The 72,089-nt window shown below is 32.9% G+C and overlaps 2 protein-coding genes and 1 pseudogene across 4 annotated transcripts; 1 reads left to right on the top strand and 2 right to left on the bottom strand.

Annotated features, from left to right (window-relative positions):
* Positions 1-9,140: 9,140 nt before the first annotated feature.
* LOC107417268 (glutamine synthetase nodule isozyme) lies at positions 9,141-13,032 on the top strand. Its single transcript, XM_048472728.2, has 12 exons — positions 9,141-9,313; positions 10,269-10,308; positions 10,435-10,538; positions 10,660-10,708; positions 10,830-10,936; positions 11,057-11,144; positions 11,345-11,473; positions 11,586-11,660; positions 11,746-11,799; positions 11,979-12,016; positions 12,170-12,329; positions 12,581-13,032. The coding sequence occupies exons 1-12, from the start codon at positions 9,240-9,242 to the stop codon at positions 12,731-12,733; spliced, it is 1,071 nt and encodes a 356-aa protein (XP_048328685.1). The 5' UTR covers positions 9,141-9,239; the 3' UTR covers positions 12,734-13,032.
* A 27,045-nt stretch (positions 13,033-40,077) lies between these two features.
* On the bottom strand, positions 40,078-41,382 carry LOC107417310 (uncharacterized). Of its 3 annotated transcripts, none has more exons than XR_003055571.3 (3): positions 40,630-41,382; positions 40,315-40,381; positions 40,078-40,235 (listed from the first exon to the last, which is right to left on the bottom strand). XR_003055571.3 is itself a non-coding variant. In XM_025072530.3 (2 exons), coding segments are annotated over exons 1-2 (627 nt in total). In that variant the 5' UTR covers positions 41,256-41,382; the 3' UTR covers positions 40,078-40,380. The 3 variants fall into 3 exon arrangements, 1 of the variants encoding a protein (XP_024928298.2); XR_003055572.3 differs by having other exon boundaries at positions 40,078-40,229; XM_025072530.3 differs by having other exon boundaries at positions 40,078-40,381.
* Positions 41,383-47,381: 5,999 nt separating this feature from the next.
* LOC132803562 (uncharacterized) lies at positions 47,382-50,321 on the bottom strand (annotated as a pseudogene).
* Between the last annotated feature and the right edge of the window lie 21,768 nt (positions 50,322-72,089).

Genomic DNA, 72,089 nt, shown 5'->3' with positions numbered 1-72,089 from the left:
ATTTATATTTTATAAATTAGGGAAGGAAAAAAAAATTATAAAAGAAAATAGTAATTATTCATTTTTAAATATTTAATTTAAAGTGAGAAAAAAAAAAAAAAAAGAGCAAGAAAAAGTATTTTCTTATTATTAAAATCATAAGACCTCCGAGTACGGCGCCAGATATCCCACGCAACCTCGAAACAAATGGAAAAGTAAAATACATCAACATCAGACGGCTAAGATTCAGTCTTGTTAGATCTTTCAAAGACGTAACAAGTGGGACAGATATTACACGGGCTAGATTGTGCCACGTATACAGTTGAGTGTATACTCATACACAGCAATGTCCACTATTTGTACTCTCATTCTAAGCTCGTTGCTTAAAACCATCGGTAGGTGGGAATTTTTTTCAGAAGTAGTTCGAGACTTACTAGCACACGCACCAATTAAGCGCGTGAATTGACGATCAGGTGGATTAAAAAAATCCGAAAAAAATTACAAAGCACAAAAGATCTGACGTTTTGATTGGGAGTTTCAAGGAAGAGAGGGACCCACTGATAAAACGACGACACGTGTCGGTGAAACCAATGCCTTCTCGTCCTTCGCCGTACAATCACGTGCATTGCAGTTCCTCAATGTTTCTCTTACCTTTGGGTACCGGCTAAAACGGTATTTAATTCTTTTTTTTTTTTTTTCAATAACTTTATGACTTGGACTTATCAGTTAAAAAAGTTCCATCTTTCTTTGTTTCACTATTTTTAGTGGGTAGAGATAATCCTAGTGGCCACAATTTTTTGTTTTTGTGAATCTAATAATTGTCCACCTCAAACTTAGAAAATATACTTCTTTTTTTCATTTGATAACAAAAACTTAGAAAATATACTTAGAACCAAAGATATATATACTTAGAATAGTTTTAGAATAAATTATTAACATAAAATAAAGTATATGTTTGATTATTGACAGCTTATTCAATAGAAAAGTTGCAACAAATTTACTCTTATTTGTCTTCTTTATAAATTGGGGAAAAAGGATTTCATTACCATACGGTTATTTTATTTTATTTTAATTTAATTTTTAAAAATATTTTAATTATGCTAAAATAATTTTACAATTGGCAACATATATCACCAACAATGATATAGCAATAAAATATTTCAAATTCATGAAAAAGGTAGTTTAGCTTTTAGATAAGGTAGTTATTTATTTATTTATTATTTAGATATCAATTATTTTGTAGTTTTCATAAAAATTTGTGTCCATAGCAATTTGTCGGTTATATAATTTTTGTATTAAACATGGCGAGGAACTGTAATGGTCAATGTGACACTATTGGATTTATTTGAAACAAAAATAAATTATTGAATAATTAGTTTAGCCTTCACGCTTAATTTGGTATTATATTATAAAAAAAAATTCAGCTTTAGGTATATTGTACCCAAAAAAAAAAAAAAAATTCAAGAATCATGATTAGCTGCACTGAATAAAAAATAAGTTGAGTGCTAGATAACTTAAGTTAATAAAAGGATTATAAAGAATAAGAGCTACAAAATAAGTGTTTACTAATTAATTCGAAATTGGTGTAAATTTTATAATTATTAAAATGGAAATGATGTATATAAGCTATTTCTTTAAAATAATAATAATTTATATGTAATTATGTTATGATATTTTTATACTAAAATTGAATTCAACAATATTATTAAGAATATAAAATAAACGATTAAAAATATTTTTTATGTTACATTTATTTGTATATTGAAATAATTGATTTATATTAGAGTTTTTATTTAAGTTTATATTTACAAGATAATTTTAATTTAAGTATGATTATTTGATAGAATAAAGTTAAATATAAAATGGTATAATATTGATTAATTAACAAAAATGTTATTTGTTATCATTGTAACTTATCATCAATAAGATTCATATGCCACTTTATCAAGATCCATTCAAGATCCTTCATTAATAAAACTTTGATCCTAGGGAAATCCCACCAGATCTTTTAATAGAAAATTTGGCAGCATCTCCCTTAAGGGTTGGATTTACTATAAAATTTCCTACATAGAAAATACACTTATAATAATATCTCTTTATTCCTCTCACTTTACTACAATTTATTTCCACAAGTTCACAGCACTTCAAAATAATAAACAAGGAATCCGTACAATATTAATTAAATACATCAAATATAGTATACAAAGCATTTTAAAGTTATAACTAAGTATAGAATTTAATACAACAAAAGATAAAAAGAAAAATTAAAAGATTGGATGGAAAAGAAAGAAGGAACTCCTTGGACGACGACAACGAATTAAGAAGTCAAGCTCATCCTGGATGGTCAACGTCTACCAAACCTAAATCTAAGTGAACGGATTTGAAAACTTAAGATGCTAATCATCCCAGTGAATGACACAGTCTACAATACAATAATAGTAATAATAATTATAATAGTATAATACACTTGATTAATTAATAATAAATAAATAATAACTAGTTGAAAAATAATATTTCCCTCAACTAAGTAGAATAAATCAGTTATATACTAAAACGAAACATTTAAATCAATTTAAAACATCAATTTGAAATAAATGGTAAAAATATAATAGAATTTATTTTAAAACACCAATCAATTTAAATAGTAAAATCATGGTAAAATATATTTTTAAAACATCAATTGAAATAAATAATAAAAGCACCATTAAATATATTTTAATTTTAAATACTATTTTAAAACAACATTTTAATATTAGATACTCTTTTAAATATTGATATTTTGGAAATCGTATTGAGAAAACCATTTGATGCACCAAACTATCTACTAGTGGTGTCCAACGATACTCAGTGTCTCAAGCATTGCCAAACGAGGAGGTTAAAGAGAGAAACCGGCATATAGTCGCTTTGGCATCCCAACAGCACTGCTGTTATCAACAATCGTCTTGGCCATGGAGGGGCCGGTTGATGCTCACTGTGCATTATACCCTGCCAGGCTTTAGGTTCATAGCATCTCACAAGACGATCCTATAAACCTGCGCGCTAATCATATCCATATATACAGTATAGAACACCAGTACTACATGGTGTCGAAATCCCATGAATACCATTAGATCAATTATCTCTTTTCAAATCCATAAATCCATATTTCTTTTAGACTATTATCATAATTCCATCACTTAAAATCCATCAATGTAAATCCATGAATTTCAAATCCATCAATTTAAATCCATTAGTATAAAGAGACCAAATTTCCAATGGTATAAAACCAAATCCTTAATATTTAAATGCATAAATATATTTTTGAAACATAATAATTTAAAACAATATTTTTCTCTAATCCTCAAAATCAATTTAAATCAAACATATCATTAAAACCACGAAAAATTCATACATGATTAAATTCCACAATTCATCAATACCATAAAAAAAAAATCCCAAAATTATTTTAATGCATAATAAAATTAAATAAATATTTTTCTTCAAATCCGTAAAACCAATCCATACCAGAAATAATATTAAAACCACATGAAATTCATATATTCTTAAAATCATGTAAAAACATTTATTACGCATCATTAATTCAACATTAACTTAACAACAATTTATTAAAAAGCTTTAAACCATAATTTCTTAAAATCAAGATATGATTTTTAGGCAACATATATTTCTATTTCATCCTAAATTGGCATCATAAATTCAATAGAAGTTTTTATCGAAAGTCTAACATGTAAAACATATTTTTCCAAATAATCAATTAACAGAAAATATATATAATTTAACATCCCAAAATAATTTTGAAGGTGGATCACTCACTTCAAGCATGCGTATCAATCAAGATCCTCAGGGATCGGTCCCATGACTTACACTACTCTTAAAATATCAATGCCACACAAAACCGATTAAATTAGTATTTTAATCGATAAATTATAGATGGTTATCCGAGGAAGCTAACACAAATGGTTACAAATTGAGTTTTACCTTCCGAAGATCAAACCTGTGGTGATCAAAATCTTGCTGGAAAGGTTTCAGACTTAATGTTCCCAAATCTCACGATTCATCAAGAATTGAGGGAAAAGGACTTCGGATATGGACTTAAGGAGTTTAAATTAATAGAAAAGGGTAAGTGAGATAACTCAGAACTCTCCGAAACAAGATTTCACGGCAAGCCATAGTGTCCATCAAGAAAGATCACCGCTAGTAGAGCGTTTGGTGGCCAAGGGTCGTGATTTTTGGTGGGGAGGTAGATCGAGAGACGGGTAACTCAACAGGACTAGTGGTGTCAAAAATGGGTGGTTGCGTTGGGAGAAATCGACTAGAAAAGTAATTGACACCTTCAAAGGAAAAATGGTCAATCTAGGAGCATGGGTGGACGGTTGGCCATGAAATTTGGGTGGCTAGCTGAAAATGAAAGAGTAGTGGTGGTGGTCAAGTGCGTGTAGCAAGGGGGTGGCTAGAAAATGAGTAACGGATGGTATCCGATTTCTCACTCGCTCACCTCTTTCTCTCTCCTCTCTCTCTCCTACCTTCTCTTCCACCTTCATTTTCAACCAATTAAAACAACACCTGTGGGTGCCATTATGCACTCATTGGTTGGCCAAATTTTTGACATGTGGCACAGTATCATTGGACACCGTGCACACACACATAGAGATCGATGCGCTGTAACATTGTATTGGAAAAATTTTGCAAATCCATAACTTTCTAATTAAATGTTCAAATTAAACGTGCTACTAGTCTATGAACTCATCTTGACGATTTCCAAATTAAGTGTGCTACTAGTTTATGAACTCATCTCGACGAGTACTTTACAACCATATATGAGTCAAAACAAAATTTCATAAAAATAAAAAGCCAAACTTGGCACCTTCAGAGAGTGCAGACCGCATCTTATTTCGCTCATAACTTTCAAACTGTAGCTTCATTTTTGATGTGTTATTAGTCTACGAATTCGGATTGATACGTAGTTTGTAATGGTGCCTCAGTCAATGTGAAATTTCATGTGGAGCAAAAAGTTAAAATTTGACCCCACTTGGTCAACGACCATCAAATTCAATCAATGCGAGAAAATTTTCAGTGTACTTCAGGATAGGGTGTTACACATTTAATAATTAAATAGCTGCGTAAAAGGGTTAATTTTCCCTAATTAGGTTTTCAATATAAAAAATCAATTAATATTTGTTAAATAAAAAATAAAACACAAATTACAATTGTATTATTTTTAGTTTTTTATTTTTTTTTCATTTATATTTGTAGTTAATAGATATTTTTAATAAACTCTTGTTATCATTTACTAACACTAACAAAAAAATAAAAAATTAAAATTTGAACACATTAATAAATGACACTTTAAAAGCATCTAATAAGTATTTATCTTATTAGCATGAGTTTCATCCATGATCATTCAGTAATGATGATAAATAGCAAAGCTCATTAACTAAGGGTATTTCAGAAATTTAATTTATTTGTCCAATTGAGAATCAAATTTTTTAAAATTAACCTTTTATTATTCTAAAATTTGGTCAAAATGATCAAATAATCATCATCTAACAATAATTTCATCAAACACCTGATTCTAGCACTCCTAAAAGTATTACCAAACTAAACCTAAATGCATCGGAAAAAGGAAAAGCCACATACGTAACATCCCACATCGGTTAGAAAGGGGAACGAAGCACGCCTTATAAGGTGGTGTGGATACTGTTCCCTTGAGATGCGTTCCTGGGAGGGAAAGTAAAACCGTGAACGGGGCTACGACCTGGAATACCCCAAAGCGGACAATATTTCATGCGGGTGGTCTGGACTGTTACAACATATATAATACCAGCTAATATAAGGATAACCTAATTACTTTTGCTCGCTGTATCTCAACCAAATAAACTAGGTAACAATCTTTTTCAAAAGAATTTGAGGTCATCCTCATCGTATCCAATGATAAATCGTTTTAAAGGATTGATAAGGAAAATAAATTTTGATGCATATAATAACATACAAAATAAGATTATATTTAATAAGCATTAATTAAGATTAATGTATATACTTCTACAAAAGAAAATATTATATATAAATACTTTCATGGGAAATAGAAGTGATTATTTTTGTCAACCAAATGGAAGTAAATTTGATTCTACTTTTATATTTTTCAAATTATTTTGAACAAAATTAAGGATATAATATAGATTATTATATGTATATGTTAGTTTCCCCTCCCAAAAAACCATCTGATATCATTGTAAAATTTAGGCTGTTTGCTTGAATGGATTGATATGAGTCATATGACTAGTGTGTTACCCACAACTAAAAATTAAAAAAGAAAAAAGAAAAAAAGATTGTAATAGTTACTTCAAATCCTATATATACTCCAACTCAATTCTCTTTAAGTAAAAATATTTAATTATTTTTTCATTTACAATAGCTTCATAATATACTTATATCTACTTTAAAACAGCATCATAATAGTTATTTCAATTCTCTTTAGCAAAAAATATATTAAAAAATTACAAAAAAGTTTTGTTAATGTTAATATAATATCTAAAGCATTTGGAATTGTATGATGGTTAAAGATGATTTATGGCTAGTTTGGGATCGATTATAGGAGTATTAGAACCAATTGTGCTGTAACTTAGGAGCATTTAGATGTTTGGTTCTTAATTATTTTATAAGGTTGGTAGTTATACAACAGTAATAATAATTAGATAGGAGGGTGCTTTTTTAAATCTACACTAGAAATAAAAAAAAAAAAAAACCAAATCTTCAAAACACCTTAAAGTCAAAGAAAATAAAGAGAATTTATGTTTTGTTTTGTACTATTGTGGCTTTTAAGAAACTTACATCAGCTGTATTGTAAAACTAATCAGTTGCACAAAGAATCAATTTAATGTTTGATCATACCTATTACTTCTGATTAGTCAATAGCCAACAGCAAAAAGAAAAATAGAAAAAATATTTTTTAACATGAATTTACCAATAACTTTGGTAAATCCAGTAGAAGAGATTTGTATGGTGTTTAGTAGAAGACCAATAGATATAACTTTTTAAATAAGGATTGAAATTGGTATTTTAATTATAAATAGTTAGAAAAACTAAAATCATAATCTCTGAAGCTAAAATCATGATTTAAAAGATAATATTTTGTGCTTAAAAAAAGAAACAACTGTTAGAGAATATATATTCTTATAAGTTCATAATTTTTAAATTTTACTAAACACTTAAGATTCTTTGATAATCAATTTTGAAGCTCCAAAATTAATTGCAAACGAAATCTTAATAGTTGAGTAGCTATATTTTTATTTTTTACTTTTAAAATAAGATTACAATGATTTTATGATCTAAAATAGAGGCAAAAACTCATGTACATCTGTTGTACAGAGTGATGCATATAATAGACCACCTACAAAAGAACATTCAATAAATATTTTATAGAAGTCAAATGCAGCATATAATTAATGGAAATAACAAGGAATAATTTCTCCTAAAGAGAAAAAGGGTGTAACCCAAAACCCATGATCCAAGTTGTGTTTATGCAAATGAGATATTAAAGCATCTCCAATGAAAATTTTTGTTTAAAAAACATAATTTTTAAAATGAAAAACATTTTGGAGATCTTATAAAATAAAGAGTCTGATTTTTTATGCAACTCCAATAATTTTCTTTATCACACTCTTTAATTTTTTATTTTCTAATAAATAATTAATTTCCACTTTTTCTCTATATGACTTCCCTGCTTGTATATGTATACATATATAAAATCAAATAAATTATATTAATTTTGCATAAAAGAATATTGGTATAATAAATACATGCATTAAAAATTTTATATAGAGAATGGATTTAGTTTTTTACTTTTCGAAGAGCAAGCCTTGCTTTTTATTTTAATATTTTAATTTAAAAAGTTATGAAAAGTATATCTGACTCTTTAAAATAGATAAAAAGGCTTTTAAAGAGTTTATTGGAAATTCTTTTAGTGTGCCAACTTCACTTATCCAAGCATTGTTAATAATTATACAGGTGTGATCACTATTTCATTTTTTTTTTAAACAATATTTCCAATTTTTTTGGGGTGAGTATAATATTTCCAATTTAGTATCGTTAGAGTTATTGAAATGTTTATTGAATTTATTTACTAAATGGCATGATAAATGATTTGATAATATTTAATTGGTTTAATTTTTATTTACTTATTCATTTAAATTTTTTTTTATCTAAGTTTATATTTTATATATATACTTACCAATAATATTATAATAGGGTAAATTTCTTCTACATTCATTAGTTTTGTCATAATTATATTTATATATGTAAAAATTAACAGAAAAATATACAGATAAATCCTAATTTTTTAAAAATTTGGATCTAACTATGATTAATGCAAAACTAAAAAAGCTTAAATAAAATTTTTCGTATTATAATATGTATTATTTGATAGGTAAATTTTATAATTATTTTGATATCTTTAATATTACTATTTCTATTTAAAAAAGAAAGTTCATATATGGAATTTATTTAAGATTATTAAAAATATATTTTTCAAAAACAAATTGTAATCAATTTTTTTCTTTTTGAAATTAATGAGCTGCGATCATTTTTTTTTTAATTTTATTTTGAGCGCAATGAATTGTGATCGTGAAATTTGTCATAAATTAGTTTCTGATTGCATTACCCAATTATAATAAAAGCTAAATTGGAATATTAATCTGTTTTTAAGTTGGTTTTGAATACTCAAAAAAGAAAGGAAAGTTAGTTTTTCCATATATAGAAAAAGATGAATAATTAGGGGGGGGAAAAAAAAAAAAAAAAAGATAAGGATGACGGGTAAAAAAAATAAAAAAATATGACCGGCAATAGGCAATTACCCGGTAGGCCGGAAATCACAAGCAACGTGGACCCCCACAATTTAGACTCTTTACACGCGCAATTATTTCAGAATCCAACTTTTTTCTGAAACCGCCACCCCAGTAAAAAATTATATTTATTAAATAGATATATATATCTATTTAATTTTACATTAAATAAAAAATTAATTATTTTTTGTCTTTATTTAAATTATTATTATTATTTTTAAAAAAACATTATTTATAATTAATTTTCCTCAGTTTCAAATAATAATAATAATAATAATAATTTTCCTCATTATGGCACTATAAAAGGAACACAACACCACCCCCATTGTTTACGTCTTTGTATACGATCACATAGAGAGTGAGAGAGAAAGAGATTCATCCTTGCAAGGCTTTTCTGGTGTGTGTTTGTGTTTTCTGAGAATTATGTCACTGCTTTCAGATCTTCTCAACCTTGACCTCTCAGAAACCACTGAGAAAATCATCGCCGAGTACATATGGTCAGCTCCCCCTTTTGCCTCTCTGTTTCTGTTTCTCACTCTTTCTCTCTTTTTTTTTTTTTTTTTTCTTTTTTTTGTTTTTTCCTCGAGGTGTATTTGATATATATATGTATATATATTTTGTGGGATTGGAGCTTTAATGCATATTTTTTTTGTCTTTATGCAAATGGGTATGCTTTTGTTTTTGGTGATCCATAGCTGAGGCTGCAATTTTTCATTCTTGGAAATATAAACGAAAATATTGATGCTTTGAATATATATATATATATATCAGTTTCTTGTGTGATGTTTTTCCTTGGTGAATGAGTATTTTCTGTTTCGCTTCTTTTGTTTTGTTCTTGTTTTTGATGCTTTTTCTGCTTTCTGGGAGAAAAGTTTTGTTTTATTGGTTGTTGGTCTTTTTCTATGTTTCTGGACTGATTTAATTTTTCCATCTTGTTCTTTGTGTTTTTGTATCTGACATATGGGAGTTATAATGCTCATCTTTCATTGTGATCAAATAAAAATTCTTTAAAAGTCCAAATTCTTTATCCGATTGGTGCTAGGATAGGAAAACCCCAAAAGCAGAGAAAAAAACGTAACAGAAAAACTTGGACTTTTTTACTGTTTCAAACACGAAATGCAGGACTCAACTACAGTGATGTCAAATACTGTATTTTCCACAGTCAACCTGGCTGTTTTCCCTCCGTTCGAGGCCAATATTGAATAATGAAAACCGCTTATTAGTCATGATTCTACCATTAATTTTTTGACCTCTTTATTTTGTCTGCTTGCATTAATTTTCTTTTTAATTTTATGTAAGATTTTCAAGTAGTAATTATTAATGGGTCTTGATTTAATTTTCATTTTTCTTCTCTATGAGCAGAAATAGTTCCTAAAACATAATAAACTTTAATACAATTATGGACCAATGCTTAGAAATTTTTTTAAATTGCCTTTTAAATTCTTGAAACAGGATCGGTGGATCTGGTATGGATGTAAGAAGCAAAGCAAGGGTAATAAGTTTTTCTTTTTTCATAGACTTTTGTTGCTCTTTACTATTTTGGACATTCTATTATTATTATTATTATTATTTTTTTTTTTAAAACAGTACTATTGAAACTATTTCTTTGCGCTTGAAGACTCTTCCAGGACCCGTTTCTGATCCTTCAAAGCTTCCGAAGTGGAATTATGATGGTTCTAGCACAGGTCAAGCACCTGGAGAAGATAGTGAAGTAATTTTATAGTAAGTTTATGTTCTAATTTTTTTTTTTTCCATATAAATCGTAGATCATATTATATTTCAACTCAAAAATATTCAAGATGGGTTTTAATTAATTTTGTTACTGTAAATGTTATAAAATCAGCCCCCAAGCAATTTTCAAGGATCCATTTAGGAGAGGAAACAATATATTGGTGAGTAATATTTTCTTTCTGTTGTTTTTGTTATAGTATTCAACTCATTGAGATTAAAAACCCAAAAAAAAAAAAAAAATTATGCTGAGAATCATATTTATTTTTTATGCGCTGTCTTTAGGTCATATGTGATACTTATACTCCTGCTGGAGAACCTATTCCAACAAACAAGAGAGCTAAGGCTGCAAAGATATTCAGCCATCCTGATGTTGTTGCAGAAGTACCTTGGTATGTTCTACCCCAACATCTTCTCTTTCTAATTTCATCGCGTTTTCGATTTTAATTATCTTTTTATTTTCTTTTTTTATGGATTATGTGATTTTTTGTTCAATGTGATATGGAAAACAGGTATGGTATTGAGCAAGAGTACACCTTGTTGCAAAAAGATGTCAAGTGGCCCATCGGGTGGCCTCTTGGTGGTTTTCCCGGTCCACAGGTGATGAATCTTCGAATTCCCCCCCCAACAAAAAAAAAAAGAAAAAAAAAATAATGATTCTTGTTCTTCACCGCAGGGGCTATATCTTAGTCCAATTAATATAATTATATTTTCTATTATTGGTTTCAAAGTAATTTTTTATAAGGGATAACTTGTCGTAATGTATTTTTCCAATCGGTGTAATTTTATTTGTTCAACAGGGACCATATTACTGTGGTGCTGGTGCTGACAAAGCTTTTGGGCGTGACATTGTTGATGCCCACTACAAGGCCTGCCTTTATGCAGGCATCAACATCAGCGGTATCAACGGAGAAGTGATGCCAGGACAAGTAAGATAGCAAATTCTGTATATAATATTTGATCACATCATTTTTTATTATTTTTTCGAATCATATGTAAGTGCAAAATGCCAATAATTTTGTTGTATTTTCTACAATACAGTGGGAATTTCAAGTTGGTCCTGCAGTTGGCATTTCTGCTGGAGACGAGTTGTGGGCTGCTCGTTACATTTTGGAGGTAGCTTAACATTCTCAATTAGTCACTTATTCTACAACTAAACAATACGTTATTTATTGAATGTAACTTTCTTTCTGCTTTGCAGAGGATCACTGAGATCGCTGGAGTAGTGCTTTCCTTCGATCCAAAGCCAATCCAGGTAAGAATGTTTTGCACTTTACATTTGTGTGTGTATATATATATATATATATATATATTTTTTTTTTCCCCCTGTTTCATTGCTAGATTTGTTATAGCTCCAATGAAATATTTGAATAATGTTATTGAACTTGGTTTGGTTATCTGACATTTTTATTCCCATGATTCTTTTACTTCCAGGGTGATTGGAATGGAGCTGGTGCTCACACAAATTACAGGTACAATTTGCTTTGGCTTTTTATTTTGTTTTTGTTAACAACAGTAGTAGGAGGATTGCATATATTTATTTGACACACACATATATATATATATATATTTATTATGGTGGTATGGCCCCTCGTATAATGATAATATCTACAATTTTGTTTCAGCACCAAGTCCATGAGAAATGATGGAGGTTATGAAGTCATCAAGAAAGCAATTGGAAAGCTGGAATTGAGGCACAAAGAACATATTTCTGCATATGGAGAAGGCAACGAGCGCCGTCTCACTGGTCGCCATGAAACTGCTGATATCAACACTTTCTTATGGGTAAAAATGACAATACAATTTTTCTTTCTTCGCATAAATATTGACCTGTATTTTTTGCCATACTTGGTCTTGTTTAGATCTACTAAAGAGTTAAAAATATATATGATTGTCATTTAAGTTTAACCTATGGATTGGAATTTAGGCTGCTTGGTGACAACATTTTATAAAACCTTCAGATGTAATCCTATGGATTTGGAATTTAGACGGCATATCTTTTTAAGTTTGAATTTCCTCGCTCTTCTCTTGGACAGGGTGTTGCTAACCGCGGTGCATCTATTCGTGTTGGTCGAGACACGGAGAAAGCAGGCAAAGGCTATTTCGAGGACAGGAGGCCTGCTTCGAACATGGATCCATACGTTGTTACTTCCATGATTGCGGAAACCACCATCCTGTGGAAGCCATAGAAAGCCATCTGCACTCTTCTTTATAGCGTCGACTCTGTTTTTCGATGGTTTATTGAAGACCTTGTTTTAGGAGAACCTTGTAATAGGATGTATCCATGTGTTATCCACCTTAGGTTAGCTTGTTTTTGTTTTCTTCTTCATTGTGTCGCATTATTACAAGCAACATCAAGGTAAGTTTGTTGCTTCCTTCGCTCATGAGTGTTAAATAATGGTCGTCTTTATAATTCAAATAACAATTGGAAAAGGGTTCATTTTCTAGGAAAATGAAATGAAATATATTTTGCATTTTTGCTGTGTTATTTGTTGGAATTCATCGAGTTTCATGTTATGATTCCCAATCGTTGTATCCCTCGATCTTTACTTTTTGGACAAAAACATTTAGACTAGGTTTCAAATAGATTACAAATAGATTAAAATGGTGAAGTTTTTAATACCAAAAACTGTTTGTTTTTGCAAAATTTTGGTCTTTTAAAGCCCCTGCTCCAAAATTAGTGATAGAGGGTTCAAATTCAATCGATATGGAGGCAATTTTTATTTTCCTGACCAGAAGTTTCGCAAGCAGTGATTCTGAATTTGCATCTCCTACTTCCAATATCCGGTTGGTTGGTTGATGATGTTCATAACTTTTATTATTTTTCAGCAAAATATCTTTTAGATTATTGGATAAAAAATATATTGATGATGCAAAGGTTTTCCACCCAGCAAAGAGGGGTATAAATACACAATCAACCAAGCTGAAAAGATTGAAGTTGCATTGTGTTTCTGGTATCAGAATCTGCCATTGCTTCCAATTTAGTGCCTGCCTGATTGTAATATGTGATTTTGGTTTTTGCGCTAACACAGGCACTGCAAAATTGGCATCTTTGGGATTTATGCCACTTGCTGCATTATTAGTGGTCATTGTTTGGGCAAAATGAAAATGGGATTGATGTCCTTTGGATTGTAAGATGAAACTATGGTGGGAATATTTTATCCACTATGTTATCTGATCCTCATTTCAAATTGTAGAGACTTTTAAGGCATGGTCTAGACTCTAGTTTAGTGCCTATGAGGTACAGGCTATAACAATGTTATTCTTACATGACTCAAAAATCATTTAGATTTTGACGGTTGGTTGGGGACTGATGGATAAATAAGGAAACTACTAGGAGAGAAGAAAAACTCTATAAACCATTAAATTAGAATCAAATCCAATAATATTCCAATCTACAATCTGCTACAAGAAAATGAGGTCTTTAAAAAGGTATATAAACTTGAAATCTAAGAAATCATTCTGGAGTGATGTCGACAGAAAATTTGGCAAAATAATGGATAAATTTTGGGTACCCTTGGTGTTAAAGGATGGTAAATGAGGAGAGAGGTTATATAACAGAATTACTTCATTATTAAATTTTTAGATAGTACTGATGTGATATGATTTTACTGGTTGAAAAGTTTGAATTGTTCACATGTTTCTATCAATGGGTGTAGATCGATGTAAATCAAAAAAATAGTATAAAAAATCATAGTGATACATTCATTACAAACTACATACTACTATTGTATATATGTGAATTATAAGGTTAAAATCCAGATGTTAATCTAGTTGGTACTCTTTACAGTCGGTCTCTTACCCTGCCAAACCACGTAAACTTTTCATCGTCGTTTTTTTGGTGCTCCATATTGAATACCTGCAATAAGGCGTCAATGCCAAACCGAGGGTGTGCCAAATAAGGTCCTTCCAATGCCCAACTAAAATTCATCGTAGAGAATTTTGGTTGGAATTCAGACAACATCCCTTTCTCTTTGTCCTAGCCGCTTATATCCTATTACTTTCAAGGATGATCGTGTTATCCTGGCCACTGGCTATATGGCTTCATTTGATGTTTGTTAATCCAAGCGCTGCTGGTTCTAATGGATTATGCCTTAAAGGTTTTCTGGCTAAATAAATTTATTTGATTATGGACCATGGGATCTCTAACTAAGATTGGGCCTTTGCAATCTCTTCATTTAGTCCATTGGGCCTGTATATATTCAATGGGAAGGAGCCGGGGTTTTTTTGAAAAATAACCACCTCACAAATGGAAATTTGAAAAATAGCAAATTTTTTTTTTTTAAAAAAAAAATAACCGACTATGGATAAAAATGCTCTTGATTAAATTAAAAATTATAAAATGTTGTTTCTCTTACCCTTTCTTTTTTTTTCCCTTTTTTCTCCCTTCTTAAATAAGCACCGGTTTTCTTTTGAAAAAAACATTTTCACTTGTGACACCAATCCCCTTAGCATTTCATCTGCTTTCACTCTTTTTTTCTTGTATTGTCTCACATTCGAAACTAAAATAGGTAAAAATTTAGATATGGGTATGTATTCTCATTTGTTCTCCTTGGCATCTCTTATATTTGCTCAATTTCTTTAAGATTTTTTTGATATGGGTATGTAATAAATTTGTTTATAAGCTGTTATATTTGAGTTTAAAGATATTTAGATGATATATGGTATGAAAATAGTGGAACAATTGTATAAAATTGAAAAATCGCGAAATCTTGCAAAAGCATAGGAAAATTGGCGAAAAAGATAATCTTCCGCCATTTTCCTCCAGTTTGTCAGTTTTTGCTAGTTTTTCGCTAATTTTTCGCCAATAGAAAAACGTAATATTTGGCCCAAAAAAAAAAAAAAAAACAGAAGCGGTTTTTTTGGGGACAATTAATATGTTTATTCAGTCTTATTCATATTTTTATATATTTATTAATTTAGTTTGACGTTATTCATTTAATTTGTAGTGAAATGAAAGATGATGATATTGTAATTACGGTTTTATATGATGGTAGTCATTGGAAGCATCAAAATAATAAAAGTACAATGGTTTCTGTCAGCAAAAAATGCACAAAATCCGTTGTCTTATAAATAGAGACGTACAGTATAGGCAGAGATGTACAAATCCATTTTCTTATGCTTTGAATTAGAGATTTTTAATTTAGTATGTTATGCATTTTAAATTTATGTTTTTTGACAATTATTTTATATCATGGATAAATATTCTATTCGATGGTAATGTTTTTTTATGTCGTGATAATGGTATAGTATGTCTTTAGAAATTTTAGTTTAATAATTTTCCTTGACATACTTTGTCTCCACTGTTATTTTTATTTTTTTACCTTTAATTTCTTCTATTGGAGATGATTTTCCAACTGGAGAAAATTGAATTCTGACAGGCGAAAATTGATTTCCAACAGGAGGAAATTTTTTCATCTGAGTGGAAAATTTTCCAGACAATGGTACCGATTTGCACCTTAGGGATTGTGCAAAAATAAATCCTAATAAAAATGTCACATTTTCAAGAAAGTAAATTAGTTATCTTCACATCAAAATCCATTATTATAAAAAGGTGATAATTTATAAGCTTAACCAATTAATATGCTCAACAAAAATTACATACACTAAGTTGTGATTTTATTGCATGCTTAAAAAAATGTGTAGTACAATGGACAATGGTGGCAATAGCCAAATCAAATCATTCCCTTTTCCTGCTTAACACGGCAAAGAAACTGTTACAAATAATGCTTTTCATTTTTATTTTCCATGTGCAATTGTTGGGATGAGTTAAGAGTTTCTATCAACCATATATACAGATTTCTTTTACCAAATATTATTTTTGAGACATGGTATATCGAGAAGTTAGAAGTCAAAGATTTAGAAAGAATTAGAAATTTGACATTTTCATATTGAATCATTCAGTAAATATAATATAAAGAGTTGTTCAATTATATTTATGGCCTGTATTCATGGCTTGAAATTGCCAAAAGAATATAACCTTAGTAGCTCCCCCTAACATTCAGAATTATCTCCTTTTGCTTTACTGCATTGATAGCTCACAAAACATGTAAACATAATGTCTCCAGTTCCTGAAAGACCAGTTATCATTGTCGCCTTTGCACCCATCTTCAGCAGATAAAGTTGCAGAGAAAAGTTGTGAGTAGAGAGCAATTGATGAAAATAGATGATTTATTTGCAACAAGCAACCTGAATCATACCAAGAGCACTGTAGGAGGTGCACAAGACATAGACATTACGTTAGGAAAACATCGATTGTAAAGCATCTCATACATAAACAATATGACACCAAAGAAAGAAGTATTGTAAATCATTGCAGGGAAAAAATCATTAAACCACCTCAGGTTTTATATTTATCATTAAACACCTCAACCGTTACTTATTTCTGTTCAATATAAAGGGCAAAGAGTTAATTTGGTCAATTCATTTATATTTTATATAAAAAAAGTAAAAGGTGATTTTGAAAAAGAGTGACGTGAGTTACCTTGATTTGCACGTTTGCACCCTTCTCAATGTATGACAACTTTCTAGATAGCAAAAAGAAAAATAAAAATAAAATTTTATCAACCCAAATAAATCCATTTTTGTGGCTTCCACGATGAAGAAGAGAAACAGTTGATGAGGGGGCTTAAAACCTTGAGTAGAAACCTTCAAAAATCCATACAGATTTCAAGTTTGTCTACATTTTTTGCTTCCTTTTTTATGGTTTTTTTATTTTGAATATATATGGGGATTCTAAAGGATTTATTTTAGGGCTCTTAAATTAGTACTTAATAAAAATCCTTTATTGAAAAAATTTGAGTTTTTCAAATTCTTTCAAAGATGGACTATTCGGAACATATTGTTGAAGGAGAAATTTTTGAGGTTTTTTTTTCTTTCTTGGTTTATAATTTCTTCCATTTGATTGTACTGTCATTGCTCGAAATTTTTTAGGTCTTGTATTTTTTATTTCTTCTCTTCTTTCTTTCTACATGCTAAATGCGCTTTGTTTTGCTTTAGGATTGTAGACATTTAAAAAAAATGATATATATATATATAAATATTGCTATGAAAGAAATGTGATAAAATTTTGTAGACATAATGAAGTACTGTAATATCCATAATGTAAAATTTTATTTTAGGAAATGGTACCTTGAATTTTCATATTTGAGCTTTATATTTTTCCTTCTTAATTGACTTATTTTTCTTTTAAGGTAAAATGAAGTATGGTGTAATTGTTCATGTTTGTGGTGAGATATACAAAATAGAAGATGTAGACCCTGATGATTTTAGCTTGGTTCGTCTATTATCTGATTCTAATTTAATATCTATTGGAGAGAGGATTATAATTGAGGATTATTTCAAGTTAGGGGTTGACATTTCAGGAGCTAAAGGTGGGAAGTTTTTAAGTTCAAATAAAGATTTAATGGATTTATTTGAATTATTTAGAGAGAAAAGACAGAGGGAGATCCATATACACATTGAATTAAATATATCTAATAACCAAATCTCCTCTCAAACACAATCAACTACCTCTAGTAGTCCAACCCAACCGAATTCAACCCTTCCCTATACTAGTCTAAATTATTCAAATCAAGAACAATTGAAGAGTAGTGTAGACTTTGATGAGGAAGTTGAGCGGGAACAAGAATCTGAAGATGAGGTGCATGTACTTGAGAATGGTAATATTGACTTAAAAGCAAGTGGTCAAGAAAGTGATGACACCTTATCTAGTTATGAATTTGTTGATAATGGTAGCCTAGGCAGTGATGCAGATGAAGAGACACCCATTTCTAGGATGGCTAGATATATGATAGGGAGAAAGGTTACAGAATCTACAACGAAGATAGAGTTTCAAGAATGTCAAAATTTTTGAAGATGTTTATCATTTTAGGAAAGTATTGAAAGATTATTTGATCCAAGAAGGATTTACATTAGTTAGAGAGAAAAATGAAAAGACAAGAGTTAGTGCTAAATGTGGTACCTATAATTGTCCTTGGAGAATTTATGCCTGTCAATTGCCAGATAGTGTGACATTTAAAGTCAAGATATGTAAAGAACAACATACTTGCATAAGGAAAACAAAAAATGCTGAGGTAACTTCCAATTGGATTGCAAGTAAACTTGAATCATTGATTCAATCAAATCCTGATGTTAAGATAGGAGTATTAGAGAATGAGTTAAGAACAACCTATGGGGTTAAATGTGATAAGCAGAAAATATATAAGGCAAAGAAGAAGGCTCTTGATGGGATGGGAGGGGACCATGTTGGGAGTTACAAAAAACTATACAAATATGCAAACATTGATAAAGGCTGCTAGACCAACCATCATTGACAATCCATAATTTCAAAGGTTTTTCCTTAGTTTTCCTGCACAAAAGTAAGGATTTTTGACTGAATGTAGGTCTTTTATTGGCCTTGACGGATGCCATTTAAAAGGACCTTTCGGTGGAATTTTATTATCTGCTATGGCATTAGATGCAAATAGTGGGATATTTCGAATTGCAATATGTGTATGTGAGGGGGAAAGCACAGAGACATAGGGTTGGCTTTTAAATTTGTTGAATGAATATATTGAGAAAGCTGAAACTAGGATTATTTCATTTATGTCTGATAGACAAGAAGGACTATTAGCAAGTTTGCAGCAAATTTTCCCTGAACATAAAACTAGATTTTGTGCAAGGCAAATTTATACCAATTTTAGAGGAATATTTCCAGGTTTGAAGCTTATGGGTTTGTTTTTTGGCAGCAGCAAGGGCAACAAATGTTCAAGATTTTAAAAGGAATATGGATGAGATTAATATTGTTAAGGAGGATGCATATAAATGGTTAATGGAAATCCCTTTTTGCCATTGGTCTAGACATGGTTTTGATGAAAGTGTTAAAAATGACCATATCACAAATAATATGACTGAAAGTTTTCAATAGTTGGCTTGGTGAAAGTAGACAAAAGCCAATAGTTACACTTATTGAAGATATAAGGAGGAAAGTTATGAAAAGGTTGCAGAAAAGGCATGACAAGGCAATGAGTTGGCCAACCACTATTCCTCCAAATATTCGAAAAAGGCTTATGAAGACTCAAAAGGAAGGGAGGTATATTAGACTCATATGGGCTGGGGGTGATGAATATGAAGTTATGGATGAAGCAACTCAAACTAGAGTTTATGTAGTTCATTTGCAGCAAAAAAATATGTCAATGTAGGGAATGGCAAATTAATGGAGTCCCATGCAAGCATGTTGTGGCATGCATTACCTATAAAAGATTGGATTTTGAGCAATATATTGATCCCATGTTAACTAGAGAAGCTTATATTGAAACATACAAGTCAATGATACATCCAATCCCCGATGAATCAATGTGGCTAGAGGTGGAGTGTGATGAGTTACTGCCTCCAATAGAAAAAGAATGCTAGGAAGACAAAAAATTACTAGGAAAAGAGCAGCAGATGAAGGGGAAAAAAAGAAAAGGTCATTCACTCTCAAATGTGGACTTTGCAATGGATTTGGTCACAATTAAAGATCTTGTAAGGCGACTGGTAATCAATTGAAGGTAAAATTAATTTTATTGTTGGTTTTGCATGAAGCAATTCGATATGGACCATCCATTTCTCAACCAGGTATAAAATTTCTTTATTTTCTTATTAACCTTTTTTTTTTTTTGGTTGGAATTATTAACTTGTTTTTATGATATGCAACTAACATGTTCAGGAATAAGTCAAACTAACCAAGAACAAGGTCAATGATATGGGAGGAAATTCATTTCTTATGCTTTTATGTTTTGATGGCTGTTATTGAATTTATTTATGGCTATTAGTGAAATCTTTTGTATGAAGATCTATTCCTTTTGTAATTTTTGATCACAAGTATGGAAACTATTCTTTAATCCAACTATGATGGCTATAGTTGTGTTGGCATACATGGAAGGATCTCTTTTTGTTACACTGCAAATGTTTGGATTATGACTCTTTCTTGTATGGTCTTTATCGAATGAAAGATTTGAACCTTTGATTGTAAGAGATGATTATGTCTAAATGCATATATTTTACATTTTGAATGTAACAATGAATGAAATATTTAATTAATGATTTAAGCTTTGAATTTTTTTTAGTAAGTATTTTATATGTGATATTTCATTTCATGTTCATAATTAATAAAATAAATATAAATATTAAAATTTTCAAAATTGGTAGAATAAATTTTTTTTAATATATGTATGTACATATATAAGGCAATATATATATCATAATTTGTGCCACATATTGGTAAAAAGATTGTAACACAATGGTAAAATGACAAAATATTAAATTAATATTAATTTTAATCTATTTAAGGGTAAAATAGACTTTTATAATTTAAATAAAATAAAATATAAAATTTGTTAACATATGTTAATATCTAGGGAGGTGAATGTTGAATTAAATAACTTTAGGGAGGTGAATGATGTTTTATTAAACCTTGAGGGGGTTAATGAAATTTTCCCATCATTGCAAAAAGCCATATAAAGACCAATGACCAGGGAATAGACAACTAGTGACTCAATTTAAATCCACAAATAACCTTAAAACAACTTTTGTGCATGAAATATCCCTTGCAATTATTAGAATGGACATTGTAGATATTGCATTGTATCAAATATAAGTATTGCCTACAACATATCAAATAGATTGCATAACCATTTGATGTTGCAATTCCACAGCTACTATTAAGCAAACATGAATTCAACTGCTAAATGCAAGAACACCTAAAAACAAGCTTGCACAAATCTTAATCCTCTCTAAGATAAAAAAAATTGCTAATATCATTTGAACATGACTTGACACATTAGAGAAGATAATGTTATTCTTTCTTTGCTATGTTTCTGTTCAATGTTACATTTGTTTTGACTAAAAATTGTAAGAGTGAAACTAAGATACCTTTGTGGCCAACCATCATATCTCAGAACAGCCTTGTGCAACAAGAGTTGCCATACAATTATTACCAAGATTCATTCCTTCCACAATTCCTGCAGTGATTGCAAGCACATTTTTCAATGCACCTGCAATTTCCACACCTGTGACATCACTGGAGTTATCATAAGTTACTAGTTGGGTCAGTCCACTTAATCTTACACAAAATATTTTAGGCATTGCATCATATAGGAGCCATGTTTGAATGAAATTGGTGACATAATTATGCTGGCTACCTTTGGCATTTACAAGCAAATTATATGCATTAGTTACACAATTTAGTGAATACAATGTAGATAGAATACGCTGAAGTGCTGATCCTTAAATGACTAGAAGAAAGTAGTTGCTAAGTTGCATTCACCAATTTCTTGTCTTTAGATGCCACAACCATTGTTGCAAAAGCAAAATCCATGGATAAGATAGACCCGTTTACTGCCTAGACCTGGAAAGACAAATTGACCAAAATTCAATAACAAACAATATCCTTCAATACTTCAAAAAAAAAAAAATAAAAAAAATAAAAAAATAAATTCAAATTAGTTTGGACAAAATCTTAGAGTATTAATGGAATTATTTCGGTTTCCTCCAACAAATTGTGACTACTATCCCTAACAAAACTTATTTGGTAGGTGGGAAAATTAAATTAAGGTGGTAACCAGGAGCTAATAAACAAGACAAATTCAAAGAAGGAAAAAAATAAAATAAAATTAAGAAGATTGAACTAGAACAGAGTATCGCTGGACCACAACAACTTGTTCGGTGCTTTATACTTTTTTTTTAATGGCTACAAACTGAAATACTTTGTAGAAGGCTTTGTCTAGAAATAGGAATAGAAAAAAAAAAAAAAAAAAGGAAACCGATTAGGGTCATACTGATAAACATAATCCACTCTCCAATATCTGAGATCTCCGATAGCTTCCGGGTGGCTCTCCTCTGCCTCTGGGTGGCTCTCAATCGAATAGCCTTTGAGGTTGAAGGACGATGAGTTAGTAGTGATGGTGTGAAGGACAAGCAGCAAAGGTGACGACGACGGAGAGTAGGGTCAGATTTGGGTTCTTCTCCGCAAACAGCAATGGGTTTTTCAAAAATAAAACAATATGAACCCTAACCTAAACATTTTGAAAGGCAAAGGAAAAAAAGAATTGTATTGTTGATGGGTGTTTTCATCCAAATATGTAAAAAGGTGGCTATTTAAAAAAAAAATTTTTTTTTTGCTAATTTTCAATTATTGATTTGTGCTATGGTTATTTTTCAAAAAAACCCAAGAAGCAAGTATATTAGGCATTTTTCGCCAAAAGTGCTGCTAACTACACATAAATATAGGGCAAATTTTCTAAAAACCCCTTTAATTTTTTCTCTTTCCTTTTCCATTTATTTTATTTTACTATCCTAGAGTTTGTTTCTACCATTTGTGAGAAAGGAACATCGCTTTGATTGGTGGACTGAGACAGACAACACCAACGGCCTTTTACAACATTGAATGGTGCATCTTGAGGGTGGTTTGATGATTTCTCATGTAATTTATGAATTTGGATTTGCATGGTTGCTGGGAAGCTTGAGCATAGTCGTTATAAGTGTAGCAAGCATATTGGAAAAGGTTAAAAATATTCATTAAGCAAAAACCAACATAAATACAGGTCATGTTGTGTTGTTACAAAATATAAGAATGAAAACTTAGTTACAATATAAGTTACAATATATAAAATAAGATAATGAAACAGTTGCAACAATAGAGATACACTATGCATTATCATCCCCCTTAACATTGGGGTCTATGGAGAACTTCCTAGAAGGACCAATTTCTGTTTAGCTTTTGAAAGAAATGGTAATTCAATTTGATATCAGAACCAAAAATCCTAGAAACCTAGATTTAAATCCCATCCCTGCAATATGATCATCCATTTAACAAAAATTAATACTTGTAAAGATCAGAATGGCCTACAAGTGAGGAGAATGTTAGACAAACATGACATAATAAACCTACATTCTAATAGCTTAAATTGTTGGGATCAGTGGTAATTTAATAAATATAATCCATGCAAAGGTGGGCATATTGTCTTCTTTATTATCTACCCAGTCAACATCAAAGAAACCATGAAGGGCAAGAGGTCTGTTGTGGTATAGATTGAGACCAAAGTATATGGTACCACATAAATAAGGTAATTGATGTTTTACAACAACCCAGTGGACGTCCGTCGGCCTATGTATGAACTACATAATTTATTCACAATAAAGGGATATCAGGATGAGTGAAGGAGAGATATTGTAGACTCCCAACAATCTATTTGTATTTAGTTAGGGACATCAATGGTTGCCATTAGAGAGAAGTAGAGACGAAGAAGAAGCCATAGGAGTGGATACCTCATTGGCTGAACTCATATATGTTTTATCAAGAAAATCTAAGTTATATTGTTTTTGAGAGAGAAACAAGCCTTGTTTGGTTGGAGTAACTTGTACATCTAGGAAGTTGTAAAGATCACCCAAGTCCTTAAGTAAGAATTCTTAAGATAGAGAGTGAACAAAATTATTTAACAGAGAAGAATTATTACTCATGAGAACCAAGTCATCAACATAAACCAGCAGGTACATCATCATTCCGTTTTGGGCATAAATAAAAAGGAATGTATCGGAATAAGAATTTTTGAACCTATACTTGATTAGAAAGGACTCAGGGCCCTTTTAATACGTCAGATATGATTAGATTGGAATTGTGGTTGAGATTGGATGGGATAAAAAATAATTCAATCTTACGTTTGGTTTCAATAGAACAAACTTACTTTTATATATATATATATATATATCTATAATTATTACTAAAATATATATAAATTATCATACAACTTACGATTTTTGAATTAAATAAAATTATTTAAATTAGATAAGTCCTTCTTCTAATAATTTTTCAAAAGGCTTATTTTATTTAATTGATTTATTTTCTCTAAATTTTTTTTATAATGAACTCTTCATTTATCAAATAATAATAAAATAAAAAATCATAAAGGCAGTGTATTTTAAGTTCTTAAAACCAAATGAAAAAAAAAAAGAAAAAAAAAGAAGAAAAAAGAATGGAACTAAAAAATAAAATAAAGAATGAGATTAAAAAAAAGAAAGGGAAAAGAGTTAAATTAGAAAAAGAAAGAAATGGAATAAAAGAAAAGAAAAAATATAATAAAGAATCAAAGTAAAAAATGATAAAATAATAAAAGAAGAAATTAAAAAAATACAAAAAAACGTCATTTTCAACTTTTCAAACATCAAACAGTACATTGGACTTTTCCTTTGGGAGGACTAAATAATCCCCTATCATCACTTGAGATTATATAGTCTTGTAGCAATTGAATTATTTTGCACTTATGGATTTGTTACCCCTATTGGTAGTTCTTATCAAGCGTAAGATAGGGATTATTTTAACCCAATCCCAATCCCATATGCCACATATGCCCTTAAGGGCATGAAGCCAGGCTCGTGGTGCTTGTTTAAGACCGTAGATACCCTTATGCAACTTACATAGTAGGAGGGGCAAGACTGATAAATTAAAACCTGAGGTTGAGATATGAACACCTATTCTTGTAGTTGGCCATTTGGAGAAGCATTATTAATATCCATTTGTCTAAATGGCCAATTTTTATATAAGGAAATGCAAAGAACCATTCAAATTGTAGTTGGCTTCATCATAAGAATGAAAGTGGCTAAATAATTTAAACTAGGTCTTTCATGAAAACCCTTTGCAATTGGACTTACCTTATAGTGCTAGATTGTTCCATTTAAGTTTCGCTTAATTCGAAATACCCATTTACTGTGAATAATATTTTGGTTTAGATGAGGTGGAATTAACTCTCGAATTTTGTTTTGAAGTAGGGCATTGAATTCTAGACTCATCACATCATGCCAATGGGGAGCTGACAAAGCTTGTTTCATTGTATGTGGTTCATCATCTAGTAGTGAAGATTGCATAGTTACAGGAAAAAAATAAATTAGTTTCTTGGGCTTGAAGATGTTATTAAGAGTTCTAGTATGCATAACATGTGTTCAAGTAGGTGCAATAGGCAGAGATGGAGACAAATGAGAAGAAAAATGAGAAGATGAGGGATGTTGAGAGGGTTCCATGGTCTTGTGGGACCTTATTGTTGTAAAGGACATGAATGGCCATATAATGATGTGGAGGTAGCATCACGTGATTGTTTAGAAGAATGAGTTGTGTACGAGATAAGAAGGATAAAGAGTAGAAAGGTTTGGATGAGATGGAAATGAAGAAGAACTCTTAAAGGATGACGTTCAAAAGAGTTGGATTGAAGTTGGAGATTGAGAACGAAGATAAGTATAAGGTGGGTTTGTTGGTAGAGTAGGGTTTGTATCATATTTGCGTGAGAGGTAGATAAGGATAGATATTTGTAGGGAAAAATATGTTCACTAAAAATAACATTATGAGAATGAAAGATTTTATTTTGAGAAGGATTATTGTAACACCCCGTCCCAAATCGCATCGGAATCCGTGCATGTTGACCGAGTAGGTCAAAAGTTGACTTTTTGTTCCAGTTGGAATTTCCAGTTGACCAGGGTACCGTGGTGAAGTGCATGATGCCCCGAGTTTGTAGACTAGTAGCACGTCGAAAACGGAGCTACGGTTTGAAAGTTATGGGCAAAACAAGTTGAGGTACAAACAGTCCAAAAGGTGCCGGGAGTTGACTTTTTCTTGTGGTGTAATTTTGTTTTGACTCTTGTATGGTTGTAAAGTACTCGTCGATACGAGTTCATAGACTAGCGGCACGCTTAAATCGGACATTTGGTTAAAAAGTTATGGACGTTTGAAATTCGCCGGATACCGTAATATTTTATTATATCTGGCTTAAGTGCACAGTGAAGCCACATGTCATCACCTGATTGGTCCATGTGGAATGAACAGTGTCACACGGTGGCTTTTATTTGACAAAAATCTCAGGGAAGAGAGAGAAAGAGAGAGAGAGAGAAACCGACCAGCCGCCGGAATTTTCAAATTTTCCGGCCGCACCGGCCAGATGGAATCCTCTCCCCACTTCCGGTAAAACCCCAAAATTTCACGGCCGTTGGCCGCCGGACGCGCCCGATCGAGGCGGCGAAGATCGGTGGCGATTTTTCCCTCCACCGCCGATTGACCCCTTTTCGGCCATTTTCAGGCCACACGCGCCAGTCACTCCTCACCACCTCCTCAAGTCCGGCCTACCCACGCCATGATCGGAGCTTTTTCCGGCGAGGGGCTGAAATTCTTCAAACCCCGATTTCTCCGCCGTCCGGCCTCCGTTTGCCTCACCGCCGGTCCCGTTGGATTCCTCTTCCCTCGATCTACAAATCTGCAAAAAATCTCAGCCAACGGCCACCGCACGCGCCGCCGCCGGCGACGGTTGCCGGTGACCACGGCGGCTCGCCGGAAGTTACTGTTCCGGTGAGTACCCAGTTGCACCGCCGATCCCTCCCGACTGTGTTCGACCTCCTGAACCCGAATCCAGCATCCGTTTCCATCAATTTGCGATGGTTTGGGAGAATTGCGAAGTCGAAACCCGAAAGCTTTCCGGCGAGATTCCGACCACCTCGGGTCCGATCACCGGAAAGTAAGACCGAATCCGTGATCCTCATCACTCGAGCTTCGATTCGGTATATAACTTGTAACTTTTAGTTGTCGTTTTGTTCGCTCCCCGGGTACCCATTTGGGAATTACCCGAATAAAATATTAATATATTTGGTTGGTATACTGTGGATGTTTTAGGTGCACGCGCGAGTAGTGGAGTTGATTCCTGCGGAGGACCTTAGCTGATTTACGCGCTTAAGGTGAGTGACCCACCTTTAAAAAAAATATTTTGGGCAATTAATTATGTTTAATTGGTATTTAAATTATGCTCATGTGGTACAATTTAATTATGGTTTTATTGTAGTTTAATTTATTTATTATGCATGAGCAAAGTACATTTCGGTAATAATCGTACGAGGTTTTAAGTATTATTTTCGGGCATAATTGGGTTAATTATTTTATGAAAATATTTGTTTAAATTGTATAAATTATGCCCGCGGTATTTTAATTGTTGAACCTCGTGTTACGAGAAAATTATGGTTTATTTGTTATCGATATTTCCGTACCGTTTGTTAAATAAAAATATGTGGGATTGTAAGTGAGAAATTTTGGTATATTTCCCACGGTAATTTTGGAAAACGGTACAGTTGGTTTAATAATTGTTTTAGACTCATTCATACGGTATTGGTGCTCTGGTATATGTATATGTGGTTCAGCGCGCAAGTATTATTATTTCACCCGTGAGTTGCCATTGGACCGTGGGCAGGCAAGTTTGTTATTGGCCACAGCCGCCCCCCTCCTTGGCCGGGATGATGGTTTCAGCAGCGGTACTGTCGGGACGCCAAAGTGCCGTTTGCAAGTTTCTCTCTTTAATCTCCCCGCCAGTCGGTGCTCAGGACGCTGGGTATCGGAGGGCATCACCGGTATATGGTGTGATGCGTCAAGTGTAATTTTCAAATAAAGTTTCAAACCCCAAAGGTATTCAAAAATTATTTATTATAATTTATTACATTTTAACTATATATTGGGGTATTTATTTATTTACTGTTTCTCAAATGGTTTGATCCCTTGGTTTTCAGGAAGTATGAATATTGGATTTTGTGAAATTGTTTTAAAAAGGGAACATTTCCAACGGAGTGATTAGTGAGAGTTTTGAGGGAAAAATTATCATTTCCAACTGTTATTATTTATTTATTAATTGTTGGTATTAATTCAATTCCCTTATTGTTATATTATTATTATTATTATTATCATTAAAAGTGTTCAGTAGTTAGGGTCACTCATTGAGATGATTAGCATCTCACGTTTTTAAGTTCCTTTCCTTTAGGTGCAAGAGGTGGTAGACGTTCTTCCAGAGCGAACCAATTTTTCGTTGCTATCGTGTTTCGAGAAGTACCTTTGTACTCATTCATTTCAGTGTATTATTTCTTTCATCTTTGTTGTATTTCTGTTGACTAGCACTTCATAAAGCTCTGTATACTATTTGGACACTTATGTTTTATTTATGCACTGGGCTGCTGTTATTGTTGTGAAGTGCTGTAAATTGTGGAACAACTTGTAGTTTTGCGGGAGGAATAAGGGGGTGATTATAGAAGTGTGTTTTCAGTGCAGGTAATTTTTGGTAAGTCCTACCCTTAGGGGAGGTGCTGCCGGATTTTCCGTTGGAAGGTTCGGTGGTATTTCCCTGGGATTAGAGCTTGTCTAGGGTTCCGGAGAGGAATTCTGGACGGGTCCTGACATTATAATAAGCGGACCCATTTTAATCTTTAAGAGGACCTAGATAAATACACAACTCGGAGGAGTATTGTAATTTATAATGAGTATAAGGCTTAAGCCAAGGATAACATAGGCAACCAAAAGTTTTTACAGATTTATAGTTTTGTTTTTTATTAAAAAGTATTTCAAAAGATATATTTCCAATATTAGGAGTAATTAAACAATGAATTAGTAAGTTACTGTCGAAAAAGCATAAGTCCAAAAAATTTAAGGCCAGCTTGTGATAATAACACAAGCTAGTTTCATGAATATGATGATGTCTACATTTTGCAAAGCTATTTTATGTTGTTAAAAAGCGAGTAATTCCATACTCTAAAAAAAAAAAAAAAAACTTAAGCTTGATAAATTTGCCTTCTTTATCTATATAAAAGGAAATAATAGGCAATTGGAAGAATATTTCAACAATGATTTTAAAATTAATAAAAACAATAGATGTATCAAACTTATATTGAATGGGAAACAACCAAATGTATTTTGTAAAATGGTCTACAAATATTACACAATAATTGAAACCATTGAACTAAGTAACAGATGTAGGATCTAAAACGTCTTAATAAATAAACAGTAGTGGTTGAGAACTTGACATAGATGATTGACCAAATGGAAGTCGATGAGATTTATTGTGGTGATAGGTTTCACAATGAGTTCATTGTAAGACACAGGAAGAGAAAAATGAGAGACAATTTGATGTAGGATTTTATTTAATAGATGACCAAGTCAATTATGCCAATCTCGAACGGCTGTTTTTGTACTAGAAAAGATAATGGGCGATAAGGATTGCTTGGTGACCAGCCATTCATATGTACCTCCATTAAAAGGACCTCGAAGGAGCACCAAACCCATCCAAAGATCCTTGACCAAAAAAAAAAAAAAAAAAAAGAGGGTAAAAATTCAAGGAAGGTATTGTTTGTTTGGAAAATTTAAAAACAGAAAGCAAATTTCTAATCATTTTAATGGCACATAGAACATCTTGCAAACTGAAAGAATTAGGAGTAGTAAGTATTGTAAAACTAGTGTGTGTAATTGCCAATTTATTACCATTTCTAACAGTAAATTTATCTGGGCCATGATACTCAAAGTGTAGGGAAAGGGTAGATTAATTTGGCAAAGTTGATGGAGCATGCCTAAGTATGGGTCCATAATGGAATGCTTATGGTGATGGAGCCCATGGAAACACTGTTTGCTGCTAAGGAGTATATGTCCATTGTTATTGAAGCAATGGAAAAAAATGGGCTGAGTGACCTTGGACTGAGCATTGGCATTGACCCTTATTGTTTCCTATAGGAGGAAGAGAATGTGAGAAGGGGTTTGGCGCATTGATGAACAAAGAAGTAGCCTTGCAAATAGAGGAGTCTGAACCAAAAGTCTGAAACTATCAATTTTTCTAATTTATGGGCTTGTTAGAAGGCGAGGCATATTTGCAATGTGAACAGTGATTGGTGAGCCATCAAATCTTTGCTCATTTCATTTCTTATAATTAGCATGCTCAAGCAATTTCTCATAAATTTCTTCAAATGAGATTGGAGTGTCTCGAGACTGAAAAGCCACAAAGATGTTCTCAAAGTCAGATTAAAGACCATTGGTGGGATAAATGGTTAACTCATCATTACTAATAATCGAATCAACCAACACTAGCTCATCTGTATTAGTTTTCACATCTTTTAGATATTCCATGATCGGACGGGATCCTTAAGATCAACCAGCCTTTCATAAAGTCTCATGATTCAAGGACAAAAATGTTTGGCATAGGTAAGAGCCAATTCTTGCCATGCCTGTTGAGATGTATCAACTGTAGAAACAAGATGATGGTCTTTTCTATACAGAGAGGCAAAGATAGCACTTAGAAGAAAAAATCTTGTCGTACCCAAAAGGTGTAGCCTAGGTTACAAGATTTCTTTTAGTCAGCCAACAATGGAGAATGGCATGAGAGGGTGATATTAATAAAACCATATAAATTATATCCCACAATTAAATAATCAAACTGCTTTTTCCAAGAGAAGTAGGTTGTCTCTGTTATATTTAGAGGAGTCTAAGTTGCCACATTAATGACAACAAGGGTCCTAATAGCAAAAATTGGCTCATTGCACACAAGAAGAGTCGAAGAAGTAGAAGAGGAAGGTGCAAGAAAGGAAGCCATTGAAAAATAGGATGAGATACTCGTTAGAGTTATTGTGCCCTAATACCATATAAGTGTAGCAAGTATATTGGAAAAGCTTAGAAATATTCATTAAAAAAAAAAAAACCAACATAAAAACAGGTTGTGTAGTGTTGTTACAATGGATAAGAACCAAAATCTATCTATAAGATAAGCTACAATAATAAAGATAAACCATGCATTATCAGCCCTAAACTAATTAAATCATATGGAAATGTCAAAGGTTTTAAATTTTCTAATTTGTTTTGGTAGCCCCCCTAAAAAAAAAAAAAGTGTGGAAAATTTCGAGATTAATGTTTTTGTTTTAGTTCTAGTGTTGGATGATGAGGTTAATAGTTTTCAAGACTCGGTCTTTTGGTGGATTATGTGTGTTTTCTTATTTTTTATTTTTTTATTTTTTATGTAGACTAGTCATATCATATAACTCATTTACAGGGCTTATTTATACTAATAATGAGACTGACTTGTTTTCAACTTTTGTGGTAAGATCCTTGGGCACACACTTTATGTAATACTTCCGTTGACTCATTGGACTGAAAAACTTGTTCTATCTAAAGCCCAATTGACATATTCCCTATTTTATTATTATTATATTACTGTATTATATTTATTATTATTATTATTATATATAAATTGGAGAACAAGTCATCAATTAATGAGTACGATACATATAATATTGAAATTAGGGCTTGAGGCATTTAAGTGCCTGTTTGGTGAAAACCTGAGGAAGGAAGGTTAGAAAGGAGTATGTCCATTAAGCACTGGTTCTGTTTTTTTGTTATATGCTTTGTAGGTTAAAGATTTATATGACGATTCAGTGGTTGCGTTTAAAGGTTAGTAAATATAACTAAGTATAGTTCTATAATTGTGTAGAGATCCTAAGTTTTAATAGTTCTACTGTATATATAGCGTTTACTAACCTGTATGATTAATTGTTCTAATTTAGCTTAGCACTAATACTATGATCTTTCAGCTGAAGAGTGATGAGATATTTATTGTATAGTATATAATTATATGGGTTTTAGGATTGTTGTTTTCTTCCTGGATTTACTTGGTAACCAAGCAGAGGATGAGTTTTCTAGGCTCGTTTATTTCCCCCCTCCTCTTATGGTGATTTCTTTTTACACTTTTTTGTGTTGGGTAGGTTTTAAAGGTGATGATCTATATCTAGAGCTATGGAAGACATGTGCAGGACCTTTGGTATGTGGGGTCCAACCTTCTCACAAAGCCAAACCCATTAGGGTTTTTTTACTTATTCTCTAAGTTTACTTAATGGCTAAGTTTACTTAGTGACCAAATTGTTTTAAAAAAGCAAACTTAGAACCTTATAAATAGGTGCCTAGTTTTCAATCTAGTATCACACATAGATCATTGACAACATAGTTTCCAGAGAGAGTTTTTAGAGAAGTTTTTTTTTAAAATTTTTTATGTATTAATTTCAGATAGAAATAATACATCTTTTTATTCTCAATATTTTCGTGTTTTATCTTTCTTTATTTTTTGTATTTGTTTTCTATATTTTTTGTGGTTAGAGAATCACAATAAATGGTATCAGAGCAAAAATTTAGAGATAGGGTTCATTGCCAATATGCTTCAAAAAAATATTTGAGTATACTAGGAAGTAGATCTCGTCAAAACGTAGAAAACGAGTCCAATCGGACCTCCATGCGCCGTTGGATACATTGTCACACGTTGGTCAAAGTTTTATGTAAGTTTTCATTCATCCGGTTAACAAGACACTTGCCACCCATGTCCATTAAGTCGAGATGAGCTGAGCCATGACAAGTCTCCCAGCTATGTCATCAGCCAAGTCATTTGCGACGTGCTGACATAGCAGCCAGTCTGCCAAGTCATTTGCCATGTCAATGACGGTCCCAAATTTTTTAGAAATTATAGAAATACCCCTATATTTTGATATTTGTAGGTTTTTTTCAGAACTTTTGGTATTTATAGCTTGGCCCAAAATTTTTAGAAATTGCACTTTGCCCTAAATTTTCAAAGATTCAAATTTTGATCCAGGAATAGTCAAATCCAAAATTTTTGACCATTTTGGATGCATTGATGGGCTCCATTTTGCCAAATTCAGCTCCAATTTTTTTTTTCAGCTATTGTAGAGTAAGATGTTAATGGAGGAATCATATTCAGGAGCTATGATCGAGCTTACAACCACCAACTAGACACTTTAGAAATTCAGATGGAAGATCTCCTAAATTGCAAGGATTTATTTGACCTTTTAGATGCAAAAGGAAAGAATCCTGATCCCACTGAAGAAGAAGAATAGAAGAAGTTGAATAGAAAAACGAATGGTCAAATCCAATAATGGATCGATCACAATGTCTTCCATCATGTTGCGCAGGAGATAGATACATATGCTTTTTGAAGAAGTTGAAGGGCATCTACCAAGCTAAGACTGTCAGAATAAAGCTTTGTTGATAATACGTTTGCTGAATTGGAAGTTAAAGAATGAAACTTCTATAGCCAAGCACATCAGTGTGTTTTAGAACTTGGTTAATCAATTATCTGCATTAGAGTTACAATTATGGGATGAGGAAGAGGCTCTCCTCTAGATAGTTGGGAGATACTGATAGTCTCTTTCAGCAATTCAGCTATGAACGTCAAACTTACCATGCCTATGGTAACGTATGCCCTATTTAATGAGGGAGGCAGGAGAAAAGACATAAGCAATAATCAATCACACTCTCTTGTCATGGATAAACAAGAGAGATAGCAAAAAGGTAATCACAATAGGGGGAGAGATAAGAGCTAGAGTAGAGATAGATCTTCACAGATGGAAGAAAGCCAACATATAAGTATCATTATTGTGGTTGAGAAGGTTACTTGAAGAAGTACTGTAAGAAGATGTTGCGAGAGTAGGGACATAAAAGCAATCAACCGAAGAAGGATAGTGAAACTTTAGTCACTATTAGAGAAGAAGTGACGTATTGTTCCATAGACAAAGAAACATGCCTTAAAGTTTCAAGCCAATAAGTCGAGTGGTTAGATGATACTGTAACATTCTACCATGTTATTTGGCATATAAAGTTTTTTAAAACATACAAAGCAGGAGACTTTGGCATACTCAAGATGAGAAATACCAATTTTGCTAAGATTGTCGAAATTGATGATGTTTAGATAAAGATCAAAGTTGGACATAAATTACTTTGAAGAATGTCCGACATGTTCTAAACCTTCGACTTAATCTGCTCTTAGGGATAGCCTTTGACAAGGAAGGCTTTGGTAACCACTTTTATGATGACATATGGAAAATGACAAAAAGTGTTATGGTATCGCTCAAGGACACATTTGTGGAACATTTTACAAGACTCATGTAAAGATTTTTGTAAATAACCTCAATATTAGAGAAGGAATTTACAGTACTAGAGACTCTGTCTCATAAGTAAGAAAGGATTGTCTACTTAATGAAAAATAACCTTATCGTTATTTCCAAGGATACTGTGTTAGATCCTTATAATCATTGTTTATATAGTAAGCAATACAGAGTCTCATTAAAGTCGTATTCAATGAAAATATCAGAGTTGCTTAGTCTGGTGCACTCTGATGTTTGTGGTCCTTTGGAGGTGAAATCTCTAGGTGGCAACATATATTTCCTGACCTTTATTGATGATGCTTCTCACAAGGTGTAGGTTTATTTCCTGAAGACGAAGGACTAAATTTTAGATAACTTCAGAGAGTTCCATGCCATGGTAGAGTGTAAGACAAGAAAGAAGTTGAAGTGTCTTCACTTAGAAAATTGAGATGAATATACTTCTAGAGAGTTTGATGCCTACTGTCGAGGATAGGGTATTCGACATGAGAAGATGATCCCTTGTACTTCACAACATAATTGTGTAGCTGAGAGAATGAACTGGGTGATTATGGAAAACGGTAAGAAGCATGATCAATATGGCTAAGCTGCCAAAGCCATTTTGAGGAGAAGCTGTTCATGCCACCTGCTATTTGATTAATAGATCACCATCAGTGCCATTTAATTTTGAAATTTCAGGGAAAGTGTGGTCTGGTAAGAATCTCTTCTACTCTTATTTAAAAGCATTTGGATGTTTAGACTTTGCACATGTAGTTAAGGAGCTTAGATAGAAGCTCAACTCAAGGACTACTCTATGCATATTTATTGGATACAGAAATGAAGAATTCATATACAGATTATGGGATGTAAAGGCAAAAAAGGGTTATTAAAAGTAGAGATGTAGTATTCTATGAAAACCAGACTATAAAAGACATTGAAAAGCCTATGTAATTTTCTAGTATTAGTGGCTATGATTTTGTTCCTGATCCAACACTAGTACAAGCACAAACCACTGCAGATGATGACGAGGTGTATAGAGAATTACAAGAAGCAGAACATGAGATAGAAGAAGATGTTGAGCAGGGAAAGACTTAAACATCAGAAGCTGCAGGACCATCACAACAGTCAAATGATGGTACACCTCTCCAAAGATTTGAACGAGGCCGTATTCCATCAAAGACATATCCAAAATCTTAATATATTCTGTTTACTGAAAAAAAAAAGGAGTAAAAAAGGTTTTAGAAAGCTAATTCACATCAATACAGAGAAAAATGGCTACATGCAATGCAAGATGAAATGAAATCTTTGCAAAAGAACCATACTTATGAGTTGGTTGAGTTTCCAAAAGAAAAGAAGGCACTAAAGAATAAATGGATGCTCAAGCTCAAGAAAGATGGCAGCAGATGGGTGGTGAAGCATAAGGCCCGATTGGTCGTGAAATGTTTTCTTTAAAAGAAAGGAATTGACTTTGATGATATTTTCTCACCAGTGGTAAAGATGACTTCAATACGAGTTATTCTTGGTCTAGTAGCCAGTTTAGATCTAGAGCTTAAGCAAAGGGATGTTAAAATAGTATTCCTTCATGGTGATCTATATGAAGAGATTTATATGGAGTAGCCAGGAGGTTTTGAGGTTTCAAGAAAAGAGAACCTTGTTTATGAGCTAAAGAAAAACTTGTATGGCCTCTAATAAGCACCTAGACTTGGGTACAAGAAATTTGATTCTTTTATGGTAAGTTAAGGATACAAGAAGTTTGATGCAGACCAGTGTGTTTATATTTAGAGATTTTCAGACGACAACTCCATTGCACTTTTGCTATATGTTAATGACATGTTGATCATTGGACAAAATACAATAAAAATTAGTCAACTGAAGAAGTAACTTTCCAAGTCATTTGATGTGAAGGACTTAGGACCAATTCAATAGATTTTGGGAATGCAAATAGCCCGAGATAGGATGAATCACATGTAATGGCTATAAGAGGAGAAATATGTCGAATGAGTGATAAAAAGACTCAACATGGATAAGGCCAAACCAATCAGTATTCTACTAGTAAACCATTTCAAGTTGAGGAAGAGATTGTGCCTTTAATATAAAGTAGAGATAAAGGAGATGGCTTCAACTTGATGTATGCAATGGTATGAACCAGATCAAACATTACTCATACAATTGGTACCGTGAGCAGATTTCTTTCCCATCCAGGAAAGGAATACTGAGAAGCAGTCAAGTAGATTCTTAGGTATCTTAGAGGTACATCGAAAGTATGCTTGTAGTATGGGGGAGGTGATCTAGTTCTAGAAGACTATATATATGAAGATATGGTTGGAGACCTTGATAGTAGGAAATTTACTTTAGATTGCCTTTACACTTTTGCTGAAGGAGCTATATTATGGTAGTCAAGATTAAAAAATTGTGTAGCTTTATCTACAATAGAAGTATAATACATTACTGTAGCAAAAGCCAGTAAGGAGATGTTATGATTTAAGTGTTTACTTAATGAACTAGGTATTAAGCAGAAGGACTATAACATACATTGTGACAGTCAAAGTGCTATGTACTTGAGCAAGAACTCAATGTATTATTTTCGAATAAAGCACATTGATATCCATTATCATTGAATATGCAATGTGATAGAGCATAAATTGCTCAGATTGATGAAGATTCACATAAAGAAGAATCCAACAAATATGTTTACAAAGGTTGTTGCACCAGGAAAGTTGAAGCGGTGTAGAGACATAACTGGTATAGATGGTAGGTGACCATCAGTGTTTGAAATGTTGCTGGAGGGGAAGAATTATGGAGCCTGGCTTTCTCCTACAGCCCAGCCCATCAGAGTTTTTTTATGTGTTCTCTAAGTTTACTTAATGGCTAAGTTTACTTAGTGGCCAAGTTATTTTAAAAAGACAATCTTAGAACCTTATAAACAGGTGCCTAATTTTCACTTTTATATCACACACAAATATTGACAACACATTTTTTTTTCTCCTAAAGATTCTAGAGAGAGCTTTTAGAGAAGTTTTTTTTGTGCATTAATTTTATAGAGAAATAATACATTTTTTCCTTCTCAATATTTTCGTGTTTTGTCTTTCTTTATTTTTTGTATTTGTTTTTTGCGTTTTTCATTGTCAGAGAATCACAACATGGTGGAGGTTACCTCGAGTAGGAGAGAGAGTTTTCTACTTTCCTTAGGGTCACATGGAATAGGTGAATACTTTCAAATCCTCTGTTTTTGGTTTCCATTTTTTTTTCTTTAATATGGATCAATTTATTTTTAGGAAATACTATTTCTGTTTGAATCAGGTATTGCCATCCTTAATAGTTTGGGCAATCTTCACATGATAGGCAATTTCAATGATGTTGAAGAAGATTGAGAATAAACAAAAGGGATATTGAGAGCTAAGTACCCGAAATTTTATTAAGATTGACACATTGCATCATAAACTTTTTTTCCTGGCATTCTAGACCCCAAACCTTTTTTTGCTTGCATCGCTGGTTTTTCTGTTAAAAATGTATAATGGAATGATCACGTGTCATGCACGTGCTTATCAAGCAAGGTTAAATTAGGTAATTTTACAAGCCTCATCAGTGCCTCTCATGTGTGTGATCAGTGATTAGAAATTGATCTGCTAAGATTGGGATTTTGAATATAAAAAAATTGAGATTGATCTTAGGGATTCACATATTGATCTTGATTTGATTGAAAAATCCCTCTCCAACTTTCAAATCCCACCTCTTTGTCATCGTCATCACTGGCCAATAAGCAATTTTGATCAAAAAAAGAAAAACAAAAAAACCAAATGGTTAAATTCCACGAGCACATAATCTCAGAGCTTCTAGAAGAGCCTCCAAAAGCGACCTAGTGATTCTCTCTTCGGATCTCTCTCTCTCTCCATGCTCCTCTCCTCTCTCCTCCTCTTCCATTCTCCTACCCAAGGTACCTCTCCTTCTTCTCTCTCCTCCCTCAAATCTCAAATCCTCCATTACCACACCATATTGAAGAAATCACCACCGACCTTCCATCCCATCATCGTCTCTCTCTTTACACCTCTGGTTCTGCCTTCTTCATCACCACATAAATCCTAATCATTAATCTCCTCACCTCCAAAATGCCTACTTCCTTAATCGCCAGTATTATCCTCCTCATTGCTCATTCTCTCTCCAAAACCTCCAGCGAAGCTATAAAGTTAGGATTTTTTGGTCCCTGAATTGGAATGCCTATGTTCGCGCTTTTTCCAATAAGTAGCACGCCATGGTTTCTGGGTTTTCGAAGACTGAGAGGATTATGAAGTGTTCGTATATAAAAAAGATTGCACTTTTGGCTGAGGTTTCAGGTTTATGTGTCTCAAGAATTGGAGAAGGATTAGTTGGAGGTTGTGAATATTAGGGTTACGAAGACGAAATCCATGGTGGGAATTCATAAGGCTATCGTTGAGATTATGGATTAGGGCTAAAATTCCTTAAAGTCCTCTTACACCACAAAAGGGCTAAAATTCCTTAAAGTCCTTGAATAAAACCTTAATTTCTAAATTCAAAATAGTGAAATTACCTGATTTAACCTTATTTGATAAGCACGTGCGTGACACGTGATCATTTCGTTATGCATTTTTAATAGAAGAACCAACGGTGCAAGCAAAAAGGAAGTTTGGGGTGCAGAATGCCAGGAAAAAAAGTTTAAGGTGCAATGTGTTAATCTCGATAAAATTTGGGGTGTTTAGTTGCCAATATCCCTAAACAAAATTATGTAATGCAAAAGGAAAAAAAAAATATATATATATATATAAAATGGTTTTTCAATAAATTTAAGTAAAAACAGAGTGGGAGTAGAATTTTAGGTCGTGCAGAAAGAACCACAATTGGAGAAAAGTTGTCCAACCTCTCTACTTGTCCAACCTCTCTGCGTTGAGGTTTTACCATTCACTTGTGACATTTGAAAGTGTTTATGTCAATAACTTTTAACATGTTCCTAATTGATGTCAATTTATATCACTTTCTTCCTCTTCAATTTCCTATAATGACATTTTTTATTTGCCAAACTAATATATAGAATTAAACCATGGCATTTTTTTTTTTATTATGGAAGAATTAAATGACACAAATATCAATACAGAATAGTCATTCATTGTGTTCTTAAGATTGTGACCATGCACCAAATTCATTAACATTGATAACGTCCAAAACGAAAAAAAGAATATTCAATCACTTTGATGGATTAATGATACATGTGATGTACGAGTATCAAATCCTTTCACAGATTAGTAAATGTAAGAAGCTTCATCGCAAAATACAGCCATTGAATACCAAGAACAATATGAAAGAAAATAAAAACAATTGGAGAAAACTTGTCCAACCCCTCTGCGTTGAGGTTTTATCATTCACTTGTGACATTTGAACGTGTTTATGTCAATAACTTTTAACATGTTCCTAATTGATGTCAATTTATATCACTTTCTTCCTCTTCAATTTCCTATAATGACATTTTTTATTTGCCAAACTAATATATAGAATTAAACCATGGCATTTTTTTTTTATTATGGAAGAATTAAATGACACAAATATCAATACAGAATAGTCATTCATTGTGTTCTTAAGATTGTGACCATGCACCAAATTCATTAACTTTGATAACGTCCAAAACGAAAAAAAGAATATTCAATCACTTTGATGGATTAATGATACATGTGATGTACGAGTATCAAATCCTTTCACAGATTAGTAAATGTAAGAAGCTTCATCGCAAAATACAGCCATTGAATACCAAGAACAATATGAAAGAAAATAAAAACAGCCATTAAAATCATAGACATGACTCTGTGTGTCAGCTTCCAAAACAAAAATAGAACAAAAATATATAAAATTGTCATTCAGTATTACACTGTTCAAATTAACTAGTATTTCATTTCTGTCCTGGCAAGGCATTTTGCCAAAACCACTGCTTCGGACAAAATTCCAGAGTTCGAATCATCCAATTCTTTCCACAGTATACTGTTCCTTTATAGTAAATTAAAAATATTAAAAAAAAAAGTAATAAAAGGGTATTAGAGTTTTGTTTAACCGGTGGAAAATGTACCTGTTGCTTGCCACTGAGGTTCCATATTGCTTTTGTCCTCTTCAATATAGCTAACAAGTTCTATGATCTTTTGGGAAACCAAACAAAACAGATTCACAGTTAATTTCTCACAACAAGAAGTCTGTTTCACATATCGTCACAAAGAAGAAGGGAAAAAATAAAATAAAATAAAATTGAATTCTATCAAACACATTGTTAATTAATTAGTATTCAAATTAACATATCTATGAGCTCTTTGTATTAATCCAACATTTGAGAATACACGTTTATCTTGATAAAAATTTATCCAAAATTTCCACATAAGAAAATATTCACCAAGCATGAGTAGCCTGTGGTCGGCGATTTGCCATCCTAACAACAGGAACGATACGCTTTTCCGGCCGCTGCCGACCATCGACCAAGGCAGCAGCTCTTGTACTCTCAACCACATCTTCTTTCCTGGTTCGACACATCACTGCCTGACCCAGCCCTCTCATCATTATCAACTTGTCCTTTTTCTTCTTCTTTCTCTCTTTTTTGATGTTTTCATGATCCATTGTCAACAAATTTTGATCACCACTTGACTCTATAAGCCCTTCCAACTTCTTAGAAATGTGTTCGATCTCATACGTATCGAGAAGATCAGAACCAACAATATTATCCATGTGGGTACAACTCGTTGTTGGGGTAGTGCTTATCGATGATGAGTCCTCGGAATTTTCTTCTTTGGCAATCCTAATGGCTTCTAATTTGTACCGAGAAGGTGTTGGAGCGTGATGAAAACTTGTCAAGTCGTATTCCCGCCTTGGTTTTCCTTCCGATCCTGATCCGTGCTGGTACCATGCCCATGCTGCGGCTTTTACCACCGCGGAATTGTCGGTGCCGGTTCCGGTTTGGGTTTGATGCTTCTTTGATCTCATGATTTCCATGAAGGAAGTAAATAAGGGTACTGTAGATGGCATTGTTGGATAAAGGGTGTGATCTATGAGTATGTGGGAAAGTTTGGTTCCACGCAAGATGGTGGGCAACCGTGTTTCTTCTTTCTTTTCTACCCCATGTTGCACTTTTGTTTTATCAATATTCTTAGGAAAAAAAAAAAAAAAAATCTCTGAATTGTACTGTGTAATATGTCACTTATAATTGGATAAGTAAGTTACATTAATTTTGTGAGGTCTACATGTTTATATTCAGTGATTAAATTTTCTACAATGGGATAATTTTTGTTTTTGTTTTTTTAGGGTTAAAACCTTGTTACAAATGTTTATGTTTCACTTTCTTTAATTAAAAAGCTCTTTATACAAGCTTGAGAAAACTATCTAAATACTTTTACAAGTTGATTTTTAGAGGTTATTTTAAACACAATTTAAATACAAAATGATTATCATCATCTCAACTGTCTCTTCAACTGTGCATACGTGAACCCATTTTTTGTCACTAGACCATTATTTTATCACGGTGATTGTACTTTTTGTTTTATCATTCATATGAAGGAAAGAGTCAATTAAATAGGATCAATTTGGTGATTGTTTGGGTGGAATTTGGTGATTGAATTTCTGTCAGAATTAAATAGGATCATTGAATTGATATGGGACGATGGGTCCACTATAAACTTAATGTTAGGTGGAAAAAGTTGAGGGGGTTCAAAGAGGAATAATTTGTTTGTTTCTGTGAATGCATGTTAAGAAAAAAGGTCCAACTTAACATGTAAACAAAGAAGTGGAGGATGATATATATACATTATTTGTTTCTTTCAGTGTCACTTTTTGTATTCTTTCATGGACTTAAAAGTGCTTTGAGAGGCCCTGATGCTTGCCACGTTTTGTGGTTTTTGGTGTTAAATTTACATTGGAAGAATTGCTGCTATTGTCATTGGCTGTTACTTTCTGGTGTTTATAAGGTCATAACTACCATTTCTTTGTCATGCTGCTCCATTATCTTCTTCTTGCACGTATATACTGGCAAACTGACAATAAATGGTTCTGGTTACTATGTTACATTTACATATTAGTTTTGTTTGTTATTTTATCACCAAATATTTTAAAAATGTTAGGTAACACAATTTAAATTGTTCCATCTATATATTTATATAAATAGAATAAATTTCTGGTTATATAAAAAAAATTTGGTTGCGTAAAACAGAACAATTTCAGTTATGGCAGGGAGACCTAGAATTGGAAAGGGCCCGACCCATGATTAACTGGATTATGCAATGTCTTTCATTTGAGGGGTACACACACCTCTTGAACAAATTTTCAAATGGCCATAGTCATTTTATAAATTCTATGCATTCCATTTTCATGTCAAATTTTCCACTATAAATGAATTTTTTAAAGTTAAAAAAACTATTAATAGATTTTGGTATAATAAGTAATAAAAGGTAAAAATAATTTGCTACTTTAAAAATGGAAAATAGAAAAAGAAAAGGGTTAAATACATTTTACCCGGTTAAACCGTGACACATTTTTACATTTAATTATTTATACTTTAAAAAAGTCTGGCATTACCATTTTAACTATTATTTTTTTTAGAAAAATTATCATTATTTTTATCATTTTAGTCTAATTACGCTATTTCAGTAGTTGGATTTTATAAAATTAATCATGATATAACTCTATTGAAAAATAATTTTATTTCGTTTTATTTCATTTTTAATTAATGTTTATGGTCTAATTTTATCAAATTTATTTTGAAAAAATCGAAAAATTGTACAAAATTGTACTAAATTGACAAAAATTCAATAATTCAGTGGTAATGTACTGCTTTTTAAAATTTAAAATGATAAAGTGCAAAGTAACAGTATATCCAACCCAAAAAGAAAAATTAAAATATCACCGAAGACCTTTCGTTATAAAATTTTCTTCCTGCAAAGACAATAATACCCTTCTCTATTGGTTTTTTCATTTTCAGATAAAAACCCCTAAAAAAAAGTTCGAACAGAGAAGGTTTTAAGAGCAAAACAGAGCCTAAAACCCACAGCGTCAGTCATTCACAGTCACAGATATCATCATCATTTTGAATCAGTACTTTACAATGCTAAGGCCAAAGCAAATTGAAAACAGCATCTCATGTCTAAATAATTTTTCCTTTGAAAATTTGTCTTATTGTGGCTTTGCATGTAGGTCTTATATCTCCAAGGAATAGGAAAAGATGCTGATGCCCTTTTTCAGGATTCTATCAGAGTAATAGAGGTGCAAAGCCAGGTTGCTTAATTAGCTCAGATTTTGGCCATTCCTTTTCTTTTGCTAAATTCAACATCATTGTTTTTTGCAGGAAAGTGGTCCAGAAGAGGCAGCAATGTGTATCAGGAGATTGCGAACTCTTGCTCAGGTTGTATTTTCTTTCACTCTATTCAACTCGGATGATTATTAGATTTTTGAACTTGGAAATTTTGTTTAATCTTATGTATTGCGACTGACTTGAACTGAAATTTCAATGCTATATGAGTGATTAATCATCAGCCATGAACACCTGTACGGAAGACTTTTGATTGGATTATGTAATGGACCATGATAACACAACTTCGTTTGAGACAAAGAGTTCCTCATTTGTAAAGTTGACTCACTCATCTATATTGTATAATTAAAAGCATTAAACTTACAGGAGGAACGATTATAATATTCCTTCACCATATCCTGAAAAATGCAGAACAATATGTTGGCATACAAGGAGTAGAAAAAAAGAGAAACTAATAGGAAAAATAAACTCTACAAAATATATAAAAAAGGAACAAATGAATAAAATCCTAATTAAACAGAGATAAAACCGGCACGTACTCCTCTAGTGATTCAGCTAGAACTGTTAGAATTTGTGGATCTAAACATACATAATAAATTCCATAAATCATAAATTACTAATCTCCAAACGCAGCTATTGATAAATTAAATCTTTAATCTTGCAAAATAGAAAACAATATAAAGTAGTATTTATGAACACACTACTCTCAAACCACTCTAAGATCTCTGAAAATCCTAATATCAAAATACCATATGGCATATATTTGTTTGCTTGCCCTAGACATTTTATAGTCTCTCCAAGTCACACTTACCCATTAATTTTAACACACACAAAATACTAATAATTTAATAATATAATAATATTAGGAAAAATATGGGTAAGTCAATGGATTTATAAAAAGAGTTGGTTTTCCAGTCTATTGGGCCAACTGGAGTCTTATTGAGAGTGTGTGTGACAGGATCTGCCCCGGGAACCCTCTCAGAACCTCCCAGGTGATCCCGCCTAGTGAAGTCCCACTGGACAATTTCTAGAAAATATCCAATGGAACCTCACCTTACAACGTAGATAATCAACACCAGCATTAACATTAATACCTCAAATATATAAATATATATATATATATATATAAATAAGTCCACAACCGGCCTACTGTACTACAGACCATAACAACATACATGAGTACTATGGTTTCTACTGAGTTCCATATTTAAAATCAGAGCATTTTAAGAGTGTCAACAAGGTCTATGAGTACAAATAAGTAATAAATAAGTTCAGAAGATAACAATAGGTAAAGAAAGGATAAATACGGCTGCTGTAATGGAAGGAAACAAGCGGTAAGCTGTGCGCGAGGTAGACTGCTACTAGCCGCCTAGGCATAAGGGAACGAATTTAAAACAATAAAACGTGAGATAAAGAATCTCAGTGAGTAGCATAGTATAATAGAAAAATAATGATTTACTTCTAAAAAATCTTTCTTTCAAGACCTCTCGTTCCACTCGTTTGAAAAGTTCCCCGTTTAAAATCATTTCACCAAAACCCAAACTTGTACCCCAATTAATATCATAAAAACTGATGCTCAAAAATATGAATGAACGATCATTGTAATATTATGAAATGTCTCAAATCAAAATATAAACATTTGAGCATACACTATAATAAATACAGTTCCACCAAATAAATATGAAGATGCAGGAATCACCCCAATATTTGTAACCCAACAATATATACAAACATATACAATGTACCATACGATGTACCAATTTGTAAACCGTGGGATACACCTACCTCACGACCCTCAATATATGTACGGTGTCGTGGAAATAATAAATAACCGTCGGGACGTACCCAACCTCAGGGTCCGTGGCAATAATAAACCGTTGGATGATACCAACCTCACGGCACCATGGTAATAATAATAAACCGTCGGATAAACCCGACCTCACAGTCTGTGGTAATAATAGATAACCGTTGGATGCAACCAACCTCACGGCACCATGGTAAACCCAGCGCGCGGTAATATAATATAATATAATACTGATCTAAGGTATTGGCATTACATGGTACATCAATTTAAAAATAACCAATACAGTATACATGAAACAATCTTGTAAGACTATATATATACTTTTCCAAACAATACTGTATCATAAATCATAATTTAACATTTAAACTTCCACCGCTTAATTAAATACTTCAAAAATCTCAAAACATTATTTCATATGAAAACCAGAAATACCACATTGACATATAAAATATTTGATCATGCTTAAAATCATATGATTTTCAATCTGGTTTCTCAAACCAAATAGTTTCCAAAAGGATTTAAAATCTCAATTTAATTACTAAAATATTTAAATACCACAAGTCCATTTATGGACCCATTAAAATTGAAAATCATTTAAAATATTATCAAAAGTCACATAAAATGATAACACATATATGTGAAAGTAAATATTTATATATGCATAAAACAACATTTCAATCAAATGATATATATGTAAAATATTTAAACCACATATATACTATACTATATACCCAAATCATTTAAAAATGATATAACCACTCACAGTACTGTAGATGCTCATGCCTGCTCCTCTACAGGATTTCCTCCAGGCTCAACTCGAGTGCCTGTAATATAATAAAATATTCCTCCGGCTCCAAACAAGTAAACCAGAGACACTTGTATAATCCAAATGTCTCAAAATAATTTACAGTACTACAAAATTGTATAAATTGGACACCGAGCAGTCCAGCTATACCGCGTGTTCATAGGACCCGGTACCCAAAATTGGGAATTTTCACCCGAAGCCTAATATTTCAAAATTGAACCCCCAATAAGGTCCTAATATTATCCAATTTCACTAATCTAACTTCAATTCTAACCAGTTTAACCAAAATCATCCAAACACAGTCCCAATTTCTCCGAAAATTAACCAAATAACCCCAAAAATAGGAAAATTATCAAACGACCTTCAAAATTCACAAATTATAAGTCAACGGAAAGCCCAAGAGACAAGAAGTTCACCAGTGGTCTTACTTGGTCCGGTGACTCCTCCGGTGATCGGAAGATTGACGTAAAGGTTTGACCGAACTTGAACTTGAGAGATATCTCAAATGGTGGGGATTTTGGGCAATCTAACCACGGAAATTGACTCATAGGGGTCGAAAATGGTGGGATAGAGGTATGGGTCGAGCTGGGTTGGCCGAAAAACACAAGAAAAGAGGAGAGAGAAAATTTCTGGCCGTCGGGCTTCTCCGACCCGATTTGGGCGCATCCGGTGACCAGTGGCCGTGAAATTTTGCGGCCAAGCTCGCCTCCGTCCCCCACTCCTCTCTGGCCGGTGCGTGTAGCAAGGTGGTGGCCAGAGATGGGTCAAGCGGCATAAACCCGGTTGGAGGTAAAAACGGTCGGTTAGGGCCCGTGGGTCTGGGGTGTTTTTCTCGAGTTTTGGGCAGGAAATGGGTATTTTTGGGCTTTTCTTCCTATTTGGCACACTTACCGAGGCTTATATAGAGCCTAAATCACTAACAGATAAAAATTGGGGATTGTTTTGGACACTGATATAAAACTTATGTTTAAAACTTCTCAGAACCATAACTTTTTATCCGTAACTCAGAATTTGGCGTGCCGCTAGTCTGTGAACTTATATCGACGAGATCTATACAATGGTACCTCAGTCAAACTAAAAATATTGGCTATTGAAAAAGTCAACTTGAACCCATATATTATTCACTTGGTCAAACTTGGTCAAACTTAGTCAATTTGGTCAGACTTGTTCAATCATGTATGTTTTTTGGTACGGGGTGTTACAACCTACCCCCCTTAAAGAAATTTCATCCACGAAATTCGTACCTTAGTTTTGGAAGAGGTAAGGATACTGACTCCGCATTTGATCCTCTCGCTCCCAAGTCGCCTCGTCGACAAGGTGGTTTCTCCAAAGAACCTTCACCAAAGTTATAGTCTTGTTGCGAAGCCTTTTCTCTTCCTTTCCTAAAATCTGCACTGGCTTCTCCTCATAAGTCAAGTCATCCCTCAATTCAATCTCTGGTGTCTCCAACACATGTGATGGGTCTGAGATATACTTGCAGAGCATGGAGATGTGACAAACATCATGGACTCAAGAAAGCTCCTCCGACAAGTCAACCCTGTAACCCACTGGACCTATCCTCTCTACTATCTCATACGGTCCAATGTAGCGAGGACTTAACTTCCCTCGTTGTCCAAAACGTACTACACCTTTTCAAGGAGAGAGCTTCAAGAATACTGGATCGCCAACCTCGAACTCGAGATCCTTCCTACGCACGTCCGCATAGCTCTTTTGCCTGTCTTGTGCTACTTTCAACTTGGCACATATAATATTGACCTTGTCCACTGTCACCTGTACAATCTCAGGGCCTAGAAGTTTCCTTTCACCTGTCTCATTCCAACATAATGGAGTTCAACATTGTCTCCCATACAATGCCTCATAAGGTGACATCTCAATGCTCGAGTGATAGCTATTGTTGTAGGTGAACTCTGCTAAAGGTAGATACTCGTTCCAATTCCCCTTGAACTGTAGCACACTTGACCTCAACATGTTCTCTAAGGTCTGAATAGTCCTCTCAGATTGTCCATCGGTCTGAGGGTGAAAAGCGGTACTCAAATTCCACTTGACACCAAGTTCATTCATTAATCTTCGCCAAAATTTCAAGGTGAACCGTAGATCTCTGTCAGATATAATCGATATTGGCACTCCATGCAAGCTTACTATATGATTCATAAAGAGTTCTGCTAACTTCTGAGGAGAAAATTTCTCACGAATGGGTAGGAAATGTGCAGACTTAGTGAGTCAATACACGATCACCCAAATACCGTCATGCCTCTGAACTGTGGGGGGAAAAGCTTGAATACAAAATCCATCATGATGCGCTCCCATTTCCATTCTAGGATGGGTAAGGGCTGTAGAAGTCCAAAAGGCTTTTATCTCTCTACTTTCACTTATTGGCAAATGAAACACTTGGATACATAATCAACAACTTCTCTTTTCATCCCTGCCCACCAATAATGCTTTTTCAAGGTATGGTACATTTTGATGCTACCGGGGTGCATGGCATACGCAGAACTATGCGCTTCATCCAGTACTTGCCTTTTCAGCTCTTCATTTGCAGAAACACAAAGCCTAGAACCAATCACCAATGCTCTATTGCCTCTGATAGTGAAATCTGACTTCCCCCTTGTTTAACTTTCCTTCTTATACTCATTAAGTAAGGGACTTCAAATTGGACCTCAAAAACACAATCCATAAGTATTGGTCGTAGTCAAAAGCTAGTAAAAATTCCTCATGAAATATGCTGCACAAATTAACAACCAACTGTGCAACTCAAACATCAAAGAAATAGTGCAATCATAATCTTTGAGCAATCTATCCATCTCCTTTGCCTTAAGTTCAACTCCTTCTGAGTAAACAAATACTTAGTGCTCCTATGATCAGTAAGGGTCCTACAAGCAACTCTATACAAGTATTGCCTCCAAGCTTGCAATATAAAAAAAAAATCATTGCAGCAAGCTCTAACTCATGAGTCGGATAATTCAGCTCGTGCTTCTTCAACTGTCTAAAAGCATAAGTAACAACTCATAACTTTCTAAAAAAAAACTCCATCCATCAATTCAAAAAGAAGGTTTAGAACTTAAATCTAATTTCCTCAAACCAAATACTAGTGTCACAAAATTAAAATGTAAATTATTCTTTTTGCCTCCGATTACACTCCTAGTACTTGCAATTATAAGATCCATGTTCCTCATTGATTATCAAATTTCCTTAACCTCGACAAACATCTTTCTTTTAACCAAATTCATCAAAGTCATAAAACAAAGTTCCTTATATTTATTCCAATGGAGAGCTTTAGATTGCTTATAAAGCCTAAAGAAATCCTAGAGATTGTCAACACCAAGAAATATGAAGCCAAAAGATCAAGTCCGAGTCATCTCATCGTCTCAAATATCATTCTTGAAGATACCTCAAATTCTTCCAATTCTCAAACAAACTCCAAGAATACATACCTCGAGCAATAAGGAAATTTAAATCTTAATTTCAATATCACAACCAAATACTATAACTAGTTACTAGATTCTCAAATCATAAGAAACATTCATTACTTGCTTATATTCTAGTTATGCCCCAAAAATCATATTCCTCAGGAGATTAAGTTATCATCAAGAATATCAACCACCTTAGATCCATAAAACATCATTGATATAAAACCTTCAATCTTCAAGAAAACAAAATATCAAAACCAAGATCTAAAATCATCATCCAAAAGCAGATGCTACAAAACCAACTTATGAAATTCACCACTTAATTCTCAGCAAATTGTCCTACACAAGATCACCAAAATACATAAACAAACTTTACCTATATTAGATTCTAATATTAAGAATCTTAATTTCCATGCAACGAAGATAACTACTCTTAAGCACCTGACGAGGTTAAAAGAATCCTCCTATGGATGTGGAACCTTTCAGGTAACACCCCTAACGAACTTGAGTCATCTCGACTAGTGTAACATATTCACGTAAAACAAAAGAGTGTGTGGTCCTTGAGCCAATAAAATATGTCCGTCACTACCAAGCATAGATAATGTATCTGTCACCACATCAGAATGATCCTCCTAATTGATAATAGCATATACCTTACCTCTGGTAAGTTGTTATCCCTTCTTACCTCTGCCTTTGGCTGTGGACAAAGACCGTTGTCCAGTGTTGGCAGAATCTCTTGAAGTTTGGCCTGTTTATGTATCATATACTTTGTACCCATCAATCAGTTGAAATTGTACACCCGGTCGTAAAGCTCTAGCATGACCATATTCTCGATAAGGTTAATCATTTTTTTTAAGTGTTCCGACTGCTTGTAATGAAAGCATGGTCCATCCCATTGGCACTACCCATCATGAAACCTGCCACATAAGCTACCTCAGACTGCGGATCTCTAAAAACAAAAAACTGCTATCGTTGTTCATTGTCCATTGTCCTGAACCTTGAGTGGTGTCTCAACTTTAACCTCTTCATCTTAATAAAGGTTGGTGAACAAAGCTCAATGTGAAATATAGTCTTAAACTATGTTCAAGGATGATGTCTCCTAGTCCTTTCATACGTCCACCACTTCCTCGAGTATCCTTCTAGCATAAAGCTAACTAATGTGACCTTGTCCTCATCCGGATATTGTATAGGATCTATGGGGCCATCACAACCAAGTGCTCCAAGTATACAAGCCTACTTAACAGAATACCTTATAAACCCACTCCTCTTGAGTGATCAAGCAGGCGCTCGACAAGATGCTCCTCATAAAAGGGTGCATTCATACTTTCGACTGAAGCCTGCTGAGACCTACATCTACCTCTGTGCGCCATAAGGAAAAAAAAATGGAACTATTTCCATGAATAAAAGAAATGAAATCAATGTCAAGAAATAGGTTAGGAAAGTATGCAAAACACAAGATGAGTTGTACAGCAATGCGCAACCCCGAGGAATTTAGAACCTAAAGCTCTGATACCAAACTGACAGGACCCGCCCCGGGAACTCTCTCAGGATTTCCCGGGTGATCCCGCTTAGTGAAGTCCCACCGGACAATCTCTAGAAAATATCCAATGGAACCTCACCTTACAACGTAGATAATCAACACTAGCATTAACATTAATACCTCAAATATATAAATATATATATATATAAACAAGTCCAACATCGGCCTACTGTACTATAGACCATAACAACACACATGAGTACTATGGTTTCTACTAAGTTCCATATTTAAAATCAGAGCATTCTAAGAGTGTCAACAAGGTCTATGAGTATAAATAAGTAATAAATAAGTCCAGAAGATAACAATAGGTAAAGAAAGGATAAATACGGCTACTGTAGTGGAAGGAAACAAGCGGTAAGCTGTGCGCGAGGTAGACTGCTACTAGCCGCCTGGGCATAGGGGAACCAATTTAAAACAATAAAACGTGAGATAAAGAATCTTAGTGAGTGGCATAGTATAATAGAAAAATAATGATTTACTTCTGAAAAATCTCTCTCAAGACCTCTCGTTCCACTCGTTTGAAAAGTTCCCCGTTTAAAATCATTTCACCAAAACCCAAACTTGTACCCCAATTAATATCATAAAAACTGATGCTAAAAAATATGAATGAACGATCATTGTAATATTATGAAATGTCTCAAATCAAGATATAAACATTTGAGCATACACTATAATAAATACAGTTCCACCAAATAAATATGAAAATGCAGGAATCACCTCAATATTTATAACTCAAAAATATATACAAACATATACAATGTACCATACGATGTACCAATCTGTAAACCGTGGTACACCCACCTCACGACCCTCAATATATGTACGGTGTCGTGGAAATAATAAATAACCGTCGGGACTTACCCAACCTCACGGTCCGTGGCAATAATAAACCGTTGGATGATACCAATCTCACGGCACCGTGGTAATAATAATAAACCGTCGGATAAACCCGACCTTACAGTCCGTGGTAATAATAGATAAATGTTGGATGCAACTAACCTCACGGCACCATGGTAAATCCAGCGTGCGGTAATATAATATAATATAATACTGATACAAGGTATTGGCATTACATGGTATATCAATTTAAAAATAACCAATATAGTATACATGAAACAATCTTGTAAGACTATATCAATACTTTTCCAAATGATATTGTATCATAAATCATAATTTAATATTTAAACTTCCACCGCTTAATTAAATATGTCAAAAATCTTAAAACATTATTTGATACGAAAACCAGAAATACCACAGTGAAATATATTCACCATAAACCAATTTTAAGCGCATAAATTATAAAATATTTGATCATGCTTAAAATCATATGATTTTCAATCTGGTTTCTCAAACCAAATAGTTTCCAAAATGATTTAAAATCTCAATTTAATTACCAAAATATTTAAATACCACAAGTCCATTTATGGACCCATTAAAATTGAAAATCATTTAAAATATTATCAAAAGTCACATAAAATGATAACACATATATGTGAAAGTAAATATTTATATATGCATAAAACAACATTTCAATCAAATGATATATATGTAAAATATTTAAACCACATATATACTATACTATATACCCAAATCATTTAAAAATGATATAACCACTCACAGTACTGTAGATGCTCATGCTTGCTCCTCTACAGGATTTCCTCCAGGCTCAACTCGAGTGCCTGTAATATAATAAAATATTCCTCAGGCTGCAAACAACTAAACCAGAGACACTTGTATAATCCAAATGTCTTAAAATAATTTACAGTACTACAAAATTGCATAAATTGGACACCGGGCAGTCCAATTATACCGTGTGTCCTTAGGACCCGATACCCAAAATTGGGGATTTTTATCCGAAGCCTAATATTTCAAAATTGAACCCCAAATTAGGTTCTAATATTATCGAATTTCACTAATCTAACTTCAATTCTAACCAATTTAACCAAAATCGTCCAAACATAGTCCCAATTTCTCCGAAAATTAACCAAATAACCCTAAATATAGGAAAATTATCAAACGACCTCCAAAATTCACAAATTATAAGTCAACGGAAAGCCCAAGAGACAAGAAGTTCACCAGTGGTCTTACCTTGGTTTGGTGACTCCTCCGGTGACCGGAAAATTGACATAAAGGTTTGGCCAAACTTGAACTTGAGAGATCTCTCAAATGGTGGGGATTTTGGGCAATCTAACCATGGAAATGGACTCAGAGGGGTCAAAAATGGTGGGATAGAGCTATGGGTCAAGCTGGGTTGGCCGGAAAACACAAGAAAAGAGGAGAGAGAAAATTTCCAGCCGTTGGGCTTCTCCGGCCCGATCTGGGCGCATCCAGCGACCGGTGGCCATGAAATTTTGCGGCCGACCTCGCCTCCGTCCCCCGCTGCTCTTTGGACGGTGCGTGTAGCAAGGTGGTGGCCAGAGATGGGTCAAACGGCGTAAACCAGATTGGAGGTAAAAACGGTCGGTTCGGGCCCGTGGGTTTGGGGTGTTTTTCTCGGGTTTTGGGGAGGAAATGGGTATTTTTGGGCTTTTCTTCCTGTTTGGCACACTTACCGAGGCTTATATAGAGCCTAAATCACTAACAAATAAAAATTGGGAACTAGTTTGGATACTGATATAAAACTTATGTTTAAAACTTCTCAGAACCATAACTTTTTATCCGTAATTTGGAATTTGGCGTGCTGCCAGTCTGTGAACTAATATCGACGAGATCTATACAATGGTACCTCAGTCAAACCAAAAATATTGGCTATTGAAAAAGTCAACTTGAACCCATATATTATTCACTTAGTCAAACTTGGTCAAACTTAGTTAATTTGGTCAAACTTGTTTAATCATGTATATTTTTTGATACGGGGTGTTATAGTGTGACCAAGGGCCGTACTAAAAAATAATAAAATAAGCTAGTCCCATTAATGACATAAATAGACCCTGTAAGTGAGTAATTGATTATGCTAAGTCCATAATTATTAATTTATTTAACATTCTCCCACTTGGACTATATAAGTATTATCATATATATAATCCAAAGTCACTTACTACAGAATCCCCCAAACCATAATACCATTTCATCTAAATATATAGCATACCGATGGGGCACAACAATATACTATACTAGGCAGTAGAGATTCTCTTAGTAAATCTTCCAAAATATGATACCATTTCAACTGAGCACTTTGCATGCCATAAACTCAGTCTAGGTAGTAAAGATTTACCTAACCATGTGCAATCCTCCAACACACAAATACCATTTCATTCGAGCATATTGTGCATCGACAAGATACATCAATATACCCAAACTAGGTAGTAGGGACTCAACATGGCACCTGTGGATCAACATACACATATACATAGACTAATAGTCTCAACAGGCCTGTAAATATAGGAGCAATAATATGTGTAATAAACCATCTCATAAATAAATAATAATCCACATACATCAATGTATCAAAATACTCAAATAAATAAATAATACTCAACATGGATATTACTGCAGAAATTATAACAAACTCCCACTGATCCACAGCAGTCTCAACTGTCTAACAATCCCACATGGGATACATATTCCTCAAATATGCCTACACGTAAGGCCTTGGTCAGTGAATTTGCCACCATGCTGTAAGTAGGCGTGTGAACAACAGTAATGAGGCATTCTTTAACTTTCTCCTTAATCATAAAATACTTAACATCAAAGTACCTCGTACCAGGGGTACCTTTTAAACTATTGGAGAAAGATACTGTTGTAGTATTGTCACAATACATCATAATAGGCCTCTCAATGGAGTCAACCACTCCCAAATCATGAATAAAATTCCGAAGCCAAATTGCATGGCGAGTAGCCTCATAACACGCCACATACTCTGCCTCCATAGTCAAGGATGCTGTCACTGACTGTTTGGCACTGCGCCAAGATATAGCACCTCCTGCCATGATAAATATATAACCAGTGGTAGATTTCTCATCATCCATACAGCCTTTATAATCTGTATCACTATAACCAACAACATCTAGGGAGTTGGTACGTCGATATGTCAACATATGATCTTTAGTACTCTGAAGATACCTAAAGACCTTCTTAACTGCTTGGTAATGAATAGGACTAGAATTGCTCATAAATCTACCAAGCACACCCAGAGCAAAAGCTATATCAGGCCGTGTACATACTTGAGCATACATCAAACTACCCACTGCTAAAGAATAGCGAACATTTCTCATCGCCATACTCTTTTTATCATTCTTAGGACATTGATCCTTAGAAAATCTTTCATTCTTTGTGACCGGTACACTTCTAGGAGAACAATTATGCATATCAAATCTCTTAAAGATTCTATCAATATAGGCTCTTTGAGACAATTGAAACACATAATTAGTCCTATCTTGAATAATGTTGATGCCCAAAACAAAAAAAGCCTTTCCAAGATCTTTCATATCAAAATGGTTGCACAACATCTGCTTTGTCTCAGCCAACAGGTCAGTGTCATTAGTAGCCAGAAGTATGTCATCAACATACAACACCAGAAATATAAAACTGCTCCCACTGACCTTTATATATATGCATCTATCAACAACATTCTCCTTAAAGTCATTTTGGATGACAACCTCATCAAATTTAAGATATCATTGCCTCGAAGCCTGCTTAAGACCATAAATTGACTTTTTAAGCTTACAAATCAAATTACGATTCCCTGTTTCCTGGAAGCCAACTGGTTGAACCAATACACATTTTCAAATAAATCACCATTCAGAAAAGCAATTCTGACATCCATCTGATGCAACTCTAGGTCATAATGTGCCACAATTGCCATAATGATTGTAAAAGAATCCTTTGTGGATATAGGAGAGAATGTCTCTGTGTAATCAATTCCTTCCTTCTGACTAAACCCTTTAGCTACAAGTCTAGCCTTATACCTCTCTACTTGACCATTAGAGTCTCTTTTGGTCTTAAAGACCCATTTACACCCTATAGGCTTTCTACCCAATGGTAACTCAACCAAATCCCAAACATCATTTGATGCCATGGATTTCATTTCATCTTCCATTGTATCCAACCAAAAATTTGAGAGCGAACTGCTTATGACTTCTTTAGAAGTGACTGAATCTAAATCATCACTTATGTCAAAATTATGCTCCTGCAAGTAAACCTCATAGTCATCAGGAATAGCTGATCTCCTAGTCCTTTATGACCTTCTCAAAGGCACATCAGCATCTACAATAGCTGGGATATTCTGCTCCTCAATGATGGGTTCATCCTGATTAACTACTGGTTCATCAACTACTAGATTAATAATATCTTTATCAGGAACTACAACACTAGGAATGAATACATTTTCTTCTCTAAATTGAGGCTCCTTTGGACCATTACTATCATCAAATCCAAAATCATCTTCAAAATAAACAGCCCTGTCTGATTCAACAATTCTCGTGGTGTGGGATGGACAAAAGAATCTTGAACCCCTAGATCGTATACAATAGCCAACAAAATACCCACTTATAGTTTTAGGATCCAACTTCTTAATTTGGAGATTATAAATCCTTACTTCAGCTTTGCAACCCCATACTCGAAAACATCTCCACTCCAAGCTATTGACAACTGGTTGTTTGACTAAGTCTAGCGCTTCTATCCATGAGTCTTCTCACCTCTCTTTGTCCTCCTCATCTATCTCTCCTTAACCTCTTTCCAATCCTTGTACTCATGCCTTGCGTACTCATGCTCTTAACAATATTTTTAAACCTAAAATCCTGCCTAGCTTCTTAGTTGCCATAACTCCCATTGCTGACACACACTATCAAGCAAGCCATGAAATCCCCAGAATGGAGATCTGCCATGTCTGTCGAATTTAATGCCCTACTTCAGAACAATATGTGGCAATTTGTTTCCCCTCAGCCAAGTCAAAATTTAATTAGCTGTAAATGGGTCTTCCATACCAAACTCAATCTTGATGATACTGTCAACCATTATAAAGCTAGCTTGGTAGTGAAAGGCTTCCACCAATGTCTTTGGACTAGACTACTCAGACACCTTCAGTCTAGTGATTAAACTGGCAACCATCCGAGTGGTTTTATGTGTTGCTCTCTCTCACAATTGGATTTGTCAATTGGACATTAATAATGTCGTTCTACATGGAAATCTATCTGAAGAAGTTTATGTGGTGCAACCATCCGGCTTTGTTGATCCTTTGAAACTTGATCATGTGTGCAAGTTGAATAAGGCTATAACAAGGCTATCTATGGCCTTAAGCAAGTGCTATGGGCTTGGTACATTAAACTAAAGGATTTTCTTTCTTCTTATGGCATCAAAAACTCTCATGTCGATACCTTATTATTTATTTACATGCATCAAGGTCTTACTCTCTATCTTTTAGTTTATGTTAATGATATTATATTAACATGTAAGAATAAGGACTTTGTTGGGCAATTTGTTCACTCTCTATCTACTACATTTTCTCTAAAAGATTTGGGTGCCTTGAGTTACTTTCTTGGCGTGGAGGTTGTGCCTATGGCAGATGGTGTCTTTTTATCCTAACAAAAATAGATCATTGATATTCTTATCAAGACCAATATGCTAGAAACAAAAGCTATCCCAACACCTATGTCCATTCACTCCTCTCTGTCTCTCACTGGCGGCTCTCCTCTACCTTTTGCCAAGGAGTATTGTCAAATCGTTGGTTCTCTTCAATATCTTCAACTTACTAGACTTGATATTGCATGCCTTGTTAACAAATTGTCACAATTCATCCATCAACCGACGGATATGCATTGGACTACTGTCAAAAGTTTGCTTCGTTATCTCTAGGGAACCAAGTCTTTTGGTCTTTCACTTTCCCATCACTCTCCTCTAGCTCTTCATGCCTTCTCCGATGCTGATTGGGCCAGAACGAGATGACTGCACTTCTACAATGGCCTATGTAATCATTTTTAGCAGTAACCTAATTTCGTGGACTTCTCGCAAACAACGGTCGGTATCTCATTTATTAACTGAGGCTGAGTACTGAGCTGTAGCTCATAAAACCTCTGAATTTTTCTAGCTCATATCTATTCTTCATGAACTTCGAGCTCCTTCTTCTACTGTTCCAACTGTTTACTGTGATAATATTGGCACCACTTATGTTTGTGCCAATCCAAAACTTCACTTAAAGATGAAACATGTACGTATTGATTTTCATTTTGTCCTTGAAAAGGTGACGGCAGGTGCAATTCGGGTCTTTCATGTTTCTACTCGTGATCAACTTGCTGATCTTTTGACTAAACCATTGACAACGCAACGGCTGGAGTTCATTCGTTCCAAGATTGGTGTGGTCTCTCGACCCACCATCTTGAGGGGCATGATAAGCCTTTCTCGTCTTCTTAGCTTACAGTAGTTATAGTGCTTGAAGATAATAGTTATCCAAGTTATTCAGTTTTGCTGATCACGTGTTTATATATTGACACTGTTTATTAATGAAATATAACTATTTTTTACTTCATACTCTGTTTTTGCTACACTTCATTCTAAGTGTGTATATGACTCTTTCTGTATATAATTCTTTAAACTATTTCCCTCTGGGTGTCTGTTGAAAACGAATTTCGACAGAAGTGGCCTGAAGTTATATCTAATATATTAATTGTAAACAATATGTTGGGTAACACAGAAAAGTGAACAATGTTAATAAAGAACATAATTATGGAGAGTCAGGACTTGACTTTTTTGGTTGCAATAACTGCTCCATTCTTTGTGCATAAAATATTTGGTGGATCATAAAAATATTATGCCTTAACGTGTTGAATTTGTTGAGGACACTGGGAATATTGGAAGAAAATTTTGCTTTTTTGGTAAATAATTGGAATAAACTATTAGACTATAAGTTTTATTTAATGATGTTGAATGTCATAAATTAAGCCAAGCCTAAGAGATAGTACTCAATAAAATCTTAAACATTAAATGTTTTTTTAAACCTACAGCTAGCCAGTAACTTGAAAGATCTTGTTTATGTTCATTTGAGGAACTTATCTTGGAAGAAGTAATACAATGGTAAGTTGACATGATTTTGCTTATAATATGACTGTTATTCTTTCCCTTCAATAATTTTAATATGCATTTTTAATTATTCTTTCCCTTTAATAATTTTAATGTTCATTTTTTTTTCCTTTGTAACATAGGATATGTAGCGACGTTTCGTTTGTTGAATAAAGAAAGAAAATGAGAACGTGCTAAGTTTTGGAGCATCTGTAGAAACTAAAAGGAATCTCCGCACAGCTTTAATCATATCGGTCAGTTCTCTTTGTTTGTGAAGGATCCAATAATTGTGATATAATTTGATTCCTTATATGTAAATCTTTCTGAATTGGGATATTTTCCCCGACAATAATTGATGGGTTCACTTTATTGCAGTTGCAATCACATGATGCTCTTGCGCTTTTTTAGATCAAGAAGCAGAGAGCTGCAAGAGTCAAAGGTTGGTATTAACTAAAGTTTGTTTCTTTTGCACGTGTAAAACTTGACACCAACCGGACCCCCCACCCCACATTGGTATGGGTTAGGTTGTTGGCCGGCTCGGTATATTTAAGATTTTTGGGATGGTGTGTGGGCTAGCTTCTATATTTGCTATAACTTGTCACTATGGTATAACAGCATATGATCTCTTGCTGGCTCAGAAAATTTTTAATTTTGATGATAAATTGTTACCTGTACACATATCCAAGGTGTAGTAATTGTCTATGCAATACGATGGGTTAAAACTTTTTATGGCCCATATATTGCTTCCTAAATTTCTGCAGTCGGTAATTAGTGGATATAGGCTTGTAGATGCTGAGCTACTGTAAGACTGCTGTTCTTTCTTGTGGTTATAGTTTTCAATATGCTTGAATGCATATGTTTTCGATAGCTTTGAATTGTTTTTGGATGCCCAATACCTTTCTGTATCACATTCTAGATTGTAGAACACAGCATAGTTATTTATATTTTGACTTGAAATTGTTCCTCCAACTGAGATTGACATATCAAATCTTTATTTCTGTATGACTATTATCCTCTCAGGTTAACCTATTATAGTTTTACAGCTTGGCAGTCACCAGTTGTTGACGCTGAAATTGCACTTTTAAGGTGCATTTCTGCTTATAGAGAGGTATGTTTAAATGATTTTCACTTTGCAAAGCTGTGACAAGCATTGGCTGTTACGGTCTTTACTCTCTTTATTTTGTTTTTATTTTATTTATTTATCAGGGGAAGGAATGCATTATGCATTCTCGTAATTGCATGTTCTGAAAGCTTTGTTTATGAATAGCATATGTCTGATATCATGCCAAGTTAGGATTGTAATTAAAAGTTTAAGCTAAATGATAACATGTTTACTTTTCATGCTTTCAGCGAACCTTAAAAGTGTTTTGATATTTCTAATGGAAAATATGTGTTATTTCCACATTTCTGTAGAAGAAGATTGTCAAAAAATATATATTAATAAAAAGAGAAATGTTTTTTTAATTAATTATAATATTAACTTATTCCTGAGATTTGATTTGTTTTTTGAACTTTTTGAATTAGTTTTGTATTTTTTTGGCAGTTTGGAACTGAAAGATCAATTTCTGATTCTCATGAGGTCAAGGTCGAATATCTTTCGTGTCTAAAGCATTTTACAAACTTAATAAGCAATAACCATATTAAAGAGGAAACATCAAACTCAATGAGTCAATTTATAAGATCTTAAAGAAGAGATAAAACGCCTTGAAGTTGAAATTTCTCCTCGAAGACGAAGAAACTAAAAACTTGGCTAAATGGATGCTGATTTTGGTTCTACCTGCGGTAAAAACTACATTTATAATAAAAATTAAATATATAATACGTGTTAGGATTTGCAGAACAAATCTATTTGAGAATAATCAAACAACTTAGAAAAATAAAGCAAGAAAGAAAAATAGTGACACAAAGATTTAACATGGTTCGGCAATGTGCCTACGTCCATAGAAGAAGGTAGAATTTATAATCCACTATCAAAGGGAAAGGTACAAGATTGGTGGAGAAATTAACTTTTAGAAACCCAAAACCCTAATACATCTAGTGTCTCAAATCTCTCAATGCACCTAGTCTCTCAAATCTCACAATGCGGCAGTAGCAACTCATATAAATGAGCATTTATATGAGAAAATAAAACTGGGTAAATTTTGAGATATTATTATTTTTTTAACTAATTTTGTTCTAATAAAGGATATCACACAACATAAAGTGGGTGGCATGCATTCCACCAATTTCGGTAGGATGTCTATATTTTTCTTTTACATTCTAGAGTGTTGGAGGGATGAGTTTGTCGCCTAGTAGAAAACTCACGATATATATATGAATTAGATTTCATCTCATATTTAACAGATTAGGATATACTTCGTTTCTATGTAAATGAGAATTTCAAGTTAGATAAATAATATAACACCACATGTTTTAAACAATTTAAACCATTGGATTATTTAATTACTTCCCTAAAATAAGATTTATCACCATTAATAATTTGAATAGTTTTAGGAAATAAATTTTATAACTGATAGTTTATATATTTATGACTCATTTTTTTAAAGCTCTTGGTTAATATTAAAGATAAATAGTTTCTAAATTAATTATAAATGCAAAATACAAATTATTTTTATAAATGGATAAATTTAAAATATATATGAGGATAAGTTTCTAAGTTAATCTTGTTTTGCAACCAAAAAAAAAAAAGCCACAAAATAGTGTCGAGCAAATCTTTCTAAGGTGGATTAATCAAAATATTTTTACTATTTTCTTTTTTTTTTTGTTTTAAAAAAAATTTTGAAGTTTTTTGAATTATTGGAGGTTGATAAATTATGAACATTTCATCATGGTAGTTTATATTCTTTTAATTTAAATAGCTAGCTACCACGAAAAAAATTTAAATAGCTAGAATTTATATATATATATATATATATATTAGTTATAACAATAGTTTTTATTATTTAAAATAATACCCTCTATATGTTTACAATAATTTGTCTTATCCTAGTATTTCGAACCTATGACCTGCCAAATATAGATATGAGTGGTTTACCAATTAAACTAACCTTACCGGACTAGTTATAACAATATTTGATTTGGAAACAGGAGAAAGATATTCTTGATTTGGCTCTTTATTGAAAAACTAATTCTTAAAATAACAAAGGGAATTAATGTTTTTCAAGAGAATTGCTAGTTGCACTGTAGAAAAAACTTTACACTGTCTCATTATTAATTTTTAAATTCCATGATACCCTTGTGACATGCAGCAAAAACTTTGCATAGTCTCAATCATCAACGTCGCTATCATTGAATTCTCATTCCTAACGTTACTTGAACGCCTCGGTTATCATATTCAAGCACCATGAAAGATCCAGAGTGTGCAACCTACTTGAACACCTTGCAAGTGCTAAGGTTGTGTTGTATTCAACCAAAATGAGTCGTCAAGAAACAAGCAGAAAACCAGTAAACTCGTAGACCAGGATGAGAAAACATAGGAACAAAATTCATGATCCAGATTGCCCAAAATTTTGCTCCCAATGCAGAATTTCAACCACCCATAGGATTTCTTTGGTGAGTGGGGTTTGGCTTATCCAATTACATCCAGATGAGAGGCTTCACATGTTTGTGTGTGATAGTTTATGTTTATGTGTGTGCACACTGAGAGATAGAGAGGGGTGCGATACCCATCTTTTTAATATTATTTAGCCAAAATTAATCTTGTAGATGCTCACCGAAGGATTCAAGGGAAGCAGCAAGATCTTCATCACTGTCAGTAATAATGGGCATGCCTTTTTAAACTAATAAAGCAGTTCTGCTTCTTCCTTGAAGAGGGTTGTTGTTTCTCAAATGGTTGGGGTTGGAATTCTCATATCGGCGGCTATTGGATCTCTAATGGCGAAGAATGAAGGTTGGATCGGGGATCATAAGCGAAAACCGTCAACATGAAACCATAATACCTATGGGATATGCAGAATTATTGTTGGGAAATCAAAATTAAAATTTTAAAACTAAAAAGGAACAAAATTATATGGTGTTATTTTAGTCATTTTAAATCTTTATAGGACTGTATAGAGTTAGTTTGGCATTGCAAAAAAAAACTTCTCGTTTTTCAAGTTGTTAGAAGTTTATAAAGCAGTTCATCCACATCTGCTTCCTTTGCCATGAAGACACTTGGAATAGTTAGATTTATTTCTTGGCTTAAAAATGCATATATAATAATAAGGATTTGGATACAAGAAAGACATTCAAAACTCAATTATCTCATAAGACTACAATTTGCTAAAACCATGCATTAGAGTTGACTTTGAATTTAAAATATGGTTCGATCCATTCAAGGTTGGATAACCTTTAATTACAACCCTTTGGTAAAAGGGAAAGCCCTTTGATTCCAATTATATTTTGGAAGTGAATTTTGAAAATATTTTGCTGCTGCACCTCGATTGGAAATGCTGAGCTATCTACATAGCCCTTTTAAAAGGGTCAAGGTACTTGCAATGTTTAAAAAGCTTTTGTTGTTTGTTTGGAAATTTTAGAAAATTTAGATTTGATTTGAAAGTTGAACTACACTTAACATTGGACAAGACCACTTATGTATTCTTTGTGGAATCAAGTTGAGATTTTGGAAATTTGAACTTAACTTATTGTGAGACTAGGCTGCCTATGTATCTTTTGTAAAATCAAGTCAACTGTAGTATATTTTTTGATTGATTTATAATGTAAAAATATTTGCTTAGGTTATTTAATATTTGCTTAGGTTATTTGATTTGAAAAACAAAAAAAAAAAAGAATCATGTAATTGTTAGAGATATATTAAAGCCAAGGGTTCTAAATGATTGACAGTTATCCTTCAATTAAAAAGTTAAGGATGTTTTTATTGGAGTCTTATTATATATAAATATATATAAGTTTTTGGCGACATTGTTGCACCCAGCTTTGAAATGCTTCTTTTTCTTTTTTAGTTATTTAGATTTTATTGTAGAATTATGTTCATTTTTCATTTTAGTTATAGTTTTCTCTTTAGTTACAAAGGATGAAAATAGGGATGGATGGCGAACCGATATGAGCAAGAAATCAATAAAAGCTTTCTGCACATAATTGGATTCCGGCTACATCAATCTCCATCCATGTTCGATAATGTTAGGACCCGTCCAAAATCCTACATTGGAATCCTAAACAAGCCATGATCCCAAGGAAACATCACCGAACCTTCCAATGGAAAATTTAACATCTCCCCTAAGGGTTGGACTTACCACAAAATTCCCTGTACAGAAAATACATTTCTAGCAATATCCCCTTGTTCCTCCCACCTTACTACAATTAATTTCCACAAATTCACAGGACTTCAAAATAGATAGGAAACCAGTGTAACATTAAATAAATACATCCAAAATAGTATACAGAGCATTTATAGAATTCTAAGTATAAGAGTTATTACAACATAAAGTAGAAAGAAATATTACAAGATAGGAAATAAAAAAAGGAAGACTTCTTGGACTTTCAGCAATGAATAAAGATGTCGAGCTTGCCCCTGCTTGATCAATGTCTACTAATATGAACCTAGGAAAACAAATTTACAAAACATGAAATGCTAATCATCTCAGTGAGTGACCTAATCTACTATACAATAATAATAATAATATAACAATAAAATAAACTTAATTAATTAATAACAAATAAGTAAATAAATAATAAGTAATTGAAAATAATATTTTCTTTCAAAACCTCACAGTTCAGTCAGTTGGAAATATTTCTCTTTTAAAACATTTTCACAAAATCCAATATTTGTATACCCCAAAAATCAAGAAATAATTAATTAAATAAATTACAAATAAAATACAATAAATTAAAGATCTAAAATTTATTATAATAATGAAAAATACAAATGATTTTAATAAAAATTATTAAATTGTAAATAAAATATCATGAATAAAATAAAACAAAATCACCATAAAATTGATATTAGAAATAATCAAGGAAATATTTAAATTAATTTTAAATCTCAATTTGAAATAGATAATGAAATACAATAAAACTCATGTTAAAACTTCAAGTTTAAATAAATAATTAAAACATGATTAAATGCATTAAAACGATCAATCTAAAATAAGTAGAATAAATCAATTAATTAATAAAAGAAATATTTAAATCAATTTAAAACATCTATTGGAAATAAATGGTAAAAATATAATAAAATCCATTTTAAATCATCAAATCAATTTAAATAATAAAATCATGGTAAAATGCATTTTAAAACATTAATTTGAATAAATGATAAAAACATAATGAAATATTTTTAATTTTAAATACTCCTTTAAAACATTTTTATTTTGGAAATCGTATCGAGAAAACTACTTGATGTGCAAAATACTAGTTATGCCCGATGGTACCCAGTGTCTTGAGCATCGTCTAACGGGTAGGTTAAAGAGAGAAACTGACATATGGTCGCTTGGCATCCCACAACGCCGCTGCTATCAGTCATCCTGGCTATTGGGGGGCTGATACTCATTGTGCATTATACCCTGCCAGCCCTCGGGTCCAATGGCATCCACAGGACACCTAGAAACCTGTGCGCTAATCATATCCACATATATATATTATAAAATAACAGTACTGTATGGTGCATCTAAAAATCAGTAAATCATAAAATCAATATTTACGTAAATATCACCGGGTTTATTTCTTCCATTTAAACCTGTAATTTTCCACATTCCTTTTTAAATCATCATCATAAATACATCACTTCAATTACGTGAATGGAAATCCATCAATTTCACGATAGCTGAATCAAATATGCAAATAGCCACATGCATAAATATATTCTTTGAGCATGAAATTTTAAGACAATATTTCCTCAAATCCTAAAAATTCAAGATAAATAAAATTGCATTAAAAATTGCATAAAAATCCACAAATGCATAAATTCATATAAATAAAATTTTATTAATAAAAAATAATCTGCAATTAAACTCAACAATAAAAGTTTAACAATAATTTAAATAATTTAAATCCATAACTTCTTTAAAACCAAAGATATGAATTCCATGCAATATATGCTTAAATCAATAAACTTTTGGCATCATAAATTCAACAATAAATTTAACAATAATTTAAAACAATAATTCTAAAACATAATTTCTTTAAAAACCCGTAATATAAATTTTGATGCAATACATGCTATAAGTCAACATAAATCATCATCATAAATTAAAATAACAATTTCTTAAATATTAAACATATATAACACATTCTTTAGAAATTCAATTAACACCATATATATATTACAATCCAAAAATATAATTTGGTAGCATTACATGTATTAATTAATCATAAATTGACATTATAAATTTTAAATATCAATTTTTCTCAAATATCAAACACATTTATTTTTCATAATTTCAAATAACACAAAATATATATTTTTAACAGTTCCCAAAATAGTTTTGAAGGAGGATCACTAACCTCGAGCACGTGTATCAATCAAGATCCTCAAAGGGATCGGTTCCATGACTCACATGCGCTCCTAAAATATCAATGCCACACAAAAAAGATTGAATTAATATTTTAATTGGGTAAATTATACTCGATTATCTGGGGGAGCTAACACAAACATTTTCCAAAATTTACAAATAATATACTGAAACAAAGCTTATAATACGAGGATTACGAATTGAGTCTTACTTTCCGAAGATCGGACCTATGGTGGTCGAAAATGTTTCAGACTTAATGCTCTTGAATCTCTCAATCCGTCAAGAATTGGGGAAAAAGAACCCCAGATTTGAGTTCAGGGAGGTCAAATTAGTAGGAAAGGGTAGGTGGGTTCACCGGGAACTCATCGGAATACAATTTCAAAGCAACCGCTGTGCCCATTGAGAAAGGTCACCTCGAGTAGCATGTCAGGTGGCCAATGGCCTTGATTTTTGGTGGGGAGATAGATCAGAGGATGGGTAAGCCAACGGGACTGGTGGTGTTGAAAAGGATGGCTGGTTTGGGAGAAATCGATGGTGAAAAGAAATGATGCCGCTAACTAAAAAACTTAGATCTGGGTGCATCGGCGGTCATTTGGCCATGGGTTTTGGGTGGCTGGCTGGAAATGAAGGGAGGGTGGTGGTGGTCCACGCGTGTCAACCACGGTCAACGTGAGAAAATTCTGGCATACTTGGAACAGGGTGTTACAGATAAGCACTGAGTTAATCCTGTGAGTCACCTTATCTCTCATATCTATCCAGAGCTAGGAACCTAAAGTTATAGGGAAGTCGGACCTAAGGTATTGCCCACATGAAAGGCAAGCTACGTGAGTTGAACAACATTTAAGATTAACAATATAATACTCATTCTGCAAGGTTTAAAAAAATCTGTGTCAAATCTTCCTATTAAAAAAATTTAAATCAACAGTTAATTAATGTCACAACAATCATTACTTAAGTTGTTGGAAACTAATCATTCTTTTATATGTAGGACCGAGCAAAAAATGGAAAGCCCCCCAAGCCACATTCACCACCACACCTGTCTCCTCGTCAGTCCTTCAAGTTGCACCTACTGTAATGCTAGCCGCTCAAGCAAATTCGGGATAGTTAGGACTAGGAAAAGCATAATTGAATTGCTAAACCATGAAGCAACAAAGATTAAGAAGAAAGGTTTTCTTTAGAAAGAAGAAATGATGATTTACATATAGATCAACAAATAAACCATGCCAAAACTTGACCTCAATCATGTAGTGTAACAGGTCAAGAAGGTAAATTCAAAGAGGATAGCTTATGTAGGAGCTTCACAAAATTTATCTGTGGAGCTTTCCTTATCTTCATCATTAAGAATCACAATCCTTTTGTAACTTTCTTTAGACTCGTCTACTTGTTTTCCATTCCTTAATGTAATGGCTTGAATCTATTCCTTTGGGTTCTTCTCAGTTTAGCTTGGCAAAGTTCCTTGACTCCATTGGAATTGAGTTGCCAATTGACCTACTTGGTTCTCCAAGGTGTGGGTCTTTGCCTGATGCACATGATTTTAACTCTAATTGATTCAATTCCTAGATAAGATAATATTGTATTTGGTGAGTAGCTTAATTAAAATGGACTCCCACTTAAATTATTTTTAGAGTTAGATGCTTAATGCCTAAATCCTTTCCTTGGCAACGTTAAGAACAACATTTAACAAAAATATAAGCCTTTCAAATCTATCTCTTAGCAATGACTTGGTGAGAATGTCTACAAGTTGACCTTGAGTTGGACAATGTACCAAACAAATCTACTTGTTCTTCTTAACTTCTCCAATGCTGTGATACTTAATTGGAATATGCTTGTTTCTTCTATGATGAACTAGATTCTTAGCTATTGTAGTGGGATGTGTTGTCATAGACAATGACGTTTGGATCCTCTTCCTTGCATCACTAGTCTACTTAGCTGCTTCATATACACTTCTTAAGTAAATTAACCTAAACTAGATAATAAAAACAAAATGTACCTTCGGCTTTATATTGCTATGAGGGTAAATAAATTCGCTACCTAAATATTTAGATTAAAAAAAAGGAAGGTATGTTTAAATTACTTAAATTAAAAAACAATTGGGAATCTACGATCCAATTTATTTGGATTGTTCAAATCTAAATGATTGGGGATCCTAATTATAATATTTTCTATCTCTAAATGATATTTTTATTTATTTATTTTATTTCTTATTTAAAGCCTATATAAATGCCCTAAGTTGTAATATATTGTACGCACAACTAGTTTACTCTACATGTCTATTTTTATGTTTTTCACAAAAAGTCCATGGTCTATTTCGACTTGATTGTCAAAGGATCTTTGTCCTACACCACACTACACTTGGGTTTTATCTTATTTTGTAGGCATAAAAGGTTCATCAATAGTGAAAAAGGATACATAACTATTATAGTTAATTTTTGCATCAACAATTTGGCATGCTGGATAGGAGAAGATGCAAGTGCTCCCCACCCTCTATTATTGGTACATCTGACTCCACCATTGAAAAAGTATCAATCCTACATAATGATAAGAAAATTTAAATACATCATGTTCATAATTTTCAGCCTTTTTTAATTTTATGATTTCATCTATATGATTTGGTTGGCAATTAGGAGATTAATTTGGTGCACCACATGAGCATTAAGGGTCGGTTGATCTTCCTGGGTATAAAATTTTAGGCTCATGTTTATATCTCTTGCTTCCATTAATGGATAATATTATTTTATACTATTTGGAGTATACAGATTTATACATGATACTATATTATTATCGAAAATGCATGGCGAAATACATGGCAAACGGACCATATATACATATATAGAGAGATTCTATGGTCAGGTCTGACCTGAACAAAATGGTGCACTCCAAAAATATGGGAAAATAGCTAGCCATTGGATTTCAACTTATCCAATGAACGGCTCAGATACTTCTCTGTCGCGTGTGAGAAAATTGCAACTTCAAAAAATTTTCCTTCAACCTTCCGGCTTTAAAATATCTTTTCCTTTCTCTCGAGCACCACTATTTCACACAGACCTTACCATTTTAAAATTTTCAAATAAAATCCACCATCTCTCACCATTTTAAAATTCTCAAATAATATCCACTATCTCTCACTGTTTCAAAATTCCAAAATAAAATCCACCATCTCTCACCGTTTCAAAATTCCAAAGTAAAATCCACCATCTCTAGCTTGCACCACTATTCCAACCCCAGATATTCTTCTATTGCTTCCACCGCCTGAGCCTTCTCCTCGACAATCTCAAATCCATTTAGAGCTTGGGTTAAAGGTTAATATTTGTGAGCCATTTTTTTTTTTTTTAAGTGTGAACAAAAAATCCAAAAAAATAAAAAGAAACAATGACATCGATGATCTGCAAAATGTCACCACTTAGGTAACAAACAAGTGGGCATTTTCCTCCAGATTAAAAGTTGTTCTTTCTCGGTGGTCCAGAGTAGTCTCCATATGGCTGAGAGCGAAGTCCTGGTGGTGACTGTATCGCTGCCCAGAGCAAAAATGACATCTATGGCCTTGATAATCGAATCTCGTTTGGCTAGGTTCTTTTGAGTCTTAAGGCCCTGATCTTGATCTGATATGAGGTTGAGGAGTTCCTGCATGGAGAGTTTCAATTGAGCTGTGAGGGAAAACTAGGTGATCTTAGAGGCGTCAAAGTGGTGGGGTTTCAGAGAGCAAGAATTGAGGTGGTGGTGCTGTGGGTTGAATTGACTACTAGAAAAAAAGAAGTTTGAGGACATAGAGTTATGGAAGCTTTTAAAGTTTCATGATGTCATTGATTTTATATACTGGAAGCATTCCCTTATTTTATTTTATTTTATTTTTTTGGTTGAAACATAATGGTTGACTGCCTCTTTCAGTGGAAAGCCACAAATTATTTTCACCAGAATATCATCAGACAATTCACTGATTCTATCATCCTCCTCTCTCTTGTTTTTCTATATATATAATAACAACCCAATCAAAAAAAAAAAAAAAAAAGATGAGCACTAAACATACAAAAACAAAAAGTAAAAAAATAAAAAAATAAAATTGAACACTGTTCTTTTTCACCTTGTTCTGAGACAAAACGTTGAAGCTGTTTCTCCATTGTAATTTCCTTTTCTCTTGTTTTCTGTCACCATTATAATTTTCTTTGATGCTTGTAAATTTTTCTAATGATTTTGAACAAAATAGTTACAAAGGATTTTAAATAAAAGTTACAAAATCATTAAAAAAAATTTACAAAAAAATTAAAAAACTTAAAAAAAAAAAAACCCTAAGCCAACACTTTGCACATATATAAAAGCACTGGCTATGGCTCCCTTTTTTTTTAATTTTCTTTTTTTTTGTTTTCCATCACCATTGTAATTTCCTTTGATACTTGTAAATTTTTCTAATGATTTTGGACAAAATAATTACAAAGGATTTTAAGCAAAAATTACAAAATTATTAAAAAAAATTTGCAAAAAAATTCAGAAAATTAAAATAAATAAAAAAACCCCCTAAGCCAACACTTTGCACATGTAAAAGTGTTGACTTTGGCCCTTTTTTTTTTCATTTTCTTTTTTCTTATTTTCCATCACCATTGCAATTTCCTTTGATGCTTGTAAATTTTTCTAATGATTTTGGACAAAATAATTACAAAGGATTTTAAACAAAAGTTACAAATTATTAAAAAAAAATTACAAAAAAATCAAAAAACTATAAAAAAAAAAAAAAAAAAAAAATACCCTAAGCCAACGCTTTTGCAAATGTAAAAGCGTTGGCTTTGGCCCCTTTTTTTTTAATTTTCTTTTTCCTTATTTTCTGTCACCATTGTAATTTCCTTTGATACTTGTAAATTTTTCTAATGATTTTGGACAAAATAATTACAAAGAATTTTAAACAAAAGTTGCAAAATCATTAAAAAAAATTACAAAAAAATTCAAAAAATTTTTTAAAAAAAAAAACCCTAAGCCAACTCTTTTCACATGGTAAGGTAAATTTCCATTATTTAGACTGAGTTTATGGTATGCAAAGTGCTCAATTGAAATGATATTTAGTTTTTGAGAGATTTACTAAGAGGATCTCTACTGTCTAGTCTCATATATTATTGTGCCTTGTCGGCATACTATATACTTAGATGAAATGATATTTTATTCTAGGAGATTCTGTAGTTAGTGAATTAGTTGTTATTTGTGGTGATTATACAATTTAAGTGGAAAACTGTTAGATACTTTGTGTGAACTAACCATAATCATGTAACTCACTTACAAGACTTATTTGTACTAGTAATAGGACAGTCTTATTTATTAACATTTTCAGTAGAACCCTTAGGCACACACTCTCTTTATACTTCAGTTGACCTATTAGACTGAAGGACTCATTCTCTCTAGAATCCCAATTGATTTATTATATTATTAGTATTAGTATTATTATTTTATTAATTATTTTGTATATATATATATATATATAAATAAATTAGGAATAAGTCATCAGTGAGAATAATATGATATATACAATTAAGATTAGGATTTTAAGGCTTCAATTAGGCATTGCTTCTGTCGTTTTGTTTTCTAT

The sequence above is a fragment of the Ziziphus jujuba genome, chromosome 4, assembly GCF_031755915.1.
Source record: "Ziziphus jujuba cultivar Dongzao chromosome 4, ASM3175591v1".
Taxonomy (NCBI): Eukaryota; Viridiplantae; Streptophyta; class Magnoliopsida; order Rosales; family Rhamnaceae; genus Ziziphus; species Ziziphus jujuba.
The sequence above is the reverse complement of the archived record's forward strand: the minus strand, read 5'-3'. Positions and strand labels throughout refer to the sequence as shown.

Coding starts and splice junctions, on each gene's coding strand:
- LOC107417268 (XM_048472728.2), top strand. CDS start 9,240: ATGTCACTGCTTTCAGATCTTCTCAACCTTGACCTCTCAGAAACCACT. Junction 9,314..10,268: donor ATCATCGCCGAGTACATATG/GTCAGCTCCCCC, acceptor TTCTTGAAACAG/GATCGGTGGATCTGGTATGG. Junction 10,937..11,056: donor GTTGTTGCAGAAGTACCTTG/GTATGTTCTACC, acceptor TATGGAAAACAG/GTATGGTATTGAGCAAGAGT.
- LOC107417310 (XM_025072530.3), bottom strand. CDS start 41,255: ATGCCATCTACAGTACCCTTATTTACTTCCTTCATGGAAATCATGAGA.